At 42.2% G+C, this 60,948-nt stretch overlaps 2 protein-coding genes across 2 annotated transcripts in view; both read right to left on the bottom strand.

Moving 5' to 3' along the window:
- Nucleotides 1-1,591: 1,591 nt before the first annotated feature.
- LOC306943862 (choline transporter-like protein 5-A) lies at nt 1,592-41,569 on the bottom strand (the record flags this gene model as incomplete). Its single annotated transcript, XM_079530373.1, has 22 exons — nt 1,592-1,762; nt 2,391-2,475; nt 2,580-2,668; nt 3,161-3,231; nt 4,177-4,250; nt 4,941-5,044; nt 5,713-5,807; nt 6,446-6,714; nt 6,802-6,889; nt 7,072-7,164; nt 7,893-7,992; nt 8,218-8,349; nt 8,565-8,677; nt 9,782-9,865; nt 10,154-10,277; nt 10,490-10,550; nt 12,526-12,654; nt 12,961-13,045; nt 15,151-15,229; nt 23,829-23,902; nt 29,112-29,160; nt 41,476-41,569. The coding sequence occupies 22 exons, from the start codon at nt 41,567-41,569 to the stop codon at nt 1,671-1,673; spliced, it is 2,184 nt and encodes a 727-aa protein (XP_079386499.1). The 3' UTR covers nt 1,592-1,670.
- Nucleotides 41,570-59,397: 17,828 nt separating this feature from the next.
- Nucleotides 59,398-60,948, bottom strand: part of LOC306943442 (epidermal retinol dehydrogenase 2-like) — a 13,358-nt gene continuing 11,807 nt past the window's right edge. Inside the window, exon 7 of the mRNA XM_079529788.1 lies at nt 59,398-60,012. Within this exon, the coding sequence (XP_079385914.1) occupies nt 59,910-60,012 (103 nt within the window). The 3' untranslated portion in view covers nt 59,398-59,909. The remainder of the gene's footprint in view (nt 60,013-60,948) is intronic.

Raw genomic sequence — 60,948 nt, 5'->3', positions numbered from 1 at the left:
AACTAGCACATAACCCACATGACTATGATATTGTTTGTAATTAGAAGTTCTTTGCATAACAGTCCAGATGACGATCTGTTAATCTCAGAATTGAGTTACGTTAAGTGCACAGATTTAAGACATCTGAATTTTGGCCCAATTTATTTGGGCATTTAAATGCTCTGTTGTTGAGTTTCTTAAGTCCACGTGTCTGATAATGACTTGACTGGATATAGGAAGTACAAGCCTTTATGGAGAAACCCAAGGTTTGATGAAATGATGTAAATTGGTGGATTGGACATTTAACTGCATTAGGATTCCTGCCAGCAACAGTACCTCTGTGTATTTAGGCCTACATCGCCATGTGCAGAATGCAGAAAATGTGAATTTCAATTGATTATTGCCATATCTTGATTCCCAATAATATGGGTATTAGTGTTCATGTAAACACACTCACTGCGCATGACAGCATGAGTCCATAGATATCTAAGTATCGTGATAATAGAAAAAAGCCCATGGATAAAAATGAGAAAAATGCATGTACATTTGTAATGAATGATGAAATAGATGTCCTTTGGTTGCACCGACAGGAACCCTATCCCTGTTTGACATAGATGTTCACAATCTAGACTGTGGATGCATTACAATTAAACAAGATCTTATGCACTTGTCTCCAAGTAAGTGTTTAGCCAGGAAAACAGAATTAAAGCTGATAAGCTGACAGAGCAAGAATTGTCTTTTGACCAAGGTAATCAGGGACTGATGTTTGTACTGTAGATGATCTCAGGTTGTGAAGTCCAAGGTTGAGTCAAGATTTTTTTAAAGTTGATAATCGTTAATAAGCGTTAATTGTTTAGTAACAATGATTAACCATCATTTGGCTTGACGGTATAAGTTCAAGTCAAATACATGTCCAACAGTCCTACAATAACATACTGGTTTGGCTTTCTAGAAACAGGATGGCACATGTTGTGAAGTCCTCTTTTTATCAATTCTACATTGGTATGAGCAAGTGTCATCCTGAGTCTCTCTCAGTCAATGAGAAGTAAAGCTTTTACAACTATTCTTTAAGTTGTAAATGATGCAGGAGTAAATAGTTAAAGGACTATGGTGGGATGCTACGTAGTTCAAGTAACGCATCTCACTTCTCTCGTCTCTTCCAACAACCATTCTTCAGTAATCAGTGCTTGTTCCAATTACTGTAAATACAGTTGCACAGTGTCTGGACAACGCGAACACAAGCCATGTTGTTGCTGCATGGAACATATTGAATGTAAACACTTCCATGTCATGGGGTGGCGGTGGCTCAGGGGTAGAGTGGCCGGGTGAGAACCGCAAGGTTCCCAGTTCGATCCCGGGCTCCCCCAGAGTTAGTGTCGAAGTGTCCTTGAGCAAGACACTGAACCCCTAATTGCTCCCGATGTGCAGGTTGGTGCCTTGCATGGTTTCCTCCGGCATCGTTGTATGAATGTGTGTGTGAATGGGTGAATGCGCCTTGGATAAAGGCGCTATATAAATACACCATTTACCAAGGGAGGAAAACAGAGTAGTGGACAGGGATGTCACAGAATGTGAAGACTAGTGCATACAAATGCATGCAGTGGTCTGCTGGCTTCACCAACTCAGGGAGAATATGACCAACCAGGCCAGGGACTGGTATGGTGATGTGCAGAGGATGAGCACCATCATTGTCAATGGCTAGGTTTTCCCAGAATTCTGCGCAGTTCTGGGGACATTAGGAAAGGTTTTTCTGCGCTACCATCGTTTCTCTCCAAATCTTCACCTGATGTGTTGCAGGAATGGAGGGAGAAAATTAAGGTGTGGACAAAGATGGATTTATGGATGACAGATAGGCAGATTGAGGAAGATCAGAGAAAATGTAAAAATGGGATAATGGAAAGAGAAAAAGATAAATTGATTATGGATTATGCTGTTATATAAATGTTAGATTCCAACCAAAACAAGGTTCATATTAATGCAAGTTTTAACAGAATATTAGAAATGCCATATGATATATTATAGAACATATTATGTTCTTATGCAAAGCATTAACGCCATTAAGTGCATGAATGAACTCAATTAAAACCACACAATTAATAAATGCATAATTGTACTGTAGATGACTATAGTGTCCCCATAATGCAAGTACTAAAGATAATACAATTTGATATTCCGGAACTTAATAGGTCACCATATTTCAGAGTTTGTTTCAGTCTGCGTCTGCACGTGTGACCATGTATGCGTGAGTGTGTGCGGTATGCACCCCACAGCTAAATAACATCCCCACTACCTGCCTGCCACAAGTAATAATATTATATATAGTATCTAATATTGAGAGTATATTCCCACTGGTACAATAGTAACTGTTACAGGATGCATTTCTGATGTAGTTACAGTGATACTTTACTTACAGAAGCAGAGAAACAGGGTGTCCACACACATAGTGTATACACTGAAGAAGCCATGGGCAATCAGATAGGAACCTATCACCACCGACTGATGCAAAGAATACAAATACAATGATTAGAGCTATCTTACCCTACAGAGCTGAAGTGTATAGTATACTGTACTGTATGTGTGTGAGAGAAGGTGTTTCTGACCAGTAGGGGGACCCAGTAATAGTTAAGAGTTGGTACTTCATCCTGAATGGCAGGAATCTTCTTGGTGAAGAATAAGTATGCCAACACACCTACAGAACACACACATACGTATATGTCAAATCGAGAAACCAATAAAATTGAGAAAAACCGGACGAGGAGCACCCGGTTTGGGGCCCCAGGCTGGGACAGGAGGCCGACAGGCCAAAAGGGCCCGCCGACAGCCGGCGATCTGCATGCCGGGGGCCAAAGGTCATCCAACACCTTTATCAGCTTCAGCTTCAATTGTATATGTTGCAATGTTCCAATTACAATTTTGACATTTCTTCCAGTTTACTGCACTGGTTTATCCTGTATCCTGCATGAGTTCACTCTCCTAATTGGATACAATTGATATCCTGACCAAAGAATGTATTTTCTGTTCACTAAAGAGCTGAAGAATCCTGGGACTCCTGAACAAACACTGTATAATGATTATGATTACTATGGGAATGTAGAGCAATGTAACACTTATTTTAACAAACAAATTATAATAATCACTTACACCCCCTTTAAAGATCATTTCAAATACCACAGGGACTTACCGACTCCTCCTGCTATTAGTATTTTACCCAGAAACAGCAAGAAGTCTGTGACTCTGTCCAGAACGGCAACCCTGAGGACAAGAGAGTGTAGAGTCAGTGATCCTGCAATAATCCCTTTGTACACGCTCCTCACTCCTGCTTGTTGCCCAGGTTCAAGTAGGGACATTGTGAAACACTTCTACAGCATTCAGCCAGTGTTTCCGCTTGTTTATTCAGGCAATCCCTGAATTCAAACTAGAACATCTATATTTTCCACTTGCAGTTTCTAAACTTTTTTTTTTCTTCTCTTGACCTTGTTTTCGATTCTATCTAGCTTTTCTATCTAGCTTCCATTTGGTTTCCTGAACATTGTATAGTATTCCCCTAGCAGGTAGTCAGATACAACTAAAGTTTGAAAATCATTGGATAGCTCTTTTAAGACTTCCTTACAGGAGACTAGGGTCATGCCTCTACACTCTAACATTATGTATAGAACATAAACAAAGAATATGAACTCATATTAAGTTACTGTACATTGTGTACAATATCAACTTTTCTTTTTTCTTTTAACCTGTATCACAAATAAACCTTCTTAATTCTTGTTTAACACCCCTCATACTCTTAAATGAACACATATTATAGCCAATCATTGTCAATAGCAGTACAGCTAATTACTGCCACCCAGTGGTGTCAGTGTATTGTGACATTCAGTGGTTGAGGACTCCAAAGCAAACCCAAAGTAACCCAAGCAAATCACAAAGCATAATGGTATGTTCTTCCTAACTTCCTTTAAATGCTTTGTTTGTTCTGTGTTCTGAAACTCTATCAATGGCTGTAAGGCTGTACATATATAACCTTATCTACAATGCATTCTGGTACATGTATTCATTAGGACGGTGTGAATGAACGAACAAACAAACAAATTCATTAATTAAAGCTGTGTATTAGCATTATTTCACCGCAGGCTATGGGATCTATAGTCATATTTTTACACCATAGTAGACAAATAATACGTGCAATATTGGCTTTAGCCTTACCTGACTACATTTCTCATAAGCAGAAAGAATGCCTCCCTGGCAGATGTACAGAAGTTCTTACCGTAGATGGCCACCTATAGACAGATGAAAAAGGCAATAACAAATCATGGTTCAGGAGGAATTACAGATTCGAAGGCCGTATATAAGGTGAAGGCACTCCGAAAGGGAGACGGGGAGTTGTACAAAAACGTACACTTTCAGCAAAGCAATCCACTCATATCAGGCATGGCTGTCGGCTGAACACAAAGCATTACAAATAACGATTCTACTCCAACAAACAACAACTCATTGTGGAGGGAGCTGCAAGCTGTAACCAGTGGTGGACTGTAACTAAATACATTTACTCATTGTGGAGGGAGCTGCAAGCTGTAACCAGTGGTGGACTGTAACTAAATACATTTACTTGAGTAACGTACTTAAGTAAATCTTTTGAGTTTTTTCCCCCTTTTTCTTAGCACATGACTTTCACTCCGCTCTGTGTCAGTGTGTACAGTATGTGTTTCTGTATTTCACGTAACTCAAGAACCTTCCAGCAAAAATAATTCTGTGCGCGTGCCGCCAAAGACCTGAGAGAGAGCCGTGCCCGGCGCTGAGCCATATATGGAGACATTGTCCATCACCCATGTTATTTGATCTAAAAAACATAGCACTGACACTACTATCACTATCATTATACTACTACACATATACATACAGTACATGTAGTACATACTCTATACTGTAAAATTAATGATACTTTGAGAGTAATGCATAGAAAAACGCACCATGATGTAGGCATTTCGGTTCAAATAGCGGATGAATTGTTCCAGACACCAGAAGCAGCCCTTTAGACAACACAGTATGAACCTGGCTCCTGCGTTGTCGCATCCTAGACACACGCACATGCACACGCACGCGCACACACACACACACACACACACACACACACACACACACACACACACACACACACACACACACACACACACACACACACACACACACACACACACACACACACACACACACACACACACACACACAATGAGCAAAATAGTGGAAGTGGTTGGATATACTGTAGGGCCATCAAACAGCCTTTGATGTCTGTGGGCCAAACCAGGACAAGCCTGCCAGCAGCACCTGCCATGTGCTCAACCAACTCACTCTCCACACGGTTGGGAATCCCAGCAGGATGTCCATTTCATTCACTGAAGAGGTTCCTTGTTAAAGTGTTTATCATATCAAACAGTTTTTGTTGTCTTGTTGAATACATGAGGCTATGATTATGTGCACAAAGGATCATCTACTAGCATTCGTTGACAGATGACGTCGGGCGATGAATGACGATGAATGACCACCAGGTAATAATCTCTCTCTCGCTATCTCCACACACACACACACACACACACACACACACACACACACACACACACACACACACACGGTTTTCTGCACTATATGTGTACGTGGCTATAGTACACATACCTAGTTGTTCTTTGTGTGTGTACGCGCGTGGGTGCATGCATGCGTGTGTGCATGTGTGTGTGCAGTGCAAACCTCTCAGTTTCTGCTCCAGGTATTCCAGTACTATTCGGACCATTTGGACCAGTGACAAAACCAGCGCTCCGAATGCCAGCGAGCCTGTATGGTACCTGCAGAGACAGACACATCAACATCAACTAGGTGGTAGCATAAGCATAGCTAAGCTGTGCCAGTCATAGGCTCCCGTTGTACAAGCCTCCGTTTTCATTTCCTGGTTATCAGGGAGGAGGGGGTTGTTGTTTTGAGGATTCATTATTAGCATTAGCGCACACCCTTTACCTCTCGCAAGAAACGGTTATATGTCGGGAGCGATGCGAGACAAAGTCACAAATGAAATCCGAAGCGCGGCGGCTCACCATGGACAGCGCTCAAAACTTTAGAGATACAGGGCTTTGAAAATCCTGCTTATGGAGTCTAAATGGAGCTTGATGTAAAGAACCCATAGCTGGTGGGGACGGAGGCGTTGCATAGCAACCGGATCAACGTTAAAGGGTAAATTGACAGTCCCCGCTGTCATATATGTATACGGGGGTACTATGCCAACTATGTACAAACATGTACATAGTTGGCACCTGCCATACCCTAGTGGGGGGTCCGAATATATTCGTAGATGGCAGAAAAATAATTAAGTTCTGCAGTGTGAAGGTTGGGGACCACCTGATGACCTCTCTTCCAGGCCAAGGCTTTAACCATTATAGATGGATTGTAATCGCATCTTTGATGCATTTACAAACAAAACTGCTGTTACCTTATTGCCCTGCTGAAGGAAGAGAACAGTGGGCATGGCGGGATGTCCTGAGGCTTTCTCCTGGCCCAGTAGTAGCTTGCGAAGGCCCCGGCCAGGGTGCACTGCTCCAGCGCCAGGCTGAAGTTCACCAGCCACAGAAACACCAGTAGGTTGGACAGCTGCAGCACAAACAGGTAGCGATGGTAGGGGGTCTCGCCGCCGTAGAAGGCAAACATGCACTGCGACCCTGAGCACAAGGCTTTGTTTCGTATGCCACTGCTGTTGAAAGTCTGAGAGAGGTTGAGAGGAGTTAATTCGCTGACACGGTTCAGAACACTGGGAAAGCACAAGAAGATGTCTGATAGAATGAAAGGTACCTCAGGGTCACACGTTCTGTTGGCATAGGAGCAGTTAGGTTCAGGAGACATCACCTTGTACACAGCCTCTCCCGATGATGCGAGGAAACTGGTTCATGCAATCCTGGTTAAGGTATATACTGTGTATACTATGGCCATGGACATTTTCTGATTTGCCAGAGCGTGGGCAATATGTTCAGATAACAAACATTAAATACACACAACATTAAAAAAACAATCCAATTCCAACACAACTTATGTAGTGTTCCCAGTGCCTGGTGAGGAGGATACACAGCAGTAACTGCCCAGTAGGAGAGACAGACAGCTAGCAAGAAGAAGGTGAACACTGGATAGAAGAGGCTAGACATGATGTAGCTAATGGCTCTGTAAAAGACATCAAACAACAAAATTAAACAGCTACTCGTGTCTTAAATGTCTCACTTGAATTGGAAGTTGTAATGGTCATTTGTAAGCTAGAATAAGACATTATTCAAATGTGACAACCCGCTGAAAGACAAAAGTACAAATGGTATAATTTAAAATAAATGTTCTGTTGTTCTGTCTTTTAATAAGGCTACTTCAGTAGGTCAAATATGCAACTATAATGTCCAATGAACAAAATGGCCACCAATGAATAGTTCAATATTCAATAGGCAATAGGCATCAATAGACATACAAATATTGCACAATATTGATAGAAGATTATATTTTCTTTGAGTATTGCAATAACATCAGTCACTCAAAATCCAACTACAGTAAGCACACAAATACTGAAGGGAAATTTGGGCTGGACAATGTTGGATACAATTAATTTAAACATTTCAACAATTACTGTGAATGACATTAGGAGTAGCATTTTACAAATTAATTAGGCCTACTTTAATTAGAATTAAACTAATTAATTCTTTTTTATGTTCCAGAAGGGTGAAAGGGAACTGTAATTTAATTCCACAACAGGTTGGTCTATAACTAAAAAATATGAATATTGCCATATTTGATACACTATGTGTTGTGCACAGGCGATAGTAACTGGCACATGGTTATAGGATCAAAAGGGTAAGTGATGTTCCATACATGGTTATAGGATCAAAAGGGTAAGTGATGTTCCATACATGCTAGCCTCCCTGAGCAGGGTGACAGCCACACGAATCCTCGTCCTTAGAAAGAGCAACATCAACACGATGGAAACTTCTGTCACACCTAAAGACACCACTGAGAGAGAGAGGCAAGTTTTAAAAAAAAAACACTGTGCGCATAGCTGCACAATGCACACTCAAGCGCGCACGCACGCACGCACGCACGCACGCACGCACGCACGCACACACACACACACACACACACACACACACACACACACACACACACAGACACACACACACTAGTACTACTACTAATAGTAAAGAGTTAGCAGATTGAGTTAGAAAGTTAAATCCTTACAGAAAATAATCCATGTTTGTCTGAGCTGTAGGTAGACTTGTAGGTCAGTCTGCATGCCAACTTCTATGATGGCAACGTCAGAACCTTCTCTCATCTTGAGCTGAGACAACTCCATGGAACAGTACCACATGCCTAGAGAGAAATGCATGCAGATTTAGAATGCTACAAATGATGAACTAATAATGACATGGAATAGTCTTAGCTTTATTTTGGTGTCTTTGCTCATGACAATTAAGTGCTTGCTGAAGACAAATAGCAAACTGAAATTCAAAATGTCAGGGTTTTCTTTCAATCTAAGTTATCTAACACAGTTTTTCTATCAGTCACATTCACAAAACACAGTGTACCGTATGCTAGAAGCAGTACGACGGTGATGATTGTAATCCATAGCAGGAGGCCAGCTGTGAACCTCAGCAGCAGGATGAAGACTAGACTGACCACTAAGGCTATCAGCAGACCTCTGGAAGACAAAGACCAACACATGTGCAAATATTAGGCATGTACACTGTGGAAATAAAATCAATTAATCTGCAGTTATGTTCATCGAAAGTACCTCAACCATTAAACGTGCTATTTTTTAAATAGGACGGCCTCGAAAACGAAATGATGCATCTCATGGGGGTTATGCTTCTAATAACGGTGCTAAATAAATACCATCCAAATTACAATTCAACAACACCTAGTGAAAAATGTTTTCAAAAAGGATGATGCAAACCGTAAATAGTTGAGCTACTGTCGGAAATGTTCAGAAATTCCAAGACCATACAAGCCTTTACGATATCATGTCTAGTCAAGTCAATAGTGCTGACCAAAGTGCTGTACAAAATAAAGAAATCACTGGCATAAACAATAGGGCATACAGCTCAAGCATAAGCAATCAGTAATAATCAGTGTATTGCAACTTCCTATATGTCAGCATAGATCAGGCATTGCCTGCAGTTCATCCAGAATGTAACACTGCCAGCCTCCTTACCAGCACAAAGAGGCGCGATACCGATAACATTGCTCCAGTTCTGGCCTCGCTACATTGGCTCCCAGTGCGTTTTAGAATACATTTTAACTGTTTTTAAAGTTAATATGGGGCTGGCTATCCCTTCCTTGCAGATCTTTCACAAGACAACACCCCAGCCAGAGCTCTAAGGTCAGTTGCTGTTGGTTGTGCCTAAGACTAGGCTAAAAACTAAAGAGGTGACAAAGCATTTGCTGCAGTCGCCCCCAGGCTATGGAAGAGCCTGCCCTTTCATATTAGAGCTTCTCAGTCTAAAATCACTATTGAAGACATACTTGATTCTTATTTTCTCTGGCCTTTGAGCACAGCTGAGACATGCAAGCACACTTGCTCATTGTTCGTGTTGTGTGCTATGTTTATAAGCAGGCTTCAACCAATTTTATTAGTGCAGAATCTGCAGATACAATAATCAGTTCATCAATTGGGATCTTCAATAGGTGCGCAGGCACGTGTGTGTGTGTGTGTGTGTGTGTGTGTGTGCGTGCGTGCGTGCGTGCGTGCGTGCGTGCGCGCGTGCGTGCGTGCGTGCGTGTGTGCGTGCGTGTGTGTGGTTACATAAGTATCCATGTCCAAGAGTTGGCATAATCTTCTACTATCTTCATGCCAAGATCCTTGGTGTCCACTAGCCCTGTTATCCCTCTGCAGAGAGAAGACATTTTAAATGTAATAGCTATGCTGGCCGTGGTAATCATAGAACAATTAACACAATATGTAAAATGATGATGTTCTAGTAAAATAGTTGCTACAAATGCTCTAAACTTAAAATAATAACAGGTAGGCTAATTTCGCTGTGCAACATGATTCCATACATGCTGGCTTCTTTGGGATCCAAATGACTGAAATAAGTTATGGCGACTGAGAACTTTAATCCATGTAAACAAACCTATACAGTATACGTAGGTAGAGAGAAGATAGAAAGGCTCTTACTTGGTAGCATCTCTGAGTTCAGTGACACTTCGTGCGGTGTCCAGTGCGTCTTTAAACCTTGTCCTGTTAGCTACTGTCAGTGTCCCATTCAGAGTGATGAAGTCTGGTAGACACCTCTGCAGGACTAAGACACACAGAAGAATGTCTTTCTGTCAGACTGACTGTCACTCTATCTTAATAGACTAGGGGCTCCATCTTGCGCCACCCTTATCCCTTATCGCCTAAACTTATGTACTTATTCTACATCTATGTAGATCAGCTATTTTAACTATTTTAAAAGGTTTTTTTAAATAGTAAAACATGGCAGAGGTTTAGGGAAATGAAAAGCATACTTACATGGTTTACTAGGTACAATCATAGAGGGACAGTCCTCATCTCGTAGAACCTGAGATACTGGCTGGAAGAGAGAGATTAGCATAAAAGTGAGAGAGCTTGAAAATACACATTGACCAAATGTATTAGTAGTGTACTGACACTGTATATGGCATGTACAATTCTAGATACTGGTAGATGGTAGGAGGGACTGTTATTCTACAGTACTTTGGCAAGTAGCCATGTTAAATCAATCTATTGTATTCTATGGTTAGTTCTATGGTATTATAAACTTGTGTACACTGTGATAGAGCTTAAAGGAGAATTCCATACTAGAAGGCTTTCTTACCTTTCTTTGTAGTCGTTACGTCCCCACCAAAGAGGTCCAGGTGTTATTTTGTGCAAAAGCTCCTTATTGGCTATTTCCCCTACCATAAGCCCTAAATGAATTGCATTGAATTGAATGGGAATTGAATGGGGCTATGGGGTGTTGTGCTAATTCGCTTATTTCCATTTTTTTTGTATATATCCTCTCTTCATAATGTAAATAATATCCCAAGCGGCACATTTTACTACTTATTTCGATGGAAATAAGTGAATTAGCACAACACCCCATAGCCCCATTCAATTCCCATTCAATGCAATTCATTGAGGGCTTATGGTAGGAGAAATAGCCAATAAGGAGTTTTTGCACAAAAAAACACCTGGACCACTTTGGTGGGGACGTAACGACTACAAAGAAAGGTAAGAAAGGTAAGAAAGCATTCTAGCATGGAATTATCCTTTAACTAGAAAAAGTGCCCCTCGGGGCACAGGTCTCCACCAGGGCAGGTCAGGTTGTGGCGTCCTGGTGGCGCTATAATAGGCCAATGTGAAAAGGGTGCCATTTGTGGCCTTAAATGGCATTATCTATTTTATCCCCTTTATTCTGACATTGTTTATGGTGAGAAGCCTACTTGTTGTATTTCTACTAGGCTACTCAAGTAGGCTTAATAAATCCCATTTTGGGGAACTGAAAGAGCTCTAGCACTGTGCACTAAACACTCAAACACCAACTTTATACACTTGACGCAGATCTAATATGTAGGCCATCACAATCTAAATGGTGCCGGTAGGTACCGTGACGTCAGCCTTGCATTCCCTATTGGATGATTTGAGGCATTTTGTTCCAAAAATGTGTTTTGCAAAAATCCACCTGTTGGTGGCACTATAACAGGCCAATGTGAAAAGGGTGGGATATATTCCTCAGCCTAGTAGGAAAGTGTGTTCACGTAAATGATTTGAGGCTTTTTGTTCAAAACAGGCCAGTCCTGCAAACTTTGAAAGCCAATATTAGCCAATTAGGATGGAATATGAAAGATCGGACAGATCCATCTTTTTTTTTTAAATGTTTTTTTTTGTGGCTTTCGCCTTTATTTTATATTTTTTTATGGAGGGACAGACAGTAGGCTGACAGGAAATGGGGAGAGAGATGGGGGGAAGACATGCAGTAAAGGCCGTCGGGATCGGGAGTCGAACCCGCGGCACACTGCCAGACTGGATTGCCAGCCAAGGTGACTGGACCACTGAGCCATGGCCCAGAGGACAGATCCATCTTGAGCACATGACTATAGAGTAATAGCAAAAAAATGTGTTTTACAAAAGTTGGCCTCCTGGTGGCGCTATAACAGGCCGTTCAGGAAAATTCATCGTTGGCATCTAGGGAGTGTGTGTGCAAAATTTGCAATGGATTGGGCCAACGGTGCCGGAGATTAGCTGGTAATGAACACACACACACACACACACACACACACACACACACACACACACACACACAGACACACACACACACACACACACACGGACACACACGTACACACACGGACTGACGGACACACGGACGTAGTGCAAAACATACTCTCTCCCCATGCCTTCGACCTGGTGGAGACAATGAATCACTATATGTGTTGACAACTAACAATAAGTCATCTATACACATTACAGGTCTTGTGGCATTCCCAGCCTTTTACAGATTTTGTAAAATGCTTAATAATTGTGTATTGAAATACATACTATGATACCTTATTGGGGTTATTGAATCCAGGCTTACAGAACTGTTTATAATAGTCCCAGTAACTCCTGCTCAGTTTGTGCTGCAGCTGCATGTCTGAGTAGGTTGAGAATCTGTCTGGGCACTTTGTCACGCACATCTGAAAGAGGAACAGAGAACTGTGGCTACACTTTTTTTGATATAATTGTTTGTACATTTACATTGTTTATTCGTTGTTTTTATTTCTACCATAGTGAAGCCAATGGCAAATTGCGGTCTCGATTCAATTCTATTATTCTATTCTATTCACTGTTGTGAACTATTTTGAATTATTTTGCTAGATAACAGTAATACACAAGGGCACGTCTGCCCTCATTATTATAATTATAATTTATCGATGCACATCGAAAGAAATGTGGAACAGTACTCAAAAAGTACTGTGTTTTTTTATATTTGTATGTTTTACCTGTGTGGTAGGGCACTGGAGGTTGATCAACACAGCTGGGTTGGCACATTTAAGGATGTTGAAATAGAACAGGATTGGCTTTTTCCTGTCAAATCATAAAAAACACATGCTCTCTCACATTAGAAATGTATCTTTGTTTAGTGCTATCTATGTCAACCTGATGCAGTGTAGGTATATATGCACAATACATTCCAGAGTCTTAATTCCTCAGAGTCCAACACTCGGGACTTTGCTGTGTACCACATAAACATGCCAATCTGAATTAAAGTCTGTCTCAGGGCCTGTGTTGAACGCCATTGTGTCTTTTTCCTGTCTCTCTCCACTATACTATCAAATAAAGCAGTCAAGTACAGTGTAACCTGTAACTTCATGCCAGTCGGTTATTGACAAACACTGATCTGATGGACTTCACACTTAGCACTGCACTTTCTTGCAACCTCAGCACTACACCCGCCACTGGGAAGTCGTTCAGACGGGCAGTTTGCCTGATACTGTATGCGTGCTTGCTTGGAGTGGACCGGGCCGGTTCTGGAGAACTGCAAATCCAATGGACTTCACAATTGACACAGCAGAAGTGTGTCAATTGTGAAGTGAATCGGATGGATGGTTCTCGAGATATGCAAAGGACAACACAGTTCTTAGATGAACAGCAAGCAATATGGCAGCATTTATGCAACCAAGACAAGCAATAGTACATTATATGACCTAACGTTACAAGTTACAACATTGAGATATGTGCAACTTGTCCAAACCATTGGTAATTCACCTTTTATTGGACTGATATTTCACTACATAATCAACTTATTAGCCATTGAATCAGTAATACGTAGGAGCTATTGGAGCGTCAATGATTTTAATGGTACAAAATTGGAGGTATTTATTTTATTTTTTCTGAAAGCACATTAAATTAATCAACAATTAAGTGATTTCTAAACTTGGTAGGCCACATTTAGTATGATCTTGCTTCAAACAGGGACTTAAAGTCTGAAGCTCTGAACAAACATGTAACTCACCTCGTGTCATGAGCAAGTCTTAATAACATACTCTAGTCATTAGGAATCACAAGTGAGCCGATGTCTCATTACATGTACATTAGACAAAACACAAAATCGAGTTAGCCTGCTGAGAACCTGGGATCATCATGCAACAACAAACCACCAATAGATGTCACTCCAACACAAACATTTATGATGGATGACCATCTGAGTCTTCACCTCAGTCTGTTTCTCTTTTAAACCTGTTTACTTTACACACACACACGCACATACACACGTATTTATTGTACACACGTACGTACGCACACACGTACGTACGCACACACACACACACACACACACACACACACACACACACACACACACACACACACACACACACACACACACACACACACACACACACACACACACACACACACACACACACACACACATGCATGCACGCACGCACCCACCCACGCACACACACCGATACAGACACACACATAGGCATGTCTTCATGCACTGCCAGTACACTCACAAACATACATCCCTTATCACTGTCCTGCAGCCTGCTGAAGATGATTCCTTTTCATCACCTCCGTGGTAACGGTCTGTCAATCAGCCATGGCTGAGGGGCCTCCGACCCCCTCAGCCATTATAAAATAGAGGTAAACTGAGACCTCGCGTTCAGCTTATTGATGTTCTAAAAATGGTTACGAATATGGCAACATGGAAATCATAGACACGGCCTAATTACCAGTAAGACGCCCTGAAGGGCGAGGTCGCGCTGAAACAACAGAGCTTCTTAATACGGCACAATTCACCCTTTGTCAGCCTTCTGATTGGTCCCTGACTGACTAACCAGCAGGCTCTTTAGGCGTGACTCACGACCTACCCATATATGGCCTTAATAATGATGACATCAGGGATCTCCATATATGGGTATAACAGGGAGGCGTGGCGGCACAAGGCGTAATGGACTGGCAACCATATATCTCAAAAACAGTTCGTAAAGGTATAGGGTAAATGATTTTCTTTGGTTAAAATAAGTGTAAAAAGCTCTATATTGTGATAGTACTCATTTCTATCGAGTGTTTGTTCAGTAACAGGAGTCTCCATGTCTCAGCATCTTTTTCTGGTCGTGATACCAATTTTATCCAGTCAGGATAGAGAACTCAGTCAGGATACAGAAGTGGAATTGTGGACTTACGCATTGATTGTCTGACCACAGAACTGTCCATAGCTGTCTGTAGGATGGAGCACCTTCCTGGGGTCACCATGTAACCAGGCTAGAGAGAGAGAGAGACACACACACACACACACACACACACACACACACACACACACACACACACACACACACACACACACACACACACACACACACACAGAAAACACAATGAAAGCCTAATTAATTCATACTTTGACGCTTGTGAGACGTTGTCAGCTTGTAGATCAGTTTTCTGAAAAAGTGTTTACTGTATATTTGTAACTTCCATTTTTACACCAGGGGTGAGCAACTTTGACGATGGCCACTATTTCCACACTCACTCCAGCGGGCCACGATATTTCCACACTCACTCCAGGGCCACTATATTTCCACACTCACTCCAGAGGGCCACTATATTTCCACACTCACTCCAGAGGGCCACTATATTTCCACACTCACTCCAGAGGGCCACATTGCATATTACTGTCGTAGCAAAAATTGCCGATGTACAAGCTCGTTTTGAGCTTGTACATCAGCTATTTAAAGGGAGCCTCCACACACTCAAAATGCCAGTGCTGATTACCATCCGTTGCGCCAATGTTGGCACACATGCGGCCAGCTAAGGTTGCCAACCCTGCTCCATATCCAGTGGTGGATAGTAACTAAGTACATTTACTTAAGTACAATTTTGAGGCATTTGTACTTTACTTGAGTATTTCCAATGTCCATATACTTTTACTTCTACTCCACTACATCTCGGATCCAAATATTGTACTTTTTACTCACACCATAATTATTTGAAAACTTTAGTTTACTAGCTCCATTGTAGCTCAATGTGACACATTGTGAGCTTGTAGATCTGTGTGTAGATGACTTCTATTAAACCATGTCATTCTTATAGCATCAATGATAGAAGAGAATGAAGGTGAATGATACCAGAGAGGAGAGGAGAATGAGGAGAGGAGAGGAGAGGAGAGGAGAGGAGAGGAGAGGAGGGGAGGGGAGAGGAGAGGAGAGGAGAGGAGAGGAGAGGAGAGGAGAGGAGAGGGGAGAGGAGAGGAGAGGAGAGGAGAGGAGAGGAGAGGAGAGGAGAGGAGAGGAGGGGAGGGGAGGGGAGGGGAGGGGAGAGGAGAGGAGAGGAGAGGAGAGGAGAGGAGAGGAGAGGAGAGGAGAGGAGAGGAGAGGAGAGGAGAGGAGAGGAGAGGAGAGAATGAGGAGAGGAGAGGAGAGGAGAGGAGAGGAGAGGAGAGGAGAGGAGAGGAGAGGAGAGGAGAGGAGAGGAGAGGAGAATGAGGAGAGGAGAGGAGAGGAGAGGAGAGGAGAGGAGAGGAGAAGAGGAGAAGAGAAGAGGAGAGGAGAGGAGAGGAGAGGAGAGGAGAGGAGAGGAGAGGAGAGGAGAGGAGAGGAGAGGAGAGGAGAGGAGAGGAGAGGAGAGGAGAGGAGAGGAGAGGAGAGGAGAGGAAGTGGGAGAAGAGGAGAGTAATTGACCAACGTGCTAAAAGTGTTGGTGACAGGAAAGGACAGAAAATACAACGGTAACAGGAAAGGAAGTAATTGAGAGGGCGTGTGTGTGTGTGTGTGTGTGTGTGTGTGTGTGTGTGTGTGTGTGTGTGTGTGTGTGTGTGTGTGTGTGTGTGTGTGTGTGTTGATTGATTGATTGAACATTTTATTAACAGTTTGCAGAATTACAGTACATTTCAAGCACAAACTCAATACAAAGGCTGTTAACTGTGAGTGGACGACCCAATTAAGCATTACACTTGTTTACAACAGGGTCCACCATGTTCAATTCATCAAAACATTTAGAGACGTACAAATAGACACTTCTATATAGACAAAGAACAGTACAGGAATTCATCATAATGGAGGTAAAAAGGGAAAAGAAACATATACAGTGAGGGGAAAAGGGGGGGGGGGGGGGGCGGTGTGTGTGTGTGTGTGTGTGTGTGTGTGTGTGTGTGTGTGTGTGTGTGTGTGTGTGTGTGTGTGTGTGTGTGTGTGTGTGTGTGAGTGTGTGTGTGTGTGTGTGTGTGTGTGTGTGTGTGTGTGTGTGTGTGTGTGTGTGTGTGTGTGTGTGTGTGTGTGTGTCGTGCACGCATGTGTGGGTGGGTGGGTGGATGTGAGTGAGCGAGTATACGAGTGAGTCCGAGGATGATGTCATTATAGGAATGATGTCATCTGTGTTTGGAGCTGGAGGGGTTTGAGTGAGGTGATTTTGGTGTGGTCTTTGTCTCTGTCTTTCTGTACACAGGCAGATGAGACCTAGTGGGGAATGTGCTGGTGCAAGTGCGCGCACACACACACACACACACACACACACACACACACACACACACACACACACACACACACACAGACACACACACACACACACACACACACACACACACCCTTATAGGTCCATTTGCTTCCGTGTTACGCTCTCAAGTGTCCAATTATTGTTTAACATCTGCACTACTTCATTTACAAGTCTACAGAATTAGAGAATGTAGAATAATTGTTATTTTGATCGTGTGCCTGTTCTCTCTCTCTCCTATGGTAATCTCTCAAGAGCAGATTCGAGCGCTGCGCAAAAGCGCTGCACGAGAAAAAGTCAAAGGAATACAGGGTGCTGTTCCTTTTTTTGCCACTGGGTTCCCAGATTACTCCAAAATGTGGACAAAATCTTATCCAACGACAATAAAACATTCTAAGTCGGCCCGGACGGTTAGCTCAACCGTCTGGGCAGTGGGCAGTGGGCACCTAGGCTGCTAAACCTGCCCGGGCGGCTTGCCGCGGGTTCGACTCCCGAATAGGACTGGATCTATAAATGCGTGTGTGCGTGTGTGCATATACGCACGCCACAAACGCATGCTGAAAAGCCTGGTGTAGCTCGGCCGTAAAATAAAGAATAAATAATGTCCCTTGATATGAAAAGGGTTGAAAACCGCTGACTTAAGAGACAGAGAAAGATACATTTATGTTTTATACGGCACATTAACACTGGCTTCATACAAAATTGACATTCAATTCAACATTTAATCCTTAATTTAGGATTTAGGTGAGGGAGCTGAACACAACACATAGGCTAAATTAGTAAATTACATCAAAAATGCACACAATTTGGTAATATGGTAAAAGCAACTGGCATGCAGAATAGATAAAGCTTGATGAATTCAGATGTTAAAGGTATATTCAGTGATTTCACTTCATTCAAATATCACTTATTTTTTCTTTTCTTTTTTATAAACCTCCCTACTATAGAGTGTGCTGACCATATAAGGAGTTCCTCCCTGTCCCCAGTGAGCCCCTGGGGTAAAAAAAACCCTAGTTTCAGTTTTGGTGGCGGGTGGCAAAGCCTTCATCCAATCAGGATGAGAGGGGCCTTCCTCCAATCATGATCGAGTGGGGGCGGGCCTTGGTGCACATGCTGTTGGCCTGTTGCACTTCCCCCCACTGTAGTGCGTGCATGTGCACATTTTGTTACCGGGGCGGACTGGGTGGTTTTCCAAATCACCCAAATAACTGAATGCTCCTTTAACATACAGTATGAAGTCATGCTTAAATGCTGTGCCAGTGTTAACCATATGAAACCTAGCATCCTTATGGTGAACATGTGGTGAGAATAGCCTCTCTTCAAGCTTGGTTATTTTGGACAAAGGGATTTGGTGTAGAGGAGGGAAAAAGTAGCAGACCAAGTCTATAGCCTTGGAGGAACTGCAGGGACGTGCACACATAGACATCAAAGGGGGCTTCAGCCCCTGCCCTTTTACCCGTCTATAAGCAACTGCCCTCTCCAGACCACGAATGCAGCATTGTAGTACAGTGAAAGAAATGCAAATGCCACTCCTTTCCATGCCATGCCGGAAGGCAGCATTCAGGAGAATTGCGTTTTTTCCCGAAGTCTCCTGAAGTTGAACGCAGCATTTTGCATTGAACAAATTTGTTTAGAAATCCATGTCGTCACTAGCTAAAGAGTGCTGGGTTGCGCCCCGAAAATAGCTGATCTACAAGCTGTGAGCTTGTAGATCTGCTTTTTTCGCTATTCTTGTCCAAAAGTGCCCTCTTACTGGATTTCAGCCCTCTAACACTCTCTGCACGTCCCTGGAGGACCCGCAAAATATGTGCTAAATGCTGTGAGCTGAGAAGACAAAGAGCTCAGTGGAAGGGGCATGTATGACATCATCATGCAATATAGTAAACTACAACACTGCACCTCTACTCTGTGTCTGCATGTATGACATCATCATGCAATATAGTAAACTACACCTCTACTCTGTGTCTGCTTCTACAGCTGGAATGCTACTGTATGGGATTGTTTCAGGGACTGGAATGCATCATTATTACCGTTATGTACAATTAAGTGTACCTTGCCACACACACTATGGGATGTGTCTATGTTTTTACTAAAGTATAATTTAATATAAACTCTATCTCCTGCAACGTCTTTGGTTGCCTGGGATTGAATCAGTCACCAGAATGTCTTCTTTATGCTTTCTTTCCATCTGTCACAATAAAAGGAAAAATTCTATAGGAGAGCAAATTGGACACTCCAGAAATGACCAAACTAGTAAAATCTAAGTTGCCTTTTACTTACTTTACTTACTTTAGATTAGACACTGGTGACATAATAACACAAACAAATAAAAACAAAAGACTTGTTCGTGACTTGGTTTTTAACTTATTACATGTAATGTTTTATTGGTTTTAATTCTTATTTTACTAGTTTTTGCTAATAAAGTTGTCCTTTTCTTATGTTCCCTCCCACACATGTAAAGCGTTGAGTACCATGAAAAGCGCTATATAAGTCCCAGATATTATTATTATTACTACTACTACAGGTGTAGTCCCCCAGGGGTACATGTCATGTGCATATGCTAATACTGCACCGTGCAAATCATTTGCACTATGCAGTATTTGTCAATGTAAAGACGCAATACAATACTGCAATATTGGCACGCAGCTGTTTTTGCACCAAAAGTAGGACATCTTGGTTCCAATCGCCTATACATAATTATAGTGCTGAAATTATGTTTCTTGTACATCTGTGTATTTGAATTGCCACTTGAAAAGCTTAGGGAACAAAGAGATGTTTGACTGCGTCTCTCTCTCAGCACATACACACGCACGCACGCACGCACGCACGCACACACGCACTTATTCATTCCATTTTCAATCTCTTCTCATGTTTTCCAGTTCAGAGGATGCTTTATTGGCATGACATGGGCACTGTGTACTTTGCAAAAGCAAAAGACAACAAAGTGAATTTCTTCTCGTATTTCTCGCCATTTCTTTCCATCTTTTTATTAACCAAAAGGCTGAAGATGAACCTCCCCACTGACTCCTTTCTGTCATTCTCTCTCATTCTATCAGTCCATTCCCTAGCTGTCTTTTATTTCCCCCCTCTCTTGTCTCGCAGTCTCTCTCTCGCTCTGTGTCCTCAGCATTCTCTCGAAATCCCAAACAAAGAATATTCCTCCTCTGCTCCCTGTCTCCCTGTCTCCCTCCCTGTCTCCCTCCCTCCCTCCCTCCCTCCCTCCCTCCCTCCCTCCCTCCCTGTCTGTCTGTCTGTCTGTCTGTCTTACCTTTCATCAAACTTTGAGCTGTGACTTCAGAAAGAGATAAGAGATGGATAGAGACAGAGTCAAGCAGAGACAGACATGAGCCCCACTGGTTACATTTCTGTGTAGGTAAGACTGAAGGTGCACTCCGCTGTTGCTGCTGCACTGGCACGGCACTGGACCCCAAGGTGACTGGCGGCCAGTGGTTCTCAAACCTTTTCGTGTCAAGGACCCCACATTGACATGTATTTAGTCGCGGGACCAAATACAAGGGATCCCCAGAAGAGAATATTTGTGTGAAAAATTCTAAATTATTGAAAATAGTTTCTTCAAAATAAACAGATACAAGCACAAAGTGAGGCTGGGCTGTTTTTCTTTTTTTTTGTACCTCATGCCCAACTGAATAATGTGTTCCGACAGGCATTTCTGCTGTGCAGGCATACTGGGGCAAAAGGTTTGGATGGGTAAGGGAGCCTGAGGTCTCCTAAAGGAGCTCAGACATGAGTACTACGTGCTCTTTCAAGGTCGAACTGAAGGTGGATACTGATAACTGAGGGGGAAAAAAAGCTTCATCGGGCAACTCCATCGTTTCATACACAGACACTCTCTGTATGCATACAGACTTAAGTACAACTTCACTTTGGAAATTGAAAAAATTGTCCATTTAATTCCCAAGTATTGCGGAAGTGTGTTGCTTTGTGGACAGCTGCTAACTACATTGGTGTTACATTGGTGCCGGGTCATAGCACCAAGGTACAGTAACACCAATGTAACACCTGACATATACGTGACAGACACGTAACTGACAGGTAATCAGCCTACTGTGCCTGAGTTGGACAGATATAGGGCATAACAGTGATTTTCTGCTTCCACTGAAAAATCGGCCATTCATTTTTCCCATAGAGATTTACAAAAATATGTATATAAATTATTTTAAGCCTAGAATCAAGCCATCCAGGATCCTGGGTCCATGACCATAAAACCTTTGATTCTGTGAAAAGATTTTAATGAAAACCACTAAACAAAGGGTATTTATTAAATGTAGTACATCATATAATTAAACATTATTAATTATTATTTTTCACAGAATCAAAGGTTTTATTGTCATGATGCACCAGGATCCTGGATGGCTTGATTCAAGGCTTAAAAGAATACTGTAGATATACATATTTTTGTAAATCTCTATTGGAAAAATGAATGGGCGATCTTCCAGTGGAACAAGAAAACCGCGCCCAGTGAGCACTTGAATTGACTTGACTGAGCACTATACTATTCTATGTAATGATGTTTTTATTGTTGTATACTGACTGCCAGTGTGTCAAAGGCAAAACAATATTTTTTGCTAAATTTAATGGACAATAACATTTTCTTTATCTGACTTTGGCTATAACTGATCGACAGTGCGACATGGGTGTGAGGTCCCCATAGCGGCCCAAACTTCTAGTTAAATAGAATTCTATGATTCAGAATGCATTAGTCTCATTGTGATACCCACTCATATATATTTTTTTAAATAATATTTAGAGTGTGCTGATGATTATTGTACACGTGCAGTTATTTTCATCTTACTACTTTCTTTTGCATTCTTTATTTTATATTGTTGCTACAAGGTTGATGAGACAAAACCAAAGAACGTTACTCTAGTGTACCAAAATGTGATGCAACAAAAAAAATCTTGAATCTTGAATAACATTGAATCCTGTGGAGAAACACTGAAATTATTATGCATCATTGATGCTGGCCCATATTTCCTGATGCATGACGCATGGCCTTGTTTCTCTGACGTCAAAAAGAAAACTCTTTGATCTTTCCACATGATAAGGAATGAGGTCAGATGAGATGGCTACTTGGCTGGCTGTTCTAGCAATTACACTGTGAGAATAAATACCAGCACTCACGTTGTGTCCTTTTAGGATTCTTGTTTTATTTTTCGTTTTCCCCCAGCAGGCAACAAACAGACAGATGGACGTTTCGGCCATGTGGCCTTCTTCAACTCTAATCTCACGTCCAACTGTTCTAGCAATTACTCACTTTACAGCAACATACTGCTTCACACACACACACACACACACACACACACACACACACACACACACACACACACACACACACACACACACACACACACACACACACACACACACACACACACACACACACACACACACACACACACACACACAATGATCTATTTAAAAGCGTTGCGTGTCAGTGCGATACCGTTGTACAACGAAGTATGCAGTACACTATAGCCAGACGATGTCTGCCTGCTGTTGAATTAGACTGGTCAGGCAGTTCTCGAGATATGGAAGGGAAGGAAAGACACGCACACACGCACGCGCACACATGCATGCACGCACGCACGCACGCACGTACGTACGCACGCACAGATTTGCATAATTTAGAGTTAAATCACACTTTACTTTTATGTTTTCACTCATCCTCTCTCTGTAGCTCAATTAGGGAACACATGCTGCGTAGCTACACCACAATGCTTCTGCTATGTTTTATCACAGCCTTGTGGTGTGTGTGTGTGTGTGTGTGTGTGTGTGTGTGTGTGTGTGTGTGTGTGTGTCTGAGAGAGAGAGAAAAAATACATACTGTACTGTAACTGTAGGTGTGTATGTCAGGATTCGTGTATGTTGTGTACTATTTGGCACAAATGTGCACATGTACTGTATGCGTGTACGCCTCTAAGAGTGTCTGTGCACGTAAGCTTTGGGTTGTGGAGGTATAAAATCTAGCGCGCGCACTGTGTGTGTGTGTGTGTGCGTGCGTGCGTGCGTGCGTGCGTGCGTGCGTGCGTGCGTGCGTGCGTGCGTGCGTGCGTGCGTGCGTGTGTGCGTGCGTGCGTGCGTGCTTTTGTGGGCGTGCGTGCATGAACTTACTGGAGGGTATATTCTAACAACATTCTGATCAAAGAGACAAAGACACTTCTCCCACACTCAGCTGTGTGTGTGTGTGTGTGTGTGTGTGTGTGTGTGTGTGTGTGTGTGTGTGTGTGTGTGTGTGTGTGTGTGTGTGTGTGTGCGTGTGTGTGTGTGTGTGTGTGTGTGTGTGTGTGTGTCTGTGTGTGTGTGTCTGTGCGTGCGCGCGTGTCTGCGTGTGTGCATGTGCATGCTGCGCAAGTGGACTCACCCACTATCCCCAGAGCGATGTAAGCGAAGATGACGAGGATGAAGATCAAACAGCAGAAGACATCTGTGCAGCTCCTACAGGGAGACAGAGAACAGGAAGCAGAGAGAAGCCCACGTTAAAGAAAAGACTTGAAAAACACTATTTTAATAGTAGAATATAAGACAGCATGATCTTCTCCACAACTCCTGTTATTCACATCTGTTCTGACGCAACAGAGTATGAAGTATCCTACAGCAGTGGTCTGGATTAGCGCTCATTTGAACATCTCCAACTTCTGGCTATACTTAAACAAATCCCCGTTAGCAGTATCACTATGAGAACTCGCTTTTCAAGCTTTTAAAGAAAGAACACCATGACATTAGTGTTTTGGCAATTATTTGGGGGCAATACCCTCGCGGTTCACCAGTGGGCCCCGGCCCACAGGTTGAGAATCAACCAGTAAAGATCTTGTAAGATTGTTGCTGTTCTACCACAGTGATATAAGTCTATAAGTGGATAATAATACATAATTATGTTTTTTTAAACACATTTGAATACATGCTTCTCATTTATTTGATTAATTAAAAATGAAATCCATAGCATAATCGTTAAAATAATCAATCATGTTTGTCAACAGCAGCCACAATGTGGTTTGAGTGTTTTATCTATATTCTTTATTTATCTCCTTCACTATTTTCTCTTGAACACAGGACTTATTGAACCTTTCATTTACCTTTCAAGCTTATTTATTTCACAAAGGCGGTGATAAAGACCTTCATAAAGACCTTCATCACCTCTGCTGGGTTTATTTCTTAATAATGATTATCCTTTGCATACTATACATACACTGTATGGTACACCAACAGTAATACAGTAGTATGTAACAGCGGTAACAATTGTATTGCCCACTATGCAGTTAAATCCTATATACCGTATTGTCCCGAATATAAACGACTCTGATTATAAGACGACCCCCATTTTTCAAGACTCATTTGTGGAAAAATAAAATTGAATGTCAAATAGTCTAGTCCCCAATTATAATACGACCCCATTTTTAGGATATTTCCATTGGAAAAAAGACGTAGTCTTATATTCAGGCCAATAGGGTACTACTGTAGGTTCTCCTACTGTGTGGGAAACCAAACATCTAGCACTAAGCCTGGAGGGAATCCCCCCGTCGCCACAGAACATATTAGGCTGTTTGGGCCTCAGGCTGAGCCACGCTGCTACTCCAGCAGCAACACAGTGACAGGTAAACAGTCAGCCTATAAATACATTGACCCGCTTGGCTGGCTGCATGGGGCTCTAAACCCTCCATGATAAGCTCATTAAAGGTACGATATGTCTCTCTCTCATGCACGCACGCACGGTCGCACGCACACACACACACACGCGCGCATGCACGCACACACAGGTAAATGTGACTGGTAAACAAACATGTGTAGATACTGCCGGCCGACTACCACAGGGAGCTGTGTACCTGACGTTCCTCCTCTCAGTCATCATTGGCCATAAACAGAGCTGTCATAGATGGACTACATGTGCCACACAGTACACACACACTAATATTAATAAAACTGACACTATCACTTTTTCATGACCGAGTATGTGTGCTTTATTTTTTGAATATTTGCCAATAGAGGGTATGCGGGTGACATCATCATCATACCCGGAAGTTATGTGGGAACGCCTACTGAGTGGCAAAAACGTCATTCTGGCCTTGACACCCCATACCGTTATTAGCCTCGGTCCCAGGCTTACTCATCTGGCCTTGACACCCCATACCGTTATTAGCCTCGGTCCCAGGCTTACTCATCTGACACCCCATACCGTTATTAGCCTCGGTCCCAGGCTTACTCATCTGAGAAGAGAAAAGCCTCAACCTAAGGCTATCGGCGGAAGTGTCGGGCAGGAACATCTGTCAGATGTATTTCCCCCGGATACGATATTCTTTCGACCAATCAGCTGTTTCTGATGCTCTTGATGTTTTGTAATTGTATGCTTTGTTGTTTCTGATACTGATGTTGTTCATGATTGTTGTTTTTCAACCTGTCTGTAAAGCACTTTGTAACTATATGTTTGGAAAGGTGCTGCTATCTATTATACAATTGAAAAGGTGTACCCAAAAAGCTGTACGCAACCCAGGCAAAAAAGGCACCAGCTACTACGTCACTGACACACTGCAACACACACTGCAACAACCCACTAAACACACTAACACGTCACAGACTTACCCTCCGCGTCGATCCACGGCTATCTCCTCATGTCGCGCAGCACGCCCACACTCAACACCACCCGCGTAAAAATTGTCATTGCACTGCCACTAAAGCCGGCTCCCGTCCAGACTCACAAACAATATCAATATCAATAATAAACACAAACACGCCACAAGCACCGACACCCCCGCCTAATTTGTTGCCACGTCTATGAAAACAAGCACAGAAACAATGCCATTCAACACGCTACTTACACACACTACCACTCGCTTACAATACGCGGACCTGGCAACACTACATCCCCTCTCCCATTTGCTCAAAGCCAACCACGTGACCCACGAGAGCTTTTATGTTACTGCAACACCGGAAGTTACACGCTACACACACACACATTAGAAGAACAACACGAACACAACACTACACACACACACACACACACACACACACACACACACGGGCCACTGTTGCCAGGTCTATGAAAACAGGCCCAGAAACAAGCAAACAGACCCAGAAACAAAGCCTTTCACCACGCTACTTACACACACTACAACTCGCTTACAATTCACGACCCTGGCAACATTGTTCCCCGTCTTCCACAACACACACAGTCCCACACAGACAGATTCGGAATTGGATGGACAGCGGCGCGATTACATAAATACACCGTTTAATTCATGCAAACACGACAATTGCACCACCAGTTTCATTAATGTAAACACGACAATTGCGCGACCCGTTTAATTCTAATGGAAACATGACAACTGCGACGCACCGAGGCGCATGGATTCTGTGTGTGTGTGCGTGCGGGGTGCCTCTGAATTGGAGTGTTTATGTCAGTCAGCGATGCGATCCGTTGTTATTCAGCCAGGAAAACAATCTAAACATTATATACTAACGTCAGCATCGGGCAGATTAACACACACAAGCGTTATTAGTTGAGTTTTCTTATTGAAGTGCCTCTGAATTGTAACGGTGTGTTTATGTCAGTCAGCGATGCGATCCGTACCAGCACCATACGCACGGACTGGAGAGAGGCGAAGTGTTTCTCTCCCTTCGGCTCATGTAGCCCTCATTGTAACTACAAATATTGTTCCCGAACAAACAATGTGGGGTCACTGCAATCCGCAATCCAAAATATTGTAGCCCTACTACAAGTAAGACGCGCAAACGCGGGAAGCGAACGCAGCTCGTAAATTGCAATAACAACAATTAGAATAAATTACGTACTTTTTAAGGTTTTTTTTAAGTTAAGTTTTTTTAAATTAAATGTTTTTTCAAGTTTTTTTTTAGTGTGTGTATGTGTGCGTGCGTGCTTCTTTTTTAGGTTTTTTTTTTTAAAGTTTTTTGTTTAAGTTTTTTTTTAAGTTAAGTTTTTTTTAAGTTACGTTTTTTTTTAAGTTAAGTTTTTTTTAAGTTAAGTTTTTTGTGTGTGTGCGTTTTTCCTTTTTAAGTTTTTTTTTTAAGTTAAGTTTTTTTTTAAGTTAAGTTTTTTTTTAAGTTAAGTTTTTTGTGTGTGTGTGTGTGTGTGTGTGTGCGTGCGTGCGTGCGTGTGTGTGCGTGCGTGCATGTGTGTGTGTGTGTGTGTTTTTGTGTGTGATACAGCTGCGCCCTCTGGTGGTGGGCGGGTGGTGTTACAGCGTGACACACACACACACAGACACACACACACACAGACACACAGACGTGATCTGCTGGGTCTCATAGTAAATGCTCACTGCGTTCGCAATAATGCAGTCAAGGTCCCCCAAAAAATATACTACAGTGTGTTCTGCTCCATTCTCAACATCTTTTGGTTTCCAAACACAGTAATTTATTGTAAGCAAACAAAAACAGTAAAAAGCAGTTTCATGTCTGCTTATTTTCATTTACATTACTTTCCTTTGATGTGAAAATACAACAAATAATAATAATACCCATCCGTTACTACATGTCAAGGGCACAATACTGGAGTGGAGTCTGTCAAATCCCGCTATTTCCTTCTTCCCATTGCGCTGCCAACGGAACTAGGATTCGCCGCCCAAAGGGCGGCGACATTCTAGTACAAATACAATTAATTCATTCATTCATTAATTCATTCATTCATACTGTACATCAAAACAGAAATCTGATTGCATTAAACGACATTAAACAACGTTAAACTCACTTTGCCACTCGATTTGCCACTCTATAGTCTCTACGTTGTAGATTAAAGGTAATACCCTCTATAGTCTCTACGTTATGTAGCATCTAGATTAAAGGTAATACCCTCTATAGTCTCTACGTTATGTAGCATCTAGATTAAAGGTAATACCCTCTATAGTCTCTACGTTATGTAGCATCTAGATTAAAGGTAATACCCTCTATAGTCTCTACGTTATGTAGCATCTAGATTAAAGGTAAATACTAAGCAGGAATGGTCCACTTGAAGTAACAGAAACAATGTCGCTCAGAAATGCTGCAGCAGCCATCCCTTCGGGCTATGGGATCGATGCCGCTTAAAAACACACAGCAGTCCCTGCAGGCTATGGGATCGATGCCGCTTAATAACGCACAGTGCAGCCGTCCCTTAGGGTTATGCCTGCCTCTTACCGCATTAGTGACGAAATAGAGTGCCAAAGAAAGTGAAGAGAGGGAGAACTGCTCATAGTTTCTCTCTGTATTCTCTGTATAAACCGCGTCTGTGCAGAGTTGCAGACAAACGTGTGTGTTTGTGTGAAATCTCAGGCTGCAGTTACCTATGTATTTAATAGACTTTGTCCACCAGAAAGAGTATATATGAGAGAGAGAGAGAGAGAGAGAGAGAGAGAGAGAGAGAGAGAGAGAGAGAGAGAGTGGCTGAGACATGGACATATCCCCAATCATTCTCATGGTCTCTCCCTCTCCATTCAATGTTTCTTCCTTAATTACACATTTCCTTAACTCCCCCTATGTCTGTTCTGACTGAAATATCAGTTCATTTTCATCAGTTCATATGAGTGCTTAAAGTAATGACAGAATAGTATGACTTTTCCCTCAGCCTCACAGGGAATGAATAGGATTAAGGATTTAGGAATTATACAGCAATTTACTGTATAGATCACCACAGTCAATTTAAAAAGGGGGGAAGTACCTTTTCCGGATCGGGCCTCTGAAGGATGGATCAAACGTGCGTGGTTCTCCTTCATGGGGAAAGGACAAAAGAGAAGAAAAACAATACAGATTTCAATAAAAACCAAGACCATACAAAAGAAAACTGTTAATTTAGGTCATTGTCACTCGCTAATGGAAACACACGATCGGCGAGGCGTGGAGCGGCACAACGTGGAACGTCATGGTGCGCTAGACAGCTACTACACAGCCCACTGGAGAGAGGAGGTGACGTACTGTAAGCTTGATATGAACCCAGAATGTGGCACCATATGCCCAGGGCACCCAGCGGTACAGTAAGCTTTTTACTGTAAGACACAGTGCAAACCGAATCTCTATGTTGTTACTTTGTTCCACTACGCTCCAACTTTGCTATTGTATTGACCACTAAAATTAAAATAATAATAGGGAAGAGTAGGGAAGATGGCTACAATTATATTATCAGTGAAACTGTGCTTCGCTGACCCACAGGTACCCAGGAAAGAATTCTTGCAGTTGCAGCCCAAACTGTTTTTTTCTTTTTCTTTGATATGTTGTATGTGGCACTGCTTCACTAACTGAATTAATGCAACACCTGAGCACACATTTCACCACGCAGAGAAAGTGTTGTATCTGAGAAAAATGCTGTGTTAGAAGTTGGTTGCGTACAGAAGTCAGATCTGGTGTAGATATGAATGCTGGAGGAGCTCAGAAGTGAAGAGATCTAGGGCAGAGAGTACCTGCCTCATGGCTTATTCAACAGTCTCTCAACCATACTCACTCTCACACAGTCATTAGTCACTAGGGTTAGGAGTCTCCTTTTTACTTAATGTCACAGGATCACACACAGGATCTGAGGGATACACACGCACACACACCCAGACAGAAAATATGTATACACACACAACCACATAAAGTATGAAAACCAAATAGAACCAAATACACTCCCGACACACTCCATATGATACCTGAGGTCAAACTAACATCGTTGTCCGGCTTCATCTATCTAAGTATTATATATATTTGTCTGAGGAGTGCAGCATAGGAAAGTTTTTTTCTTGTCAGCAGACTACTATCTATGTATTGTTCTTCAGCCAGCATCAGACAGAATCCACATGCTTGACAGTCACCCCCTCCAGGCATCCACTGTATCAGTGTCTCTCCTGCCATCATAATAACCAAAGAGGCTTCCTGATTGCTTGATACATTTTCTGTCTCACTGCAGAGGGTCTTGACTTCCCCTGGCATGCAGTACAGCTGTGCTGCTTCCTTTGCAATTCAATATGTTGTGTACATTAGAACGAAAAGACATCGCATGGATGCACCTGGGACGTATCCTCAGTGATGTATCCCACAGTCATCAGGGTTTCACCTGGGACATATCCTCAGTGATGTATCCCACGGTCATCAGGGTTTCACCTGGGACGTATCCTCAGTGATGTATCCCACGGTCATCAGGGTTTCACCTGGGACGTATCCTCAGTGATGTATCCCAAGGTCATCAGGGTTTCACCTGGGACGTATCCTCAGTGATGTATCCCACGGTCATCAGGGTTTCACCTGGGACGTATCCTCAGTGATGTATCCCACGGTCATCAGGGTTTCACCTGGGACGTATCCTCAGTGATGTATCCCACGGTCATCAGGGTTTCACCTGGGACGTATCCTCAGTGATGTATCCCAAGGTCATCACCTGGGACGTATCCTCAGTGATGTATCCCACGGTCATCAGGGTTGCACCTGGGACGTATCCTCAGTGATGTATCCCACGGTCATCAGGGTTTCGGGTCTCGCAAACATCATACCCCTCACTCGGGTGACCCAGCCGGGGTGATCAAGACCCGACTTACGTCCCAGTAGATACCCTCGATCAGACCTACTAGGGAAAGACCAGGGCCACACAATCCGTTGGAACTACTCTGGAACTACTCTGCCGGGACTGGGAGGCACCATTCTGGTGTGTGGAAGGACTAGGCTCTGTGGGTTGACTCCTGTCCGGGCCCCTCCTACGTCTCACCAGGACAGGTCCACTGCTGCTCCCTGGTCCAGCAACTGTGCGTTGCACCAGACTCCCAGCACCAGGCACTTCATTCAGTAGTGGTGGATTCTTGAGCCGCAATGGTTCTGCAGGCTCCACTGGGCAACGCTGGGCAACGGTGGTGCTGCAGACTCCGCTTACGGCTCAAATGAGGTTTTTTGGGCTTCCTCCTCATGGAGGATGCAGGCTGGTGGTCACCAGGCTATATTAAGTTTACATTAAGCAATTAATGTACACACACATGCACAAATACATTTTGCTGACCATGCATGCTTTCATCTTCAGCTCCTTGCATCTGTTTTTTTTTAAAGATATTTTTTTGCGGCTTACGCCTTTTATTGTTTTTTTTGAAGGGACAGGAAACGGGAGAGAGATGGGGGAAGACATGCAGTAAAGGCCATGTCGGGCTCGGGAGTCGAACCCGCGGCACACTGCGACTGGATTACCAGTCGGGTGCCCAGACGGTTACGCCACCGCCTGGGCCAGCTCCTTGCATCTGTGAGATGCCTAGTACAACCACAGTCTATTACTATTAGCAATTAGGGTTTCCGCCTTCCAGGTTCCCAAGCGGCCACTCTACCGCTTCCGCTACTGTCGCCCCACTAAGTCAACGTTGTGACTATTATGGTGACACACTACAGTGCATGCATGTCTACTGTATGTCACAAAGTATTACTAGACAACCCAGTCAGACACTATGAGAAGGCAACACAGCCAATCACCCAATTAAGTCTTTATGATCATAATCCTCATCAGATTCTTTAGAACACTGACAGTCTGAGCAATGATGCCCTTCTAATCTAGACAATTCCATTAGTGTCACTATGGCAACTCCATGGCATCTGAATTGAAAGGGCTTCTATTAACCACAACAACGTTGGTATAACTAAGAGATGCACTGGAAAGTGACGTGTTGCCATTTCAGTGTCGAGCCAACGGAAAAGTAACGAGTAGCGTAACTACGGTAATTACTCCTGGCAGGGAGTAAAGGAATAATACTTAAAAAGAGTAACAATTAACAAGTAATTGTTAATTTTTTTGTAGTAACGAGCCCAACACTGGTCAGTACCATCCATCCATCCATCCTAGAGTGTAAGTACTCTAGCAGTATGAATTGTATTGTGAATGTGATTAATTTGTGAGCAGAGGATGGGAGCTTCATTATTTTGCTTACTGTTTGTTATAATTCCCTCTTGTCTTCACTGGCCTCCTGCTCAACTCTATATCAAACGCACGCACGCACGGACGCACGCACGCACGCACGCACGCACGCACGCACGCACGCACGCACGCACGCACGCACACACACACACACACACACACACACACACACACCTCACCACACAGGGTGTATCCAGTGTAGTTCTAGTGATGATTAATGATTTACAGTCATGTCTGCTCTGAAGTAGGTCAGGTATGTCTATAAGAAATACACTATGCTTTCTTCCCCTCTTTTAAGTGTCTCATCCATCTATCTCTCCTCTGTCCACCAATACATCAAACTGACTACCATTCCATCTACAGTACCTCTCACTGTTACTACAGTACCTTATACCATCTCTTCCTGCCGTGTGTGTGTGTGTGTGTGTGTGTGTGTGTGTGTGTGTGTGTGTGTGTGTGTGTGTGTGTGTTTGTGCACGCGTGCGTGTGTGTCATTAGTACTGTCTTTACTGTCTTTTGATGGCATGTTAAATATGTTAAAGTAAAATCGAGAAAAACTGAACGGGTCGGGTCCCTTTGCCGGGGGTGTCAACAGGGCCGCTCGCTTGCCCACGGCCCTGTCCCTTCCCATTTGGCACACCGACGGCCCCCCGACCCCCGTGGCCTGAGCCTGGGCGCCCCTCGTCCCGTTTTTCTCGATTTTACTGGTTTCTCGATTTCACTGTAACATATACACACCCACTTTCTTAACTGCGCCTGTGTCGATTATCTTTAGTGCTGCATCTTTGAGCTGTTACTTGGTTTTATACACTCTGAAGAAGCGTTGAAATGCATAGGCACTAAGCCCATTCATGGAAGACTTGCAAAGCACATTTTTTTGGTCATGACTTATTGATCACAAGGCAAGTAAAGTACAAGTCTAAACTAAACTAAATATTTTGGAGGGACGCAATGCAACTGAGATAAATTTCATTTGGGTAAAATAAACACACAATGAATCACAGAATGAACACCTAAGTTATTAGGTGTTCATCAATGTTTTGATGCCTGGCATTAGAGCTGCTTGAACATAAAAAAAGGTTTATTGAAATGGTTAGTTTGTTAACTGGGTTGTGTTGATGTAATTCATCGCATTAACATTATATTAGGACATGCACGCCAATGTGAGCTGTGATATTCCAAGAACGGAAACACACAACACTTTTCGTGGGTGCAGCAGAAATCTGCTAATCTTCTAATGAAGTGATGATAAAATCAACAGGGAACAGACATGGCACTTCCTGAAACGCAGAACTACAGCTATGCACTGAGCCTATTGTAGACTCTATTTATCCACACACCAGATAGTATTGGTTATTGGATAGTATTGGTAGTACCAGTATAAGACACCCTGAGGGCGAGAAGCAACAACAGAGCTTCCTAATACGGCACAGTTAAGAAGCAGGAGTTAAACTATTAATATGGTGTCCGTGAGGTCAGATGTAGAGTTGCTGGCCGGCTCCATATAGCTTTTTCGTTTTTTTGTTTGTTTTGTTTTTGTTCTTGTCTTGTTTTTGTTTTGTTATGCTTGTTTTGTTTTTGTCTTGTTTTTGTTTTTTGTTGGTATTTTTCATCCGTTATAGTAGTTATTGAATATTAAAAGGGCTGGCATTATAAGCTGAGGCTGCCAAACACTCCCTTTTGGTCAACAAAAAAATATATACCCTGAATACATTGTATAAGGTGTGTTTATTTTAAATGACCAATAAACTTGAAACTTGAACTTGATATATGCAGATCTATAGGTGATGATCCAGTCTTTTCCATGTATGGCTATCCAGGGTTTGATGAGGTCAGATCAACATATGGAATGAATTCTGTACTGGCCATATATGGAGCGTGTCTTGAGTGTATAGGGTTTGATGAGGTCAGATCAACATATGGAATGAATTCTGTATTGGCCATAAAAGGAGCATGTCACAAGGCGCGACTGATGGACTGACTGGAGGGAGATGCAGGTTTTTATAGTAAACTGCGGTCCTACGGTCGCAATTAGTTGCAAGGTTATTACCAGAGGTTCAAGGTTTCAATGATGTATTAGTTTTAACACAATTATTGCTTTATTTTAGATATGGAGTGTAGAGACGAGGTGCAACACATGGCTCAATACAATGCACACCACGCACACATGCACACACGCACACGTGCGCACGCACGCACGCATGCACGCACGCACACGCAAACACACACAAACTTTGTTTTGGTGCTATGGTTTGGACAGAGTGTTGGACTGTACTCTGTTGCTGTTTTTACATTCTGTCTAATAAACAATCAATCAAAAGTGACTGGTCTGAAGAGTCTGAGGCTGAGTGAAAGAGAGCAGAACAGGAAGGGTGTAAACGAGAGAGAGAGAGAGAGAGAGAGAGAGCGAGAGAGAGAGAGAGAGAGAGAGAGAGAGCCCTGGAGGCAGGCTGTCAAGTGATTCCTCGGATATGACAGAAAGGAGTATAGAGGATGAAGTTCAGAAGAAATGAACAACTTAGATAAAAGCGAAAAAATGCAAGGCACATGAACAAGCGACCAGAAGGTGGGAGGAAAGAGGGAGAGAAATAGATGAGATGGAAATATATTCACATTGTTCAGCAGAAAGAGACAGGCGGAGGGGGGGGGGGGGGGGGGGGGGGCGGCAGAGCAAAAGGAGATATATTACATAATATGTCTGGTATCGTCAAAATGAACAACCACCATAGGGCAGAATTGGCGCTGGTGGTAGAGCGGCCGTTTGGGAACCCCAAGGTTCAATTCGGGCTCCCACTGGGTTAGTGTCAAAGACACTGAACCCCTAGTAACTGCCCCCGATGAGCAGGCTGAAGGCTGACTTTATGTGGCAGAGATGCACATCCATACACCGATACACCCACACCCCCACACACCACCTGCAGCTGCAGTAAGGTTGGCTGCTGTGAAGGTAACTGGTACAGTACGTACAGTGATAGAAAACGAGTCCTTAACTCGAGAATTTGCAATTTGGGGAAATTGCAAGTGTGGTTGCACCAACGCGAGTGGTTTGCGGCCTTGGGGGTCCAAGGACTCGGTTCTTCAGTGATATGAACAATCAAGAGCAATGAAGACGTAGTACGAATCACAATGATATGGGCGCTGTCACCCCATTATTCATCCATCCTCTGTGCGTCCAAAACCCAACGAGGAAATGCAACTCAGTCTTGCACTTCCTCCATGGTCTCCATGACCAGCGTTCTGGGGCCAGTCAGGATCAGGCGACCGATGGCTCTGTAGTCCAGGTGGAGAACGTTCAGACCGTTGACGGATACCACAAACTGACACACCTTCATCCGAGCAGCGGCGGCGGGCCCGCTGGGCTCCACCGCCTGGATGTGACACGGCCCGTCTCCTCTCACCACAAACCCCCAGCCCAACTCGTCGCCCACCACTGTTAAGGTTCTCTTGGCGTACGCTCCTCCTGGTTGTTGTAGTTCCTCTAGACTCACCGGTTTCTTCAGTACTGATCTGGGGTTGCAGAGCACAGGGGAGGAGGAGGTGGCAGTGGGGAGAGCAGCTCCTCTCTTGCACGTGCTGCTGCTGCCATCAATACTGCTCCTCGTGCTGGCTCCTTCTCCTTCGGACGGCTTCATCACCTCCTTCAATGGTTCCATCGACTTATGATCCAATGGTTCAATGGTTGTTTGTGTGACTCTCTGCTTTAGTATGGCCAACACTGCTGTGAGATCCGTTTTCACTCACTCACTGTCACTGTCACTGTGATGTCACCATGACATGCCATGTACAACTATGGAGTTCCAGGGCAGTCTTGACCAAATATGGAGGTCCATGACATAAGACTGGCCTCTGCACTCTGACTGGAAATATCGCCGGGTAACCATATAGCAACTCGATATCAAGAAACATGGACGCTGTGAAAGGTAGACATTGTTGATTTGTGTTACTTGAGGTTCAGGAAGTCAAGGCAAGACCACACAATTACGACGCGTGGTTCGACTATCTGCGTCTGGTGGAGAGGGATACAGATGAGGACACTGCGAGAGGTATGAGAGGGCCATCGTCAACATGCCCCCCATACAGGAAGCGAGACTTGGAGGAGATAGACCTGCTGCCTCCACTTTCCCTGCTTTGTCCTCCATGCCCTGTTATCTTTAGTTTGTTTGATGCTATGCTTTCCATCCACACACCCACTACACACGGAATGATGAAAGTTGGAAATTAATGTCCCACCCAGATATTATATTTTTGTCTGTGTCCCTTTTATGCCCATACTGTATATGGAGTTCTTTGTCAGGCATGCCCAAATATGGAGTCTATGCAGACGTCAGCATGATGTCAGAACAGGCAAGCTCCATATATGGATGCTGGGGCGGATTTTGGGGCGGTTCTGGACAACCGTGGGTCTGACCGACTCGACACCAGGCACTGCACTCCCTGTGGGGGTGTGGAACACAAATGATTTTACTAATCACACAACACAAGTTTCATGCTCGGGGTTATGTAAACAATAAACATGATATCTGCACAGCATCAACGTAACTTCTTTGGTCGGTACTTCCGGTTGCCATTAATAAAAGCTGATACATAAAGGTGTTGCATCTGTTGATGACAATGGACCAGATCTAGTCCACATAGGGAATAGGCTATAACAAAAATAACCAACCAATACATTATTCTCCTCAGTGACAAACAGGCATACTGTACATGGTTCCATTAAGGTGACATCTTTCTGTCTGGAGTTATACAGTAGAGAGAGCAGTGTACGTACAGTATCGGGCTAACTCTGTTCTATGAGTCACTACTGAAAATTATGTCAGACCAAAAATAAAACTTTGGATGTATATAGCACTCCATTATTCTGCACCCTCCTACCCACACACACACACTTTATATTGTGCTGTCAGCCTTTCCGCTATTGCATAAATTACAGTATCAGTCAGTTACATACAGTAAGAAAGACAAGGGCCGAAATTTGAAATTCAGATTAAACGCACACACTCATAAAGACAGGGAGAGCGTGTGTGTGTGTGTGTGTGTGTGTGTGTGTGTGTGTGTGTGTGTGTGTGTGTGTGTGTGTGTGTGTGCGTGCGTGCGTGCGTGTGTGTGTCTGTTTGGAAACCTGTGGTCTAGTACAGTGGTTCTCAAAGTGGGGTCCTGGGACTCCCAGGGTACAATAGGCTACAGGTACCTTGAGGACAGGTCCATTTGGTACCATTTGATTGAGTTTGAGGGACCTTGAAATTAAAAGGTTTGAGAAATTTTAGATCTACCAATCCTTTTAGCTCGACCCAAAAGAACATGCACATTTGATGTCTCCCCGGGACCCAAACCAGAGTAATAGCCGATTTACCCCGAGAGTCGTGACTAATAGAAAATGTGTCTGCGGCCCAAACATGGTTCCTGACCCAGTTTTGGGAAACACTGGTCTAGACTAATCCTGCAGACAATCCAACGACCAGCAACTGTAAAACAATATTATTGTCTCCACCAGGCCGAAGGCATGGTGAGAGAGTATGTTTGGCCGAAGGCATGGTGAGAGAGTATGTTTTGCACTCCGTCCGTGTGTGTGTGTGTGTGTCCGTCCGTGTGTGTGTCCGTCCGTGTGTCCTTCCGTCCGTCCGTTACCAGCTAATCTCCGGCACCGTTAACCCGGTGGATGCCAAACTTTGCACACACACTCCCTAGATGCCAACGATGAACCTCTGCCCCGCATTTTCCAGAACGGCCTGTTATAGCGCCACCATGAGGCAGCTTTTCACATTTGTTACCTAAAACTGCACCGATCTGCGTGAAACGTTGCATGCACACTCCCTAGAGGCCAAGGACAAACCTTTGACCTGCATTTTCCGCATCTGCCTTTTATAGCGCCACCAGGAGGCCGACTTTTGTAAAACACATTTTTGGATATTACTCCTCCAGATTCTGTCCAAAAATCTCACAAATCGTTACACAGTATCTCTATGGTCATGTGTTCAAGTCGGATCTGTCCGATATTTCATATTCCACCCTAATTGGCTAGAATTGCCTTTCACAGTTTGCAAGATTGCCCCGTTTTGAACAAAAGCCTCAAATCATGAACACAGCATGCAATTTACGTGAAATCTTTCACACATTTTCTTACTAGGCTGAGGAATATATCCCACCCTTTTCACATTGGCCTGTTATAGCGCCACCAACAGGTTGATTTTTGCAAAACAGGTTGATTGGAACAAAATGCCTCAAATCATCCAATTGCCATACAAGGCAAACATGTTTATATTACTACTAAACATTTTGCCAAACATCTCACACAGTCCTATCCTCCTGGTGGAGACCTGTGCCCAGAAGGGCACTTTTTCTAGTTCTAGTCTGTGTTTTGCATTACTAGTCATATATAGTCATCATAAAGCTGGTTGCAATTAGGTCCCATGTATAGCTATAGCTATACTGGTTTCCAGCCTGATTCGCAGCGTTCCGTGATTTGTTTTGTCACTTTGTAGCGAGTGACAAAACAAATCACGGACTCGACTAAAACTATGTCGAAAAATGTTTGTCGTCTACCTTTTTTCAGTGAGGAAAGCGAAATAAAATGTAAAACAAAACAAAAACTAAGCTATGATGACTAAAACTAAAGACTATATATTTTCTATTTTGTCAACAAATAAAAACTAGACTAAAATGTCACGGAGTGGGGAACAGATCCAGTAGAAGTCAAATTATGTTTGGTTGCACTGATCTGACAATAGCAGATCTACAAGCTCACAACATGTCGCGCTGTGGCAGGTTGTGATCTTGTAGATCGGCTATTTTCAGCATGCAACCAAGTGTAAAATCAGCCACTATGATGCCATCAAGGCCCGCCAAAATACATTTTAGTCAGTCGACTAGTCGACTAAAATCACATGATATTTTGTCGACTAAAACTAGACCAAAAGTAAGACTAAATATGACTAAAACTAAATCAAAATTTGCCGTTTAAAATCAACAGCGGTAATTACTATGATGAATACAGAATAATTTCCCATGCTCTCTGTGATAGAAGACGTCTCTGTGACTCTGGTCTATTCATTCATCCATTCAGCAGAGAATCCACAAGGACAACACTGCCTCAGCAAATCACATTCATTCACTGGAGAATGGAGTCGATACACAAACTCACCTCCCACTGTCTTCTCACTGTTGCTTAATTATGCCTGCATTGCACTCCCAATAGTAGAGCTACCCTCAATTTCAACTCTTTCAGACATAATATAAGATAAGGTAAGCCTCTATTTATCCCTGTGGAGAAATGCAGGTGTTCACAGCTTATTTGTTGTTACGCGTGTGCAGCGCGCGTGTGCAGCGTGTGTGTGCGCGCATACACATAGGCCTATACACACATACACAAACATACATACACGCACACACTCGCACGCAATTTCTTTTGATCACAGAGATTACAGAATACATCTCCAGAACGCTTCATGATTGGGCAGAGAGCAGATCGCGGTAGAGGTAGACAGTGACAGAGTGACTCCAGGGATATTGCACAGCATCATGGTTGACGGTGGTATATGGGGTACTAGACAGGGGGAGTAGTGGCAGCAAGAGTTCTATTTTAACAGCGACAGCGAGACACATGCATGCACTGTGCATGCATCACCTGCATAGTTGAAACATTATTCTGCGATTTGTTTTTAAGAGATGTTGTAATGTGACATTTATCTTTGAGGTCAGGGGTCATCCTTCCACGAGGTAGTGACCTCTAAAGTAATCCACTCTCTCTACTTTCATCTTCCATTCAACAATCAGCGTCTCTCCAATCTGAGAGCCCATTGGCAAATGGAGGAGAAACAGCGCCCACACGCCCAGTCTGTATCGAGAGACTAGCATCTCTCTAGTTCTCTCTTTCCTGTCTGGCATTGCGTCTCCATCTTGACTCTCTCATTCAGTGTCTTTTTCTATCACACTTTTGTGCTAACTGTTGTTCATCACTCGTGTGTCTCTCTCTTTTCTGGCTTCTTCCTTTCTGTCTCTTTCTATCATCTCCTTTTCTCAGCCACTCTCTCTCCATTACATGACTTAACCGCATGAAGCTATTCTGGTCTTGTGCTAATAGCGGGACATTTTTGCAAAAATAGACAAACATTTGTCACATGTCACAAAGTGATGTGTTGTGAGCTTGTAGGTCTCCTTTTTCAGCAAAGAGATTTTGAATTGCGTGGGAAAAAAGAAGGGGGCCAAGTACGCACCAGTGGGGAACACCGATCAATGAAGTATAGGCTATAGGATTCAAGTGGTTAAATCAATCACACGACACACCCTCAGGTATGAGGCATATAATTCTGAGTTAGATTCTGTCAGTCAGAGTTAAATTAACCACTTTTCAACTCATCTTCATATAATTGGTCCTCACTAATGTTCATGATAAAATACCACCATTTTTTTCTACTCAGTCTGTGTCTCATAGGAGGGCTGAGGCAGTTCAGAAACCCGTCCACCAGTAAATGCATTTTTTTTCAAGCCAACAAAACAAAAACAAAAAAGTAATGTATGTGTGTTAAGTAAATAGGTATAATATTACTGTTTTGACAGAGTACCTTACTTTACTTGTTACTGGGAAAAGTAATAATATTACAGTAATATATTACTGTAACTATTACTGCCCATTGTGCCCAACACTGGTGAGGTCACAATCCTGAAAGCCTCACTGGCAATTAGTCAGTCGTAATTCCATGTAGCTAATCTTAATCCTGCAATCTCCAGCGAACATGAGTACAAAGCACTCATACCTTTGTTTACAGTCTACTCCAAATGATTTTAGTCACCTGAACGCCTAAATATAGCATTACTTGACTCATTAAATGCCTTCATAAATGCAGGAGAAAGCAAATTAAGCTATAAACCAAATAATTCCTGTTGAATTGACACTGCATGACTACAAATTGACAACTTTCTGAGCCACAACATATTAACCATGCTGGAAACACTTTGAAATCAAAGGATAAAAAAATAAAATAACAAAGCTTTAATTTTCCTTTAAATAATACATAAATAGGTAAAAATCAAAATAAAATTGGTCAATTTTATTTCATTGTTACCATGCAGCAGATAGTTTAACTAGAGATAGGCTATATAATATATTATATTAAATACCTCGTTGGCTGTATTAATAAATTACCAATAAAAACTACATCCCATGCCTACTCACCATAGTAAGGTCCGGAGGACGGTGCATGATGAGTGGTGATCTCGCCGTTCGTAACAGCGGAAGCATTCTGTGGCACGTATCTGTGGGACGACATGATGATCCCTGGTTGTAGTGGAGGTAGCTCAGGTAGCGGATGAAACACAGTAGCCTACATGCAGCGGAATAGTTTATAATGGACTGTCTGTCTGTCTGTGTACCACTCTCGACCCTCTCCTCCCTCCTCGCCACCAGGCAGAGTGGCAGACCGTCACCGATGCGATGCTCCGTCAATTTCCATGCACTAATAACGCTCGTCAATCTCTACCTACAGAGGCTGAAGAGATTTCCGGTGGGTTTTCAAAATAAGAGTATTTAATAGTCTAATTACGCTCATTCTACACCACAGATTTCACAATTTCTGAATATGTGTGAAGAGATTTTTTTATTTCTTTTGTGAAACTGATAAATTAGAAGGCATAAACAGATGTTGTTTGTGATTGTGGCCATTTTATTGTGGTGGTTACAGCTAGTTCTGAATCTGTGTAACCTCGCATCACCAGTCCACTATCTTGTTTTAACTGTGAGATGTCGCCCTCTGCTGATTATATAATAGCAATGCATAGCCAGAGTAGCCAGAGTCTCCCATAAATACATTAACTTGGGGATCATTCTTGTTCCATCCACAAAACAATGCCAGGGTTTCAATTGTTTTTGAAAGAAAAATGTAAGAAAAGTGTATCCATTTTGTGTACACAGCAAAATCCTGAATGTTTATTTATATATTTTTACCCAATACACTCAGTTAAATTAACACAGGATTTACTGTATATGTATGCCTCAGGACTGACCACCCAACTAGAGATGTTACAGAACCAAGGGGGCTGCCGCTGTCACTCATGGGACCGACTGTGATGATGACCAATCTTAAACACAATCTAAAGCAGAATCTTGGAACTCCAAGATACAACCCAATATGCTTAATTTAGGAAGATACGCCGTCCCACGCTTTTGCCTAGGCTATATTAGGTGCGAAATAAATGGTACACAAAACGGTTTTCTAACCTTGTGCAGATTTTACCTAAGAGCTAAAGGCCTTTCCTTTAAAAAAAATAAAAATAAAAGATATATAGTAATTATTATTATATTTTTTTCACGTAGAGAGAGACAGGGAACAGGTATTTGTTACATAGTACATAGTAGAGAGAGACAGGGAACAGGCAGGTATTTATTACATAGTACATAGTAGAGAGAGACAGGGAACAGGCAGGTATTTGTTACATAGTAGTAGAGAGAGACAGGGAACAGGCAGGTATTTTTACATAGTACATAGTAGAGAGAGACAGGGAACAGGCAGGTATTTGTTACATAGTAGTAGAGAGAGACAGGGAACAGGCAGGTATTTGTTACATAGTACATAGTAGAGAGAGACAGGGAACAGGCAGGTATTTGTTACATAGTACATAGTAGAGAGAGACAGGGAACAGGCAGGTATTGTTTACATAGTACATAGTAGAGAGAGACAGGGAACAGGCAGGTATTGTTTACATAGTACATAGTAGAGAGAGACAGGGAACAGGCAGGTATTGTTTACATAGTACATAGTAGAGAGAGACAGGGAACAGGCAGGTATTTGTTACATAGTACATAGTAGAGAGAGACAGGGAACAGGCAGGTATTTGTTACATAGTACATAGTAGAGAGAGACAGGGAACAGGCAGGTATTTGTTACATAGTACATAGTAGAGAGAGACAGGGAACAGGCAGGTATTGTTTACATAGTACATAGTAGAGAGAGACAGGGAACAGGCAGGTATTGTTTACATAGTACATAGTAGAGAGAGACAGGGAACAGGCAGGTATTTGTTACATAGTACATAGTAGAGAGAGACAGGGAACAGGCAGGTATTGTTTACATAGTACATAGTAGAGAGAGACAGGGAACAGGCAGGTATTGTTTACATAGTACATAGTAGAGAGAGACAGGGAACAGGCAGGTATTTGTTACATAGTACATAGTAGAGAGAGACAGGGAACAGGCAGAGACAGGGAGTGACACTGACAGTTAAACCTCCCATCAAGTGAATCAGGTTTCATTATGCTGAAATAGTGTTATCCAAACATGTTCATCCGGATGGATGTTCTGGCAACACCTGGAATGAGTAAAACATTACCAATAGCTGTTGAGAATTATGAAGCAGTCAACATGTTTTTGAGATTATGAAAGTCTGTCTCGTTGTTACTGTTACTGTTACTAGCATAGGCCTGGCCTATGTCTGATGATGATACAGTCTGATGACAAAATGGTAAGGTCATGGCAAAAAGTAGTGAATAGGGAATGGGCTAATATAAATAGACCCATAAAATGTAGGCTATTTAATAACACAGCAGTAATACAGACAATATATAACCATATTTGTGTTGGCAATTTATTTCATAATCATAAGTGTGATCACTGTGATCAGTGCTTATTACAATAAATAACAGTCACTATGTCAATATCATCCATATTTATGAAAATATTGTACTCAAAGGTTTTTCATTATGTATTACTTTTTTTTTAATCCACAGGTTTACTAGCTATATAATCTATTGACTTTAAGTAGGATAGTATACTGTAGGAAATAGTCGCATAATAATGTACATAGGCCTTAATTAGAAAACAAGATATTAAATTCCACCCTGGTGCGTCACATTATCATCAGGTATTTTTATTCCTCCAAAGAGGATGATATGATCTCCCACCATGCAACAGCACATCCTAACACTCTCATGGGGTTGTTGTTCCTATACACATACAAACACGACAGTTAATGGTGAATTGAAGTAAACCTGTTGGTTCCTTGCTCTGTAGAAGAATGAAGAGCTCAATAGCAAAGAAAAGAAGAGCCAAAGAAGCTCAAAATGTTGTTCGAAATAGTCTTGAAGATAACCGTCTTGAGATCTTTTCTGATAAGATGAGCCTTGGAGAAGCAAGGATGTTTGTAGATTATTGAGAGCACTGATTCAATTTCAACTCTTTCTGTGGCTGCAGTGCTTTTTAGCCTGCGGGATGGATTGAATCGTGTCATACCGGTGAGGTCACATTTAAAAGGGTCTGCCCAGAAGCTACAACAACGCAGAAGGCACCAGTTAAGGCCTGCCTGGGGAACAATAAAGAGCACAAAGAGGAGCATTCTATCCCAGCTGTAGAATGTTTTGGGGTAATCTTGAAGCACTTAATTGACAAGACCGTCTGTGTGGGAAAGGCAGACGGTCTGGGACCTATAGGATAGGGTGCAGGTTGGCCACGACCTGGTAGGAATGTCTCTGGGGAGGCCAACACTAGGAGCCAGGAGCATGAGCAACTAAACATCCTCTGAGGTGGTCTGTACCTGGTGAGGCGGCGGTCCGACATTTAGTCTAACCAGGGGAAGTCTTGCAGGCTCTGACCCACAGAGTTCACTGTTGGTTGAATGTACAACCAGAATAAAGTCCCGTTATACATTTGTCTCCAACACAACATTCCAGCATCAGTGACAGGGATATGGCACGTCTTCCACAACACATGTGCGCGCGTGCACGCACACACGCACACGCACACACACACACACACACACACACATCAAATGTATATTTATTGTTCTGTTTCTGTGTGTATTGTGCATAATTATTCACTCACAGGCATTACCTGACAAGCATTGTGTAATGTGTCTACATGTCAGCCTGGTCTTGCATGAAACGATAAACTAAATAAATAAAAATCTGTATATTCAACAAAGTCATGTTGGAAATGAAAACAATAGATTCAGTTTACTTAACTGCCAAATAATTGGATTGCAAACAAAGTGGATGTCTCATAGAATGTAACTAGTTTGAATAACATTCTGAACATATTGTAATAATTATTGCATTATTGGTAAATACAAGTGGTACCTCCCCTGATCTAAAATTCATATCAATCCCTCAAACTCCACTGAGAGGTCCGTTGAGAGGTGATAACTCATAAATGTCATGCAGTTTGATCACAGGATTTATGAGGCGGTCATATTAAGTCATACCACAAGATGGCAATGATGGTATAGAAACCAGAGAGAAGAGCTTTTATGTGACATGGAACCCTTCACTCTCCTTTGTCTCTTTAGACCGCCTGCAACTGGTCCAGAATACAGCTGCCAGGTTTACTGACCAGGTCCAGGAGATCCTGTCACATACCACCCGTTCTTGACTCCTTGCGCTGGCTCCCAGTCAATTATTATAGAATCCATTTTAAGATCATTATCACACACACAGAGACAGATACAGATACAGAGACAGATAACCGACCTGATTCAATCTTATGTGCCCAGAATCCTCATCCCAAGCCTTGTTGGTTGTTCCTCCCACAAGATTGAAAACTAAAGGTGATTGATTGATTGATTGATTTACAGTTTGCAGAATTACAGTACATTTCAAGTAGGCCTACAACTCAATACAACAACTGTTAACTGTGAGTGGACGACACCATAAAGCATTACACTTGTTTACAATAGGGCCCACCATTTTCAATTCATCAAAACAATTAGAGACGTACAAATATACACAACTATATAGTCAAAACAGGAAATAATCATAGGGGAGGTAAAAAGGGAAAAGAAACATATACAGTGAGGGAAAAAAGGGGTGGGTGGGGGATTCAGATTTTACGGGGGCCAGTTTCGAATTGCAGCCATCCGTAGGTGCCCTTTGAGGGCGGTTTTGAAGGAGGATTCGCATGTCTTAATGACTGTTGGTAGGGCGTTCCACATTTTTGTGGCATAGGAGCGAAATTAATTTAGTCCCTTGTTAGTGCCGAATCTGGGTTGCACATGGTTAGTTGAATTCCCTCTGGTGTTGTGGGTGTGGACTTCGTTGACATTAAGGAAGTATTTAGACAGGTACATGGGTATCTTGGTGGTGTATCGAATCTTGTGGACCAGACCCATTGCAAGATGCTGTACTCTGTCGTCAACCCTAAACCATTCCAGCCTATCAAAGTGGGCAGGGGTGAGGTGGGTTCGGGGAGTGAGGCCAAGTAGTAGCCTGACCAGTTTGTTTTGGGAAGTCTGGAGCCTAGTTTTAAGGGCCTTAGAGGTGCTGTGGTACCAAGAGGAGCATGCATAGTCGAAGAAACCTTGTACGAGGGCTCCTGTTAGGGTCTTCGAGGTGTTTTGTTGACCAGTGAGGAGATCCTGTATAGGAATCTTGTTCTTTGGTTGACTTTTTTGATTATGCTGGTGGCCATCTTATCACCGGAAAGATTTGCCTCCAGGATGGAACCTAGGTAGGTCATTTCATCTTTCCGTGTGACAATATTGTCACCCACTCTAATCAAGAAGTCATCTGCCTTGCTGAGATTACTATTTGAACCAAAGAGAATGGATTCAGTTTTTCCCAGGTGTAGAGATAGTTTGTTATCAGTGAGCCAGGTGCAGATTCTACCGAGCTCAGAGCTGAGGGCCTTTTCAACCTGCAGCTTGTTCCTGTCCGAGACCAGCAGTGCTGAGTTGTCTGCGAACAGGAACAAGTTGCAGTCACAAGCTGATGTCATGTCGTTAACATAATAGTAAAGGCCCTAGTATGCTTCCTTGTGGAACGCCACAGCTCACTGGGAGGGGGGGGGGGGGGGGGACAGTGTTCCGTTCACCTCCACCATCTGTTCTCTCCCCTCCAGGTAGGATTGCTCACTGATGTGCTATCAAAACCAATTGCTTTCAGCTTGTTTACCAGTATGGAGTGGTTCAGTGTCAAAAGCCTTTTGGAGGTCCAGCATGACCATACCGCAGTATTTGCCAGCATCCACCTCTTGTTTGATGTGGTCGCTCAAATAGAGAAGGCATGTGTCAGTGGAGTGGGATGTTCTGAAACCTGATGGAATTCATACATTATTTTTTTGTGGCAAGATACTTTTCAACCTGTTCATAGACTATTTTTTCCATCACTTTCGAGATGGAGCTAAGAATAGAAATAGGGCGGTAGTTGCCGGGGTCTAATTTGCTCCCTTTCTTGTGCAGGGGGGTTACTTTGGCCAGTTTAAAATCTTGGGGGACCTGTCCCTGTTTGATGGAGAGGTTTATTATGTGGGTGATGAGTCTCTGAGAAATTTGGAGGGAATATTGTCATGGCCAGTGGCCTTGTGGGGTTGAAGGGCACACAGTCTTTTAAGTACCTCCTCAGTTGTTACCATTGTCAGTTTAAAATCATCTTTACAAACACCTAGGTTTTTGTAGAAGGCTTTGATGTGCTCTACACCAAAACGCCCAGAGTGGGAGGGCAGTTTGTTAACCAGCGTTGTTGCAATGTTTGTAAAGAAGATGTTTAAGTAGTTGGCTACGTCAAGCTTGTCAGTGATGAGGGCGTCATTCGATTTGATGTTTATGTTTGTAAACCTGGTTTTAAGTTTCTGACCGCAGCCTAGTTGATTGTTTAGAAGCTTCCAGAGCTCCCGAGGATTGTTTTTGTTTTCCTCTGCCTTATCATTGATAAAGTTACTTTTAGCAGATTTAGTCATGGTAGTTACAATGTTTCTTAGCTTGTTTCGTTGGGTTTTTAGGATGCCCCGTTGGGTTTGGCGATCACTGTCGAAGCGATCTCCAAACCCAAGGTGATCAAGCCTTTGCAAGTTTCTCCCCTAGGCTATGGAATGAGCTCAGAATCCTCTGTTTTTAAGGGACTCTTAAAAACTCACCTTTTCATAGCCCTAATTTTATTATAGATGTTGTGTTGTAACAAAGTCCTGTATTCCTGTAGGCCAGGGGTGCCCACACATTTATGACGTGAGATCTACTTTAAAAATGACCAGCTCAACAAGATCTACCCACTGAAAAAATAAGTGTACCATTGCTGAAAATAGTTTAAATATATAATGTACCTGGTGGGGCTTTGGAATAGAAGAGAGAAAATATGACAGGCAGTTTCTGCTGTCAAAATATGTCCCCCCCGTATTTAACTTAAACGCCCAATGCATTCTCAATGGCAATAGCACAAACTTTGGCATGCTACATACTTACACCTAGAACCCCCATTCAAACCTATTTAGGTTCATCTTACGGTGGACATGTTTGCCTGAAAAGAAATCTTTGAAATGTTTCATAGTTTTAGAAATATAGTGCTTTCAAATTTGAGAAATTCACAATGGGGCTCAATGGCAGATATTGGCATGTCAAAAAAGCACTTTCACCTAGAAACTCCATTCACACTTTTTATAATTCAGCTTACTGTGGAGACACATGCTGGAACTTTTTACTTTGAAATGATTTGTAGTTTCGGAGTTATTTAACTTAAACGCCCAATGCATTCTCAATGGCAATAGCACAAACTTTGGCATGCTACTAGTCCTACATACTTACACCTAGAAACCCAATTCAAACCTATTTAGGTTCATCTTACGGTAGACATGTTTGCCTGAAAAGAAATCTTTGAAATGTTTCAGTTTTAGAAATATATAGTGCAACTGTGCAAGGACACTTCGACACCAACTCTGGGGGCTAGGGTGTGTAGGATGGGTGACAAATTCCATCCTGGTAGATCGCAATCTACCTTTTGGGCACCCTGTAGGCCTATTCCTTTTTAAGTGGTGCAACCACTTCCTTATATGTGTGGCTGGGTGGCTGGCTGGGTGGGTGGGTGGGTGCGTCTGAGCACGAAAACAGCATGGTTGTTTTTCACCACCTGTGCGCAACCTAACACACACACAAACACATATTAACTGTATATATGGTGATTTCGGGTGTGCCAGTACAGTAGAGGGTACAGTAGAGGGACCCCCACACGGTAACTCCGTCATTTCTCAACCGTTTCGGACGCGGGGCGGCTCGCCGGAATCGGGCCGGCTCCCTGGGTGCGTTCCTGTGGGTCTGGACCCCCCCCCCCCACTTCCACAGGGACCCCCACACGGAGTTGCACCACTTACTTCACACGGGTGTGATTTTTTAAATTTCACCCACTTGCTTAAATGCTTACATTTAACAACAACATTAAATCAAATTTATTTCAACATAACCAGTTGCACATTTTTGTTCACTGCAAAAATGTGGGGATTTGTTGTTGCCTACAGAGTGTACTGTCGGCTTCACATACTGTATGTGCATACAGTAGGAGGCCTCACAATCACAAGGGTTCTGATGTCAGAATATTAATGCCATCAACAGTATATTGTATGTTTTAAGGGGCACAGTGGGGCCCTGAACTCCTGCCACTGGCCCTGCTCACACTGAGCTGTGCAGAACAATTAATCTTTGACTGTTGAATACCTACAGTAACGCTAAATCAAATAAAGGTTGAACACCTTTCTCCATAAAAGTAATTTAATCCAATCAATACACCCACGTGTTTTGGGAATATGCCATCCCCACTGAAGAACAGAGGGAGAACAGAGGGAGGTCTCATTCTGTACAATTATAAACTCAGTTAAGTCATTTGTCATGATTATCTTCATAAAAGTCATTGTTCATAAAAGTAATTTGGACTGTAGTAATGTTTAATACTCAAATTAGTAGAATTGTTGTATATTCAATTGTGAAGGCAACATGTGTGCTCCCACTCAGTGACCTCCAACACATTCCACAGGCAGTCTGGTGTTGCATCCAAACTGCCTTGCTTTGAGGAGGAGGGGGGTTTGGAAAGTGCATGCAGCCCATGTCCTGTGAGCTGCTATTGGCTTATAAGTGCCATATGGGCATATCTGTAGTACTCAATGCATGGTTGAAATATACAAGCTGGAGGGAAAGTCATTCAGATTCACCAGATGGAAGAGAAACCAGACAGACCATCGGTAATATAATTGATTATAAATGTAATTATGCATTTGTATAACATGTATTCTGTAAACCACACCAAAGGGTCAGGTTGGGACAAAACGTTTTTAAGGTAGACTACACCGATGCAACTCATTGCAACTCAAACGCGACCCTTTGGTGTGTAACATTAGTATTTTGTGTATTCTTCTGTTGCAGATATAAAACCTAATAACTACTGCTAGCTAACTAACTAACTAGCTATTGAACAAATTACTGTAGACCATCTAAGGGCCTATGCTGTAATCTATGATCTAGTATGGATCTATTCACTAGGAAGTGAACGCAAAGGAACAGGGATCACAGAGCAGCATAGGGTGCTTTAATGTATGTTTAAGAAGCTAAATGAGAACCTTCTGTCAATAGAAGCAAATTAAGAGACAAAGCCATTAGGACAGGGTAAAAATGCCACATGTACCAGAGCTTGTACTTGTTTGTATTGGGGAAGAGTGATTGAGCGTGTTCATGTATATGTCTTTGTTTTCTGTAAGTGAATTAATAAAAAACCATAAAGACACATTTTAATTCGTAATTATAAACTATCATTAAGACACTTAGTTCACCCCAGTTGAGTTTTAATCTAGTCATAATCTGGTTTGTCTTCGGCCGGTCAGGAAGCCAAGCACGGAAGCTGAATATCCGAACAGTCATCAATATGTCTTTTATTCCAGATTAATACAATACTTCTGACTGTGTCTACAATGACAACATTCAAAGAACACCAACAAGTTAAATCAAAAGCAAACTCACGTTGAAGGGTCAAAAAACACATAACATTTAGCACAAAACATGGCCTGGCAAATCTGTCAACGCCACGGCATAAAATATGAATATGAAGTCACATTATTGGCATACTGGTTATAACATAAGTGCTATATTATCTATGCGTTACTTATGACACATCTTGAATTGTGAGATAACATAAGATATATATTATATACACTTCCTTACCAAGTTCCTGCAACTCTACAATTTCATGAAATGTGCTTTAGCTGCATCATCAATCTCGTCTGACTCACGTTATCTTTACATCAGCACCGTTAAAGGCATCTTTTAATATAAAGAGCTTCAGTCTTCAGTGTATTAACAATGCCAATGTTGTCGTGTGAAGACTCCATTTTGATTTTTTTTACATTTTAAAATGCCCTCTCATTAAATGCCCTCTCAAACTTCTCATTACCATTCAAAATCTCTAATTCACTTATTTTAGAACGACAAGGTGTTCAATGGCCAGCAACAATAAACTAACATGTTTGATGTGGACAGTATAAAACTAAATGTACTGTACTTCATTCTGACAGGCACTGTAAATGTTAAAGGGGGGCCTGGAGGACGCATTATTGTCCAAGAACATCTTTTATCCACTTATGCAGAATGAGTGCTACTGTAGCAGTTCCACCTCTGTGCTCGACATTTATTCTGCCTGCTTACCTTTGAACATTCTGTGTATGTTTCAGTCAACAATGCAAAATATCTCTTTCATATATCAAAAGCACGGTCAGTCAATGTGCAACCCGTTTTCTTTCAGCAAAACGCAAAGCTGTGTGCTGTCGTACCATTGCCGTTGGAATAGTGGCATTTGTAAATAAAAAAACTACATTGTTTTAAATTGTTTCATATATCCGATAGATCATTTTTCCTGATCATGAGATACTTCACTCGAGTCTTTTTAGTAATTATCCTAGCCTTCAATACAGGACAAATCACTCGTGTGCGTGTCAACTTAAAATGTATGTACAATATTGGAGCATGCATGCTCCAACGTTGTACATTTAAAAAAAAATATGACTCTTCTGTGCAAAGATGCTGACAGAAATGAGACTGGTCTTGTCTGAGGCCTCTTGACTTGACCCAAACAACCATTAGACTGGACTTGACTAGGGCACCGTTAACCAAGATGTCCTCACTAGAAATTGTATTGAAACGCCTGTGGCATACAGGCTCTTTGTAGCATTGTCGGTTGCGTGGAATGTTTAGAAATTCACTGAATACTATGAATGACAGGCTTGAGTCATCTGTAGCCACAGACAGCTTCATATGGCTTAGTATAAAAAACACTTTCTTAGAATCCCTTTCATTGGGTTTCAATGTTCCTGAGCATAATCAATAATGCCCTGTGTGTACATGCGCGGTTCTAGTGTATTGTGTGTGAAATGGCTTACTGGACCAACTAAACAAAAATAACTATAAAAATAAACTAATCGACATACAAGTACATCATTTGACAATACAGACGTTTTAGAACATGACTTAGATCCTAATATGAACAATAACCTTCTGGCCAGATTTACAACAGCTGGAAAGGGGAATATCACTCATTTTCATCGTTCAAGTTTTCTAAATCTGTACAATACTGCATTAGTGAAGATTCATTATTGTCTACCCCAAATCAGAAACAAAAGTGACATGGGGACTTAACTTATTGTACTGTACAGAGCGCATCTGTTGTGATGTAATTGAACATGTTTGAAAGGAGTTGAGTTTGATAATTTGACTAGTTTGGGATTGTAAATATTGCTCTGTCACAAATCTTGACTTAAATATACTACAACAAAAGAAAAACATGATTTTTGAAATTGAGTGTATCCCCCTTTGCTTTCACGCCACCTTCATAAATGGACACGTACGAATGTACACCCGGTAAACATCACCATATAGTTCCAAAACTGTTCCTTCAAACCTCCAAATCCACACCATGATATATCACCATCAAACAGCTATACTAAGAGGCTGAAAGCAATCACTATTTATGTTTTAGTGGACTTTGTTGTTGTTTTTAATAGTGTACACATTTTAAGATAGGCTACAATCTTGGAATGCACTAGGGCACTCATTATTTTGAGATAATGTCAATGGTCACCAAACAACAAAATAATTGGTGTTATTATGATACAACAGTCCAGTAATAATCTATAATTTATTTTTAGCTACTTAATGCTACTCTTAACGTGAACAAATTTGTGAAAAAGTCTAATTAGTGTCCCCTGCCTAGATCTAGGCACACATTGGAATGTTAACTACCTAAATAAAGACATAGAGGCACTGGTGTGTACAAGACCCTGTTCCGAAAAAAAGGCCTGATTATGAGACATACTTAACCCATTAAAACCGGGAAAGCATTGTCACTTAGTGCTGCGCTGTGAGCTTGTACATCTGCTAATTTTGAACATATTTGAGAACTACTGATTTAGTAGGCTTTTGTAGAATCGGCCTCAAGTCTTTTTTAGTTTAGTTTTGTTTTTGGGTTTTTTTGGGGGGGGGGGGGGGGGGGGGAGTTGCTCAGTGGCGTTGGAACTCGGAAGGACCTCGAAGAACGCTCTACTTCCACATTATTTCGATTTGGACAGCAACATTTGGTGTCCAAAATGCGGAAGTACTAACGAGAGTTCCGCAATAAACCCCAGCTGCGTGGGGTTTACTCGTGTTACATGCACGGGCAAAAACTGCCCGCCTGCAGTTCCAGCTTTGACCAGTGGCTTCAACATTGGCCAGCCGCTCTGGGGGCTTCAGAACTACTGGGAACATGCTAATTACAATGACTGTTAACTCTTTTTCCCCCCCAAGTCCGTATATATACGTACATCGACGCTAGGTGGCGTCATATCCCAGGTCCGTATCCGTATATGTGTATATATATATATATATATATATATATATATATATATATATATATATATATATATATATACACACACACACACACACACACACACACACACACACACACACACACACACACACACACACACACACACACACACACACACACACACACACACACACACACACACACACACACACACACACACACACACACACACCCACACACCCCAACGTATACTCTATTCTATTATCTATATAATGGTTTAGTCCTACGGAAGCTTTTAACATTGGTCCGGTTCCTATAGCAACGCCCCACCGTTCAAACTAAGGGATTGAAAATATATTCACAGTGCAAAGCAGTTGAAAGGAGTTTTTTCAAGCCTCCATAAATCAGATTCTAGAATCGCTGTCCTTGGTGGATTTTCTGCCTTCCACATTTTGGATTTAATTTGTGCCTTTGAACCGGGACGATGACGCCATGTAAAAGCTTCTGACGAAAGGTAAAGAGTGTGTGCGTGTTCCAATGATACTAGAGTGTGTGTAGCGAGTGTGTGTGGGGGGCGGGAGGGCGGGCAAACTGAACGCGTATGCCGGCACTGGGAACTGGGGTTTATGCTAACAGCTAGCGTTAGAGATAGAGTTAAGACAGATGGATCCTGGGAAATTCAGTCATGACCACAGGGACGCCAAAAATCTGTCCCTCAATCGTAGAGTGAAATTATTACATATTACATTTACATTATGATATATGACAACCAAATTATGTGAGTTATTTATCATAAACTAAAATAAACCTATGATTAAAAACACAATAGTCAAAAACTTGATGATTTATCAAAGTATGGAACTTGAAGGATAGTTAACTTGTATGCATCTAAAACCAAGTAGTCCAGCTGCTGGATAAAAAACTAGTACATTAAAAAATAGTTATTCAAGTATGAAACCTAAAGATTTTGAGCACTTGGCTAGTGGGAGGAGCAGTCTGGCATACTGTACTATCCACACTGCCACAAACCATACTCAGCTATTTTGGAAATAAAAGCAATTTCAGATAATTAGAAATACATGTGAAACTCTACAATTCGTAATATTATTGTAATAAAAGACAAATGAGAAACTCTAGTAGATAAACAATAAAATAGGCACATAAATCTCTCATTCAAGTGTAAGCCATTGAAATGTCAAAGGAAACAAATTATTTGTAGAGTAAGGTAGAAAACTAGATTAAAAACAGACTAAAATTCAAAATGTTAATGCATTTTTGGCAGCCTTTTTGCCATTTTGAACCTACTTTGTGCCTTTTACTTGTGTTTTAACAACACAAAACATATTGAATAATAATATACCATGTTATCTGTCATAGATCTCACAAAAAAATGTTGTGCAAATGCTTTGAGTAACCTTTGCATTGGATAACGTTTTGAGTAACGTTTGACCTGGCAGCCAGATTTTCTTACCATTGTGAAATTGTACTGCAACATAGTAGAACCAAAGCAGAGTTGGCTTCTATTAAGGGACAGCGATGTTCTTAACTGCTCCCCTTTACAGTTGTCCCCTTTACAGTTGTTTTTTGCCACGTCCTTTGAAATCATCCATGAGGCTGAAGGCTCCCATGTACCCACCGAGCAGTAGGCCCTGTTTCTGGGTTAGCAAACTGTCAAGAAGGAACACAGAAGACAAAGGTTAGCAGGGTGTCGCTGTATGTGCTGCCCCAGGACAGTGCCCGTAAAACAAATACCAAATTAACAGATGAGAAAGATGGTTAACAGTGACTGTGTTCCCACTACAAACTTGACGTGCTTCATACTGTATAATAGAGAAACGTGGAATGTGACGTGAGTGATGTTTAGAAAGTGGCTTAAGGTTAGACAAAGTAATCAAGTAATATTAAGAGTTCTGTTGGTTAGCTTATGGTGTCAGTTTATAGCAGCTATGGGCATGTTTAGCTATATATTTAACACTTCTGGTGCCACTGAATAGTGGCAGCCAGATGAGGGAGCACTTTCACTATTCCGTTTCCCTAAAAGCAGGAAGCAAAAGTTCTACATTGCACCGATAGTTATTTATCTTCAGAAGCATTAATATTGTAACCACGATGCAGCATAAACTAACATGACCTAGGGGGGATTAATATGAGTAACTTAAGATCCTTTCTACTTTCATATTGTGATCTGTGGCCACTAAAAGTCAGTGCGTATGGCATTGCATGCCGTTTTGGTGTTGACGACGTCACATGTTGCACCTGTTACTTGCAAAGACAGATAAATGTACAGTATGAGAGAAGTTGATCTATTTAGTAAAAGACCATTAATCATCGAGTAAATAAGCCTCCGTCATAGGGTTACATCACAGCACAGAGCTCAGTAAAATCAATGCCAGTATGGAAGACTGGCTTTAGTGTCAAAGAAAAGAGTAACCTCTTGTATTTGGGAATAGTTTTACCCAGGTGAAACATTAAAATGATTGATTTAATGACAATCTATTCAAACAATGGCTCCCTTTTAAAAGCCTGTGTCTGTGCTTGGTGTGACAACACAGCATCATGTTCCATTTAACAGTATTATTTTATTTATCACAATCCAAATCATATTTATACGTTAACTACTGATGGAGTGCAGAGCAAAGTTCTGGTGAACAGGCACAGAACGGAGCGAGTTGTGTTGAATAGGGTTTGTTGTACTAGAATGTCTGTTCTGCTGTGTGGTTATCCTCTTCAATAGTACAGCATGTATAAAGTTCTACCTGACTGGGAGGATGATCAGTAGATCTTGTGCCGTGAGCACTGGGGGAATATGTAATATAATAACCAGTAAGATGCCCTGAGGGGCTAGAAAAGAATGGCGAGGTTGCGTGCACGCATCCGCCTGGGTGATGGCAGATTGCTGGGCGAGCGCTGGCGCTTTGGCATGAGGGGGTCAGATCAATATATGGAATGAATTCTGTACTGGCCATATATGGAGCGTGTCTTGAGTGTACAGGGTTTGATGAGGTCAGATCAACATATGGATGTCAGAACAGGTCAGCTCTATATATGGAAATCAAAAGTATGACGATATATCACGTATCAATTTCTTATCCCACCCCTAGTCTCTACAGCAATATACAGTGCAGAGTCCAGACATTGACCACAGCAACACTCAAATACCTCATAGTGAAGTTTTATTGTATGGGTGAGCCAATTTCATCCATTGTTGACAAGGTCAAAAGCTGTTAAAGAATGCATAAATTAGTATCTGTTACAGTACTAAAGATGACTAGACAGTAAAAAGAGGCTTAATAAAAAGGACAATACATCAGAGGTTTAGGAGTGTAGCAACTCGGCGCCTCTGGCATGTCCATGGCAGTCATTATATTAACCTACCACAAAAAAAGGAATGGATGCTGCACCTGACTATTTTGGAAAGTAACTACATAGTCAGAAACTATTAATATTGTAAAATAAAGTACATTTCCAGTCAAAAGTCATTCACATGCATGTGGTATGGTTATTGTGAAAGGTTTTACTGCATGTGGTATGGTTATTGCGACAGTAGGTCGCATTTACTATGAAAACCTGAATTTCCGTGTCACATCACAACTCCATATGGTCACGCCTCGTGACATTATGCCTCCATATATGGTCACGCCTTGAGATCACACCTCCATTTCCATATATGGAGCTGACCTGTTCTGACATTCCTTATTGATCCACCCCCACCCGTCCTTCCTCTTCGATGTCTCCCTTTTGACTGATACCTGTCCATTCAAACTCTAAACGGGCTCGCCCCAAAGTTATTAGTGCAGCCGCGACCGGCTGCCGGAAAATTTTCAATAGGCCGGAAAATTAAGGCCCGGCCCTACATGGGCCCTCTTCAAACCCTGTACACTCAAGACACGCTCCATATATAGCCAGACTTCATCAAACCCTGTAAACTCAAGACACTGCCCCCACTGCCACTCTTAGATATGGAGCTGACCTGTTCTGACATTCCTTAATAATCCTTATGTTGATCTGACCTCATCAAACCCTGTAGTGTACACTCAAGACACGCTCCATATATGGCCAGTACAGAACTCATTCCATATGTTGATCTGACCCCCTCCACCCCATGCCAAAGCGCTAGCCCAGCAGTCTGCCGTCACCCAGGCGGATGCTTGCACGAGACCTCGTCACATGATTCAGCAGGATCCTGGATGGCTTGATTCTAAGCTTAAAATAATTGATAAATATTTTTGTAAATCTATGTGGAAAATGGCAGATTTCAGTGGAACCAGAAAGCCTCGACTGAGCTGAGGAATTGACCTGCTTGGCAGGTCAATTCAAAACCTTTTAACCACATACTGCCAGTTATGGGGGTCTTTAAATAAAAGGTTTGAGAACCACTGCCCTAACATTTTACTAAAAACATTAGTTTGAATTGCTTCCAACAATGAAGATGTAAATTATTTGCAGTAAACGGCAAAAGGTTTTAATAATTAAAACAAGAAGAAATGCATCAACAATGAGAATGTAGTAAATAATTAGTGCAAATGAAAGGAAGTGCATTTAATAATGGGTGAATACAGATGGAAATACTGAACCACAGATCTATACCAACCTGTGGTATACAGTATGGCATCTACCACTGGCTGGCCTGGAATAAATCAGTTAATATTCATTGCCCCTTACATCACTCACAGCTTACCAGCCTTGGATGACAAACCTCTCTCCCCCAAACAATGACTGTACTCTAGTGGTGAACAGAGCTGAAGGCGGAACAATACGCCATATTATTAAAACCTCCCATCACAAAGGCTTGTATGACATCCCAACACAGGCAAGACACAATATGCATTTGTTAAGGTGGTTCTTCACATGACAAGAAGCTTTCCAATATGGAATAATGGGTCCGACTGTCCTTGGCTAAAAAGACATCTTCATAATGCCCTTATCAAAAGGTAATTAAAAGGGTGAAGTAACTCAGCTTGAATAATAAGCCTGTAGAGAAGTTGCATTTAATGTCTTGCACGAAATAGTTTTATATCATACAAGTGAGGTCAAATGATAGATCATGCCTTCAGTGTCAACATGCACTTAGCTCTCCTTCCACTCAGTACAGTGGCATTAAGGCCCTTTGCTGCTTCAAGTTGAACATTAGTCTAGGTCCCATAATATATAATCGGAAGCACTGGTTTCAAGTGCAAGACACTACATAATCACACAGCACACTTATCTGGTTAGCCATGATAAATGACGATTTCAATGACCAATGTTGAAATAAAATTCAGTAGCAGTGCTGCAGGGCAGCTGGGAATTTAATTGGCCCTCATTCAACTGTGGTTTACTATTATGGATAAAATGAGTTCTCCATAAATGGCTTAGTGCACACGTCGCTATTCTCCCTCAGCAATGTTTGCGTGGCTCATGCTTTGAGCATAATGACTTCATTATAAGACTGCATCATGCGTTAGAGATCTACAAGCTTACATTTGTTGTGAGCTTACATGTCATGCCAGCTTGTTGATCAGCCATTTTCAGCAAGAGACACCATGATAGTGTATAATTTAAACAAATGTAAACAAATGCCATGTGGACCAATAAAATATAAAAATCTTTATTAAACGCTTTCAAAACTCGACATTTGATAGACCACTGAACATAATGACAGAATGCGCATGTAAACAGTTTTAGATAGTAACAGGGAAAGCACCATGGCAGATAATTAACTTATGTTATTCCCATCATCAAATGCAAAACAAGACACCATCTCGGTTTCACGGTGGACTTCACTCCAAACCAGAAAGTGACTTTTCATGATAAAGTGCTTTTATAAAACCAGCCGTAGGCCGGTATAGTGAGTCATGCCAACACCACCACAACCACCACCACCACCCAAACCGTGCACTCCACAAGTGAAATTCTACAGGGCCATTATGAGCTGAAGAGGACAGCTAAAAACAGGCTGTGTGCAAGCTAGCACCAGTGAAGTTTATGACATGCGTGTGCCAACAGTATACACACACCAGTATACAAACCAGTGTATGTTTGCGTATGTGTTCATGTATGTGTCCGTGAACATTTGAGAGGCGTGTGTGTGTTGTGCGTTAGTGCAGTTTGCGGTGTGGGGCCTGTGGGCTGGAAAAATTCTCATAGATGCCAAGGTAAACGCCAATCAGGCCATACAGCTTCCAGGACGAGTACGTAGCGCTACAAAAAATAAAAAGAGAAGAACTGAGATCACATTCAAACAAAATGTATACACATTTTGGGTTGATTGTGATGATCGATAAATCAAATCCTTTTATTTGGGACACCATTTAAGTGGGAACAAAATTGGCAGCCCCAGTTTAAATTTTACTGCAGATCAATAACCACATTCTGGTATATCTCTCACCACACTGATATAAGTCTATTTAACAACTTAGCATACATAAATATATATATATATATATTTATTAATTTAATTCATTTTATTCCCGTTGTCGGCTAAACTGGAGGGAGATTTTCGATGAAGTCTCACTGTTGCGCAACATCGAGGATTGCACAACAGGCGCTCCTAGGCTGTGGAGCGATGCGATCAGTTTTCATATCAATAAACTTCGTCTTAGGATCAAACTTAGTCTTGGGCGTCACTAATAGAAAGGACAAAGAACTTCGTCCTGGGCGATGGGGGTGTTAAAGGACATTACGCTCACAATGAACTCCATGCTGATGGGTGTTCACTGCTGCCATATGCAAATCGGTTCGGTTCTACATGCATACTTATTGATGTCAACCCTTGACTGACACAGCCCTTGGTAAGCAACCAGGCCAAACGGAGATCTGCGCTCCAAGGAGCACACTTCAAGTTGCATTTCAACTGACAGAAGAGAAAAGGGAACTAGAGAAATGGGTTTTATAAGACAGAAAAGGGAACTAGAGAAATGTCAGTAACATGAGGCAAAAGGTCAAGTTGATATCATTCACAATTTCACGGCATCAACCATATTGATCTTGCATCATAAAAATGGGATTAGGTTGAAAATCGGTGAGGTTTCCCCTTAGTTGGAGGAATGAAGAGATGAGGATAACCAAAAGAGGGGAAGGGCACTCCAGGAGTGAGTAATAGAGGGGCATAAATAAAGACTCGACCCAAGGGAAATA

Source organism: Electrona antarctica (genome assembly GCF_951216825.1).
Source record: "Electrona antarctica genome assembly, chromosome: 19".
NCBI lineage: Eukaryota > Metazoa > Chordata > Actinopteri > Myctophiformes > Myctophidae > Electrona > Electrona antarctica.
This window is presented reverse-complemented; position numbering and strand designations above follow the sequence as displayed.